General features: G+C 43.2%; 1 long non-coding RNA gene across 1 annotated transcript; it reads right to left on the bottom strand.

The window, feature by feature from the left end:
* Positions 1-24,913: 24,913 nt before the first annotated feature.
* On the bottom strand, positions 24,914-59,349 carry LOC134345534 (uncharacterized). The gene is made up of 3 exons (XR_010017716.1): positions 59,047-59,349; positions 48,923-49,006; positions 24,914-27,645 (listed from the first exon to the last, which is right to left on the bottom strand). It is a non-coding gene; the product is annotated as an uncharacterized LOC134345534 (long non-coding RNA).
* Between the last annotated feature and the right edge of the window lie 12,740 nt (positions 59,350-72,089).

The raw sequence follows: 72,089 nt of genomic DNA, 5'->3' as shown, positions 1-72,089 counted from the left end.
AACTCTCGCCTTGCCTGAAGTTCTCATCTCGCCTTGCATTGCCTGAAGCCTTGCCTTGTCTTGCTGGTAACTCTCGCCTCGTCTCGCCTGCAGTCTTGTCCTGGAGCCACCTAGTACCTAGTTCCCTTCCTGTCCCTTGTCTTCGTCGGGTGGAGTTCTGCGCCCTGCCCAGGAGGAGACTGCCAAGCCTCGCCTCAAGTCTCTAGCCTCTAGCCTCAAGGCTGAAGACTCCAGCCTCCTGCCTCTTGCCAAGCGTCACCTCTAGCCTGAAGCCTGAAGACTTCAGCCTCGTCCTGCCTGCCTGCCAAGCCTCGTCCTTGCCTAGTTCTGGGGTCCAAGCCAGAGGCAAGACCCAGGTACTGGGTCCTTGTCCAGTCTCTGGCTCGGAGTCCAAGCCCGGGCTCCTAGCTCTCTTGTCCAGTTCTGTTCCGGGTTACCGGTTTTCGTGTCCATGTCCTTGCTCTCACTCTGTATCCTAGTCCTGTCCCTAGTACTTCAGTGTCTGTGTCTTGCACTTGGGTCCGTTCCTAGCCACCGCCGTATGACAGAACGATCCAACCAACCGTGGACCCAGCGACACAGACACTGTCGTTTTCCTCTTGCCACCCGGGGTTCCTTTCTGTTAAATACCCTCCCACCCACCTGGGTCATCCATAGTCTGGATACCCTGTTTGGTCGCCAGGAGGCTCCCGTAGAGGGGGGGGGGGTACTGTCATGGTCTGGTCCGTGAAGTCCGTATTCCGGTTCATGGTCCAGTCCATCGACCCTTGCTCCAGGTTTTCCTGTCTACCCTGTTTCTGTTCTTGTTGAGCTCTAATTGAGGCAGCTGATGCTCGTTGGGGCTGGCTGCATAAATACCTCCAGAGACCAGGTCGTGGCTGCTGGATTGTTCTTGTCCTTACTCCTTGTATCCCGTCCTCTGCCTTCTGTTCCCTTGCCTGAAGCCCTGCCTTGTCTTGCCGGTAACTCTCGCCTCGCCTGAAGTTCTTGTCTTGCCTTGCATTGCCTGAAGCCTTGCCTTGTCTTGCTGGTAACTCTTGCCTCGTCTCACCTGCAGTCTTGTCCTGGAGCCACCCAGTACCTAGTTGCCTTCCTGTCTCTTGCCTCCGTTGGGTGGAGATCCGCGCCCTGCCCAGCAGGAGCCTGCCAAGCCTCGCCTCAGGTCTCTAGCCTCTAGTCTCAAGCCTGAAGACCCCAGCCTCCTGCCTCCTGCCAAGCCTCATCTCTAGCCTTTAGCCTCAAGCCTGAAGACTCCAGCCTCCTGCCTAGCCTCAAGCCCAAAGACTCCAGCCTCCTGCCCAGCCTCAAGTCCGAAGACTCCAGCCTCCTGCCCAGCCTCAAGCCCGAAGACTCCAGCCTCCTGCCCAGCCTCAAGCCCGAAGACTCCAGCCTCCTGCCCAGCCTCAAGCCCGAAGACTCCAGCCTCCTGCCAGCCTCAAGCCCGAAGACTCCAGCATCCTGCCTAGCCTCAAGCCCGAAGACTCCAGCCTCCTGCCCAGCCTCACCTCTAGCCTCAAGCCTGAAGACTCCAGCCTCCTCCTGCCTGCCTGCCAAGCCTCGTCCTTGCCTAGTTCTGGGGTCCGAGCCAGAGGCAAGACCCAGGTACTGGGTCCTTGTCGGATTCCAAGCCTGGACTCCTAGCTCTCTTGTCCAGTCCTGTTCCGGGTTCCCGGTTTTCATGTCCATGTCCTTGCCCTCACCCTGTATCCTAGTCCTGTCCCTCTTACTTCAGTGTCTGTGTCTTGCACTTGGGTCCGTTCCTAGCCACTGCCGTATGACACTCTGAGGGTGCAGAATAGAAAACAAAGACAACTGTAATAAATCAGTGCACTGTGGGGTGGAATTATGTAGGCTGGCATCAAGCAGATTCCAGCTTGCTTCTTTTTATTCCCTTAATGTACAACTGCTACCAACAGCAGTAAAGACATACAGTGGCATGCAAAAGTTTGGGCACCCCCGGTCAAAATTTCTGTTACTGTGAATAGTTAAGCGAGTAGAAGATGAACGGATCTCCAAAAGTCATGAAGTTAAAGATGAAACATTCTTTTCAACATTTTAAGCAAGATTATACTTGTACTTATACTTTATACTTTATTGTCGCCAAAGAATTCATACTAGAACGTACAATCATCACAGCGATATTTGATTCCGCACTTCCCTCTCCCTGGATTACAAATATTAAATATTAAAAATAGTAATAATTAGTAAATATTAAAAATTTAAATTATAAATCATTAGTAGAAAATAGAAAAATGGAAAGTAAGGTGCAAAAAAACCGAGAGGCAGGTCTGGATATTTGGAGCGTATGGCCCAGATCTGGGTCAGGATCCATTCAGCAGTCTTATCACAGTTGGAAAGAAGCTGTTCCCAAGTCTGGCCACACGAGTCTTCAAGCTCCTGAGCCTTCTCCCAGAGGGAAGAGGGACGAAAAGTCTGTTGGCTGGGTGGGTCATGTCCTTGATTATCCTGGCAGCACTGCTCCGACAGCATGCAGTGTAAAGTGAGTCCAAGGATGGAAGATTGGTTTGTGTGATGTGCTGCGCCGTGTTCAGGATCTTCTGCAGCTTCTTTTCAGTCTTGGACAGGACAACTTCCATACCAGGTTGTGATGCACCCTAGAAGAATGCTTTCTATGGTGCATCTATAAAAATTAGTTTTTAGGGGACAAGCCAAATTTCTTTAGTTTTCTCAGGAAGTAAAGGCGCTGGTGGGCCTTCTTGGCGGTTGGACCAAGTCAGATCATTTGTGATATTGACCGTGAGGAACTTAAAGCTTTCGACCTGTTCCACTTGCACACCACCGATGTAAATTGGGTCGTGCGGTCCGCTACTCCTTCTGAAGTCAACAACCAAATCCTGTATTATTGTATTATTGATCAGTGTATTATTTTTGTTTTGTACAATTTTAGAATGAAAAAAAAGGAAAGGAGCACCACGCAAAAGTTTGGGCACCCCAAGAGATTTGAGCTCTCAGATAACTTTTACCAAGGTCTCAGACCTCAATTAGCTTGTTAGGGTTATGGCTTATTCACAATCATCATTAGGAAAGGCCAGGTGATGCAAATTTCAAAGCTTTATAAATACTCTGACTCCTCAAACCTTGTCAGAACAGTCAGCAGCCATGGGCTCCTCTAAGCAGCTGCTTAGCACTCTGGAAAGGCTATAAGAAGATAGCAAAGCGTTTTCAGGTAGTCGTTTCCTCAGATTGTAATGTAATTAAGAAATGGCAGTTAACAGGAACGGTGGAGGTCAAGTTGAGGTCTGGAAGACCAGAAAACTTTCCGAGAGAACTGCTCTTAGGATTGCTAGAAAGGCAAATCAAAACCCCCGTTTGATTGCAAAAGACCTTCAGGAAGATTTAGCAGACTCTGGAGTGGACACCTGCACAAATATGACCTTCATGGAAGAGTCATCAGAAGAAAACCTATGCTGCATCCTCACCACAAAATTCAGCGTCAGAAGTTTGCAAAGAAACATCTAAACAAGCCTGATGCATTTTGGAAACAAGGGCTGTGGGCTGATGAAGTTAAAATAGAACGTTTTGGCCGCAATGAGCAAAAGTATGTGTGGAGAAAAAAGGGTGCAGAATTTCATGAAAAGAACCCCTCTCCAACTGTTAAGCATGGGGGTGGATCGATCATGCTTTGGGCTTGTGTTACAGCCAATGGCACAGGGAACATTTTACTGGTAGAGAGAAGAATGAATTCAATTAAATGCCAGCAATTCTGGAAGCAAATATCACACCGTCTGTAAAAAAGTTGAAGATGAAAAGAGGATGGCTTCTACAACAGAATAATGATCCGAAACACACCTCAAAATCCACAATGGACTACCTCAAGAGGTGCAAGCTGAAGGTTTTGCCCTGGCCCTCACAGGCCCCCAACCTAAACATCATCGAAAATCTGTGGCTAGACCTCAAAAGAGTAGTACATGCAAGACGGCCCAACAATCTTACAGAACTAGAAGCCTTTTTCAAGGAAAAAATGCGCAAAAATCCCCCAAACAAAAATTGAAGGACTTTTAGCTGGCTACAAAAAGCACTTACAAGCTGTGATACTTGCCAAATGGGGTGTTACTAAGTTCTGACCACGCAGGGTGCCCAAACTTTTGCTTCAGGCCCTTTTCCTTTTTTGTTATTTTGAAACTGTAAAAGATGGAAATAAAAAAGTAATCTCGCTTAAAATATTAAGGAAATGTGTCAGCTTTAACTTTATGCCTTTTGGAAATCAGGTCATCTTTTACTCGCTTAGCTATTCACAGTAAAAGAAATTTTGACCAGGGGTGCCCAAACTTTTGCGTTCCACTGTACATGATTAAAGGAAGAACCAGAATTGCCAGATAACTAACTGAGTTCTTGACGAGTAGGACTGTTCCTGCAGAAGGAACACTTGGCTCAGCAGCACTACAAGCCTGGGTGACAGTGAAAGAGAAGCCTTGTCCAGTCCGTGAATTACAGTCTGTGGAGGACTGTCTTACAGCCAAGAAAGCCTCTGCTGTGCATATGCTCCTGCTGTGTTAAGGACAATACTGGAGATAAATGGCTGGAAGGATGTGGTTCAATGATCAGACGTGGGTCTGGTTCCTGGCACTACAGCGGGTGATAAAATGGTTCTGTGTCGTGAATGCTCCAGTGTGAAGGAGGACAGTAGATGCCCAGGACAGATTCATTGTAGGGACGAACACAGTTGCTGTTCTGGTAACTGAACATCAGCAAGTTCTTTAAGTAATCTTTCTGAAATGTATTTATTAGGCACACAAAATGATGTGCATTGTGTCTGTGAGAAAGGTTCATACTTCCTCCCTGACCAACACAGAAAATGTAGGGGAATTCAGCAGGACAGGCTACATTTATGGATAGAAATGAACAGTTGACATTTTGGGCCGAGTCTCTTCCCCCAACCCCACCCCTTCCTCACCTGGACACACCTACTACCTACTAGATTCTGCTCCCCCACCTCCCTCTACCTTTTTTATTCTGGCTTCTGCACTCCTCCTTTCCTTTCCTTTGATGGAGGGTCTCGGCCCAAAATGTCAATTGTTCATTTTCCTCCATAGCTACTGCCTGACCTGCTGTTCCTCCAGCATTGTGTGTGTGTGCATCGCTTGCGATTTCCAGCACCAGCTGAATTCATTATGCCTATGTGTGCTCTTCCCTGAACCACTGCGAGTATTTCCCTCCGTTGACCACACCAATTCATTTCCTGTATTATCCAGCTAGCTGAGTAACAAAATGTTGCCTGCAACCATTCTTTCTGCCCTGCCTTCAAGTAGATGCAGTGTGCAGTGAGACAATGAGGAAGGGCAGGCATGTAATAGGACAGAACTGTATTCAGCAGGATCAATTGAATTGGCTCTATAAATAATCGGTTCCAGAGTCTGACAATTTGGAAAAGTGAGGATTAAGTAAAACGGAAGAAAAGTGCAGGAGAAATTACGAAAGTTTCCAGGATAAATAAAATATTTAGAAAAAGATAAGAACTTAACTTCCATTAACATGAGGGCAAATTGGAAAAAAATGATGAATACAGGACTGAAGGTGTTATATTTGAATGCATGCAGTATATGGAATAATGTAGATGATCTTGTAGCACATTTAGCATTTGGCATCACTAAGTTGTATCTGCAAAAAGATCAGAGTTGGAAGCTTAACATTTGAGGATACACATTGTATCAAAAGGTCAGACAGGTACTGCAGATAGAAGGCAAACCATAAAGAGATTCTGCAGACACTGGAAATCCAGAGTAACAGACAAACTCAGCAGGTCAGTTGGCATCTATGGAACGGAATAAAGAGTCGACGTTTTTGGCTGAGGTTCTTTATCAGGACTCGACCTGACCTGATGAGTTCCTCCAGATTTTTGTGTGTTTTACTCGGGTAGGCAGAGGGGGTTGGGTGGCTTTGTTGGTAAAAAATGAAATCAAATCCTCAGAAAGAGGCAGCATAGGATTGGAAGACGTAGAGTCCTTGTAGGTAGAGTTAAGAAACTGAAAGTAAAAAGACACTGTTAGGAGTTGTATACCAGGCTTCTGAATAGCAAACAGGGTACGGGCTAGAAATGACAATGTAAAGTAGAAAAGCCCTGCAAAAGGATCAATGGTCATGGGGGATTTCAATACACAGGTAGATTGGGAAAATCGGATTGGGGCTGGATTCCTAGAGAAGGAATTCATTAGGGAGAATAAAATAAAGAAACCTTCAGGAGACAGTGATGATAATACATTGCAATTTGAGAGGGAGATGTAAAACTCAGATGGGTCAGTATTATAGTGGAGTAAAGAGAGGAACTGGGCCAAGTTGATTGGAAGGAGACACTAACAAGGATGATGACAGAACAATGTCTGGAGTTTCTGGGGGTAATTCAGAAGGCCCAGGATAGATACACCCCAAGGATGAAAAAGTATTCTAGAGGAAGGATTAGGTAACCATGGTTGACAAGAGAAGTCAAAGACAGCATAAAAGCAAAAGTAAGGGCATGTGGCGACCCACTTTCTAGCACACACGAACCGGCGCGCGCCAGCAGAGAGGCCGGCCCCAAAAAGGGCGCCAGGCTATCTTCACCAGCAGGGGGATAATCCCGCGCGCGGAAAGGGTCTGGGAATATGCATTCCCCACAGCAGTCCCGCCCAGGGAGGACGGGAACAGTAAGGCTTTAAAGCAGGCCACGAAGTTTGAATAAATCTCTTTCAACACAACTCTAACTCACCGACTACGTGTGGTTATTTTGGCGCTGTGTGTAGCACACCGCTACAGGCATATAATATAGCAAAAATTAGTGGGAAATTAAAGGATTGGGAAGCTTTTAAAAGCCACTAGAAGGCAACTAAAAAAGCCATAAAGAAGGAAAGGTGAAATATGAAGGTATGCTAGCCAATAATACAAGGAAGGATACCAAAAGTTTTTTCAGATATATAAAGAGTAAAAGAGAGGCAAGAGTGGTTATCAGACCACTGGAAAACGATGTTAGGGCGGTATCAGCAACTACTTACTGATGGCCAATGAAACAAAGAAAACAACTACATACTTTGTTAAATCATACTTGTTAAGGTGAACGATCACCACAAACAATAACTTTTAACATTCCTTTGGGCTTGGAGGCAATTCAATGTGGCAGAAGTTTAAGAGACTACTAGACAGGTATATGGAGGAATTTAAGATGGGGGGTTATATGGGAGGCAGGGTTTGAGGGTCGGCACAACATTGTGGGCCGAAGGGCCTGTAATGTGCTGTACTATTCTATATGTTCTTTGTTCTATGTAAAACTGAGGGGAGGCGAAACAGCAGAGCAAGACCTGAGATCTGATTGATTGAAACGCCAGGCTGAATCGGGAAGGTCAGGTACAGGCCAAATTGAGGTGGTGGAGTCCAGGGCCCAGGCCCAAGGTCCAGGCCCCAGAGCACATCGAAGCGACAGAACTGATGTGGACAACAACTTAAAAGGTCAGGTGTCAAGCAAGGGACAGACCGGCTCTAACAAGTTTACTTGGCTCTGCACTGAACTGAGACTGTGGACAGACTCTCCCTCATGGACTTCAATTCTGAACGTCATTTGCTTGTTTTTATTGTTTGCACAGTTTTTTTTTCTCTGCATGGTGGGTGTTGGATGGTCTATTTTTAATGGGTTCTTTGTTTTGAGCTGCCCGTAAGAAGTCAGGTCTCAAGGTTGTATAATGATACACACCTTGATAATAAATGTACTTTGAACTTTGAAGATACCAGGAGCATGCCAAAATTCAAGAGTGTTGGGGGCAGCTGTGAGTGTAGTTGATATTATTAAGGAGATGGTGCTTGGGAAACTGAAAGGTCTGAAGGTAGATAAGTCACCTGGCCCAGATAGACTACACCCCAGGGTTCTGAGAGAGGTTGCTAAAGAGACTGTGGCAGCATTAGTAATAACTTTCTTAAGAATCACTAGATTCTGAACTGGTTCTGGATGATTGGAAAATTGCAAATGTTACTCCACTCTAAGAAGGGATGGAGGTAAAAGTCAGGAAATTATAGGCCAGTTAGTCTGACTTTAGTGGTTGGGAAGATGTTGGAGTCCATCATTAAGGATAATTTCATGTCTTTTGGCTCCCTCCCTCCCTAAAAAATGAAGTGACATTTGCAATTAAGAAAGAGGATAACTAAGGAAGGAATTTGTTCTTGGAGTCAGAGGACCTGACTGAGGTAACATATGAGTATTTTGCTTCAGTATTTACCAAGGGGAAGGGTTTGGAGGATAGTGAAAGCAGAGTGGGACATTGCTAATGTACTGGGACAGTTTGAGATTAATGAGGAGGTAGTGCTGGGTCTTCTGAAAAGCATTACGTTTGGCAAGTCCCCAGGGTCTGATGGTATATATCCCAGGTTATTGAAAGAAACAAGTGAGGAGATTGCTGGGGCTTTGTTAAAGATCTCTGTGTTCGCACTAGCAACAGGCGAGGCCCTGGAGGACTGGAGAGTAAAGAATGTGCTTTTGTTCAAGAAGGGAAATCTGATAGTCCAGGTAATCATAGACCGTGAGCCTCACATCAGGTAGGGAGGCTATTGGCGAGGATTTTGAGGGATAGGATTTATGGGTATTTGGAAAGGCATGGCATGCTTAAGGATTGCTGGCATGTCTTTGTACCAGTAGATCATGTTTTGTAAACCTGTCGAGTGTTTTGAGGAATTGACGAATGTGCTTGTCATTTGTCATTGTGAGGGTAAGGCAGTGGATTTGAGTAAGGAATTTTTATGTAACTCTCAGGTTCACCCAGCTTGTGTTCACCTAGGGGAAATAGACTTTGGCCCTGCCAAACTGGAAATCACGTTTGTGTGGATGCTGTGTAATGTACTCCCAGTTACAAACCCACAACGCAAAATCTCAGACAGTACACCATATGCAATTAAATGATTGAACTTTATGAATCTTAATCGGAATATAGGGTTAGTGATGAAAATTTTAAAAGGGCCCAATTCAAGTCAAAGTTCCCGTTGGAGCTCACTCAGTAGTCATTCTTCCACCATCGGTCTCCTCCGAGCATCGCCAACCTTCAGACCCTCCGATCCCAGTCCACTCTGGTGGTCTACCAGCTCTCTCCACACGCGTCTTCCCTCTTCATCTCTCCTCGACAAAAGACCGCGAAAACAACATCCTTCCAGATACACAAGACAAAGCAACAATCTCCGATTGGCTAACAGGCATACTATGGTCCTGTTATCTCCAGCCATAACCCAAACATTGCTGCTACAGAGAAACCGTTACCTCAGCAGTGAACATTACAGAGAAGCCATTACATTAGCTTTAGCAGTGAAACATTACAAAGAAGCCATTACATTAACCTTAGCAGTGAAACATATTGTAGGTTGATTCAGAAGATAAAGATATACGGGATCCAGGGTGATTTGCTATCTAGATTCTGAACTATCTTGCTCTTAGAAGACAGAGAGTAGGTGTGGAAGGCTATTATTTTGGCCGGAGGTTTATGACCGGAGTGTTCCATAAGGAACGATGCTGGGGCCTCTGTGATATCTAACAATGATTTGTAGTTGGGTGGATTAGTGTGTTTGCAGATGACATGAAGATTCATGGAGTTCTGGACAGTGTAAAGGACTATTTACAAATATATAGAACATCTAACAGGCCATTTGATCCATGACACTGTACTAACTTTGATACGAGCGTGCACTAAATGCCCTCCTCTCTGTGTATCACCAACATCTATTCATAGCCATGTGTCCATCTAAACACCTGTTAACCAGCACCTTTCGCACTCTTACCCCAGTAGCCCATTCCACTACCACTCAAAACTACCCCTGCTCCCAATCTTAAAAGCAGGTCTTCTGTTGTGTGATGTTTCTAATACGGGGAGAAAAGATTCTGACTGTCTACAATATCTAAGCCTCTGATAATTTAAGAAACCTCTATCAGGTCTCCCTCAGCCTCCAAAGCTCTAGTAAGAGCATGTTCTTATAACTTATTCCTTTTACTCCAAGCAACATTCTGGTAAACAGTCATACTGTCTCCACAGTCTCTACATCCTTCCGATAATGGCATGCCTAAAAATGCACGCAATACTCCGAGTGTGTTCTGACTGAAGTTTTATATACTGCATAACAGCAGCCTGACAGCCTTACACTGATACTCAACAGCCCTACCAATGAAGGCAAGCATGCAATATGGATATTTCAAGAGCAGGGAAAAAGATAGAAGGTCATAAATACAAGAAACTATAGACTTCTGAGACTATAGTTCTTTTGCACAGAACTTCTTTCTTATTCTTTTCCTCTTGTTCAGTCCCGACCCAACTCTGTAACATTTCTAATGGTTTCTACCACTTTGACAGCTTCCAATTTCTTGGCCTGAACTGACTCATTTTCAACATCATACCTGAAATTGCTCTACAACTCCACCAGTGGCCTCTTCCTGGAATGAATTCCTGCCTGTTTCTCTCCATCATTTTTACCTGGCTTTCCTATTAAAAATTTAACTCTGCACACTTCCTCCAAATGAAAGGTGTGGTCCTGAGGATCCATGCCAGTATCATTGTGATTATATAAAACATAAATTGCTTTAGACTTGCTCAGGGGTCCTCTCTTTCAGATGACTGAATCAATGCTGCTCGCTGCTGTGGTATTGATTAAACACCCCAATGTGATGCCATCAGTAGACATAATCTCCATTGCACCATTCTGGTGACCATTCTTTTTGGAATGTTCTGGACATTCTTCCCACTTAACCTACATCATTCCCCTTCCGACTCTGCCAGGTAGCTCCAGGAGATGCAGCATTTTGCTTTATCCCCATCCTTTGCCAAAGTGCCGGGCTTCGAGCACTCTTTCCCAGTGATGCAGCAACTTCGCTGTGCTTCTTCCCACTCAGCAGGTTGAATTTGTGCTTCCAGTGAAAGCTTCTCTCCCTTGCAGAACATCTGATTAGTCATGAACCTGTTCAGTCAACAGCCTGTCCCTGGCAGGAATCTGCACTCAGAACTTCTATTGTCATCTGCATTGCTTCCTTTCTGCAGCCTAGGATATATTTTAGCTGGGCAGATAGAGTTCAACCCGGAGAAGTGTGAGGTGGTACACTTTGGAAGGACAAACTCCAAGGCAGAGTACAAAGTAAATGGCAGGATACTTGGTAGTGTGGAGGAGCAGAGGGATCTGGGGGTACATGTCCACAGATCCCTAAAAGTTGCCTCACAGGTAGATAGGGTAGTTAAGAAAGCTTGTGGGGTGTTAGCCTTCATAAGTTGAGGGATAGAGTTTAAGAGTCATAGGGTAATGTTGCAGCTCCATAAAACTCTGGTTAGGTCACACTTGGAGTACTGTGTCCAGTTCTAGTTGCCTCACTACAGGAAGGATGTGGAAGCATTGGAAAGGGTACAGGGGAGATTTACCAGGATGCTGCCTAGTTTAGAAAGTATGCATTATGATCAGAGATTAAGGGAGCTAGGGCTTTACTCTTTGGAGAGAAAGAGGTTGAGAGGAGACATGATAGAGGTATACAGATATTAAGAGGAACAGATAGAGTGGACAGCCAGCGCCTCTTCCCCAGGGCACCTCTGCTCAATACAAGAGGACAGGGCTTTAAGGTAAGGTACGGTGCTGTACTATTCTATGTTCTATGTTCCATGGTCCAAATGATTGTATCCATTTTGAAATATGCCAAATCTCCTTGCACTACCTCTTTAACAACTTACAACCAGCGGCCACTTTTTGGGTACCTCCATTACCTAATAAATTGGCCACTGAGTGTATGTTTGTGCTCCCCTGCTGCTGTAGCTCGTTCACCTCAAGGTTCGATGTGTTGTGCGTTCAGAGATGCTCTTCAGCACAGCACTATTGTAATGTGGTTACTTGAGATCCGTCATCTTCCTGTCAGCTTCCAGTCTGGCCATTCTCCTCTGACCTTTCTCATTTCCCCCCACAGAACTGCTGCTCACTGTATTTTTTTTGTTTGTTTTTTGCACTATTCTCTGTAAGTTCTGTTCTGTGTAAAAAAAAACTCAGGCGATCAGCAGTTAGATATTCAAACCATCATGTTTGGCACCAACAATCGTTCCATGGTCAAAATCACTTACATCACTTTTCTTCCCCATTCTGATGTTTGGTCCAAACAACAACTGAACCTCTAGACCATGTCTGCATGCTTTTATGCATTGTTGTTGCCACATGATTGGCTGATGAGCAGGTGTACCTAATAGAGTGGCCACTGAATGTGTATTCCACTCACACGCATTTGCTCCAACAATAATATTGGTATTATCTCCCTCCTTTATGAAGATAATTTCATAACCTTTCTCAGCTTATCATTTAGCTCTTCATGTGCATCGAAAATACATTTGGGTTTTCTTTCATTTTACTTATCAAACAGTACAGCAAGCAGCATTGATTCGGTCATCTGAAAAAGAAACAGCTGGGAGAAGGCCTGGGCAAGACTAAAACAAGCCATGTTTCACATACCCACAATAGTCATAGTCATACTTTATTGATCCTGGGGAAAATTGGTTTTCGTTACAGTTGCACCATAAATAATTAAATATTAATAGAACCATAAATAGTTAAATAGTAATATGTAAATTATGCCAGTAAATTATGAAATAAGTCCAGGACCAGCCTATTGGCTCAGGGTGTCTGACCCTCCAAGGGAGGAGTTGTAAAGTTTGATGGCTACAGGCAGGAATGACTTCCTATGACGCTCTGTGTTGCATCTTGGTGGAATGAGTCTCTGGCTGAATGTACTCCTGTGCCCACCCAGTACATTATGTAGTGGATGGGAGACATTGTCCAAGATGGCATGCAACTTAGACAGCATCCTCTTTTCAGACACCACCGTCAGAGAGTCCAGTTCCATCCCCACAACATCACTGGCCTTACAAATGAGTTTGTTGACCCTGTTGGTGTCTGCTACCCTCAGCCTGCTGCCCCAACACACAACAGCAAACATAGCACTGGCCACCACAGACTCGTAGAACATCCTCAGCATCATCCGGCAGGTGTTAAAGTACCTCAGTCTCCTCCGGAAATAGAGACGGCTCTGACCCTTTTTGTAGACAGCCTCAGTGTTCTTTGACCAGTCCAGTTTATTGTCAATTCGTATCCCCAGGTATTTGTAATCCTCCACCTTGTCCACACTGACCCCCTGGATGGAAACAGGGGTCACCGGTACCTTAGCTCTCCTCAGGTCTACCACCAGCTCCTTAGTCTTTTTCACATTAAGCTGCAGATAATTCTGCTCACACCATGTGACAAAGTTTCCTACCGTAGCCCTGTACTCAGCCTCATCTCCCTTGCTGATGCATCCAACTATGGCAGAGTCATCAGAAAACTTCTGAAGATGACAAAATTTTGTGCAGTAGTTGAAGTCCGAGGTGTAAATGGTAAAGAGAAAGGGAGACGAGACAGTCCCCTGTGGAGCCCCAGTGCTGCTGATCACTCTGTCGGACACACAGTGTTGCAAGCACACGTACTGTGGTCTGCCAGCCAGGTAATCAAGAATCCATGACACCAGGAAAGCATCCACCTGCATCGCTGTCAGCTTCTCCCCCAGCAGAGCAGGGCGGATGGTGTTGAACGCACTGGAGAAGTCAAAAAACATGACCCTCACAGTGTTCGGTGGCTTGTCCAGGTGGGCATAGACACGGTTCAGCAGGTAGACGATGGCATCCTCAACTCCTAGTTGGGGCTGGTAGGCGAACTGGAGGGGATCTAAGTGTGGCCTGACCATAGGCCGGAGCAGCTCCAGAACAAGTCTCTCCAGGGACTTCATGATGTGGGAGTTCAATGCCACTGGTCTGTAGTCATTGAGGCCGCTGGGGCGCGGCGTCTTCGGCACAAGGACGAGGCAGGACGTCTTCCACAGCACAGGAGCCCTCCGAAGCCTCAGGCTGAGGTTGAAGACATGGCGAAGTACTCCACGTAGCTGAGGGGCACAGGCTTTGAGCACCCTGGTACTGACACCATCCGGTCCTGCAGCCTTGCTTGGGTTGAGATGTTTCAGCTGTCTTCTCACCTGTTCAGCTGTGAAGCCCACCGTGGTGGTTTTGTGTGGGGAAGGGGTATAGTCATGAGAGCAGGGTGGGGGACTGTGAGGAGGGGTAGGACGGGAGAATGGAATATGTGTTGGTTGGGGGCCGATAGCAGATGACTCATGTGGGGGATGGGCAGGGGCCACAATGTCAAATCTGTTAAAGAACAGGTTAAGTTCGTTGGCCCTGTCCACACTGCCTTCAGCTCCTCTGTTGCTAGTTTGCCGAAATCCAGTGATGGTCCTCATCCCCCTCCAGACCTCTCTCATGTTGTTCTGCTGGAGTTTCCACTCAAGCTTCCTCCTGTACCTGTCTTTAGCCTCCCTGATCCTAGCTTTCAGATCACTTTGTATTGCCCTCAGCTCCTCACTATTTCCATCTCTAAACGCCCTCTTTTTAGCGTTCAGGATGTCCTTAATGTCCTTTGTTACAATAATACAACTCCGCCCGGACTCTCCTTGGAATTGCCAGGAGGTTTTTAGTTTCTACATTATGATGGTAAGCAAGGATAGTCAAATTAATTTCTTTGCATTCTACTACAATTACCACTAATATCAAACACTGTCAGAGTAAACAGCAAATATATTTGTTATGTCTATCATTTTTAAGGAATTTAAATCTATTACTTCTTCACACTTTCCAGCTCTTCTGGAAGGTATATGGTTCAGTATGGTAATACTGTCAACTATCACAAGCGTATTCAGGTCAAAGCTGCCTATTGAAGCCATTGCACAGTATCTTCCTGTCCTTACTTGCAGTGGAAGGAAACGAACTAGAAGTCCAGTCACTTGAGCTGAGTATGATGTTCTCCCAAGGGGCTCCAGGACCTGAACTGGGATCCTCATATTCTGAGGAGCTTTGATCCTTTCAGTCTTGCCCCCTTTGCCACCTGCCGATCACCATGGAACTTAATCCAGGATGTTAGGCTGGATTTGCTTAATGGAGAATTCCCATACGTGACTTTGTTTAACGTGGGCAGGCTGATCCACGGTCAGCCACCACATGGTCGTTGACAGATTGGGGTCAGAGTGCTGTGACGACCGGGGACCCTTCACTGATGCCTCCTTCCTGCCATTGTGGTCGTCTCCTGTCAGCTTATCCGCTGAGGTTTTGGGTGGATCACTGTTTGTCTGCAAACTCTCCCTTGAGCTTACTGCCATGGGTGACCCTAACAAGAGCTAAACGCCAGATGGCCAGACTCCAGACTGCATCGCTCTTGGGACCTCAGGAACTCACAGGCCTCTCCAGCATGACAAAGTGATGATCCTCAGAGAAGGGCAGGAATTGACTATCAGTTGAGACCTGCACTATGTGAGGAGTCAGGTCTGTGGTATCATTACAGCCAGGGCAATTATCAAACATTCCATATTGACACCCCTCCAGTGCCAAACGTACATCAGAGGAAGATGTACTGTAGCTGAGGAAAGAAGCCTAAAGTACACAGAAGCCAAGTTTGACCTGTTGAAAGAGCTGTATCTAGAAGGAAAGGCTCCAGTAGGTTACCCGACACAAGGCCCAAAGTCTCTTTTCTTTGTGGATGATGGAGATCATGGAGAAGACGAGATGGGGAGGAGGCTACAAGGGGAGATGGCTGGGTGTAGGGTCAGATGATCCTGGGAACTGGGTAGACTGAGGTGGTTGTAGACAGCTGCAGCAGTATCAATGTTATGGGGTGATCAGTAACTACAGAAAAGTAAATAAAGCAGTTCTCTGGAGAAAGGTAAAATCTCTGACTTTCCAGCACCTGCAACATACTTCACCTTTCTCCAGCAGAGCAATAGCAATAACAGTAAGCTACATATAAATATCCAAATTTGCAGAACAGTCCTTCTATGGAGGAGGTGTTATTCTGGTGTGAATTACTTCTTACAAAATAGATCACATGGCACTTATGAGTTATTTTTTTTAATAAGATGTAGAAACAATTGTTTGATAGACACAGGGATGAATGGAAGACATATTTCTCTCCAGCTTTTTCTGCAACTGTTAGTGTATTTAGAATATAGTTTAGCAGGAGAGATTCCACCCTAGTTGGTCATTATTTGTACAAGCCTGTCAGTGACTGATAAAGCAGCTCCACCATGAGGCATTACAGATGGAGTCTGACATTGTCCCAGTGTCTTTGCACATCCTCTGTTGGTAAGGGATTCTCAGATTTCTGCAATCACAACTACTCCATTGCTATCAGAATTTGGAATTGTTCCTTCTTCCCTTTTCAAACTCAAATGCTTTGCAGCTCTTTTTAACTTCCATGAGCTGGGCATGGTGTTGTCAGCTGTAAAATGTTGGCTGGCCTGTAGTTAATCTCCAGAAATAAACCAGAGATCAAAGCCAAGCCCTTTTAAATGGATTTCAACCGTTTCCATGCAACAGGTGAATAGTGAACAGAGAGTCTAACAGAGTGAATAATTCCATTCTTTGTGTGTGAAAGGGCTGATAGAAACCGTTAGCCTCCAATCTCCACTGCCACCCCTTGCTTATAACTTCTCCCAAAGCCTATTTTCTTCCTACGTCTTCAGAGACAATACAAATTGAGCAACATGTGAAACAGGCTGTTGTTTTTTAAAACTGCAGATCTTGGAAATCTGAAAAAAACAGAAAACGTTGGAAACACTCTTTCATGGAAGTGTTCCCATTCATTTCTGTTTTAGAAACAGGTTGCTGAATTGATATTGCTGATTTGCTCTTGTATAATGTGAAAACCCACACCAATTTTTGTTCCATCCCTCTCTGTTCTAACATTTTAATGAAAGATGCAGTCCTAAAGCAGACAAATGGGATTAGATAGAAAGGCCAAAGAGGCTGGCATGGATGTGGTTGGCCAGATGGCCCATCTCGGTACTCTGCAACGCTATATCAGGTCTCTGGTCAAACATCCCAAATCTCTGGCTTTGTCATTTGAGCCAGCGTGGTTACTGACGCCGACTTTGAATGAAGCATGAAGTATAGAAACCCATGATGAGCAAGTTCTAAGGGAAACAACAGGAATTCTGCAGATGCTGGAAATTCAAGCAACACACATCAAAGTTGCTAGTGAACGCAGCAGGCCAGGCAGCATCTCTAGGAAGAGGTACAGTCGACGTTTCAGGCCGAGACCCTTCGTCAGGACTAACTGAAGGAAGAGTGAGTAAGGGATTTGAAAGTTGGAGGGGGAGGGGGAGATCGAAAATGATAGGAGAAGACAGGAGGGGGAGGGATAGAGCCGAGAGCTGGACAGGTGATAGGCAAAAGGGGATATGAGAGGATCATGGGACAGGAGGTCTGGGGAGAAAGACAAGGGGGGGGGAACCCAGAGGATGGGCAAGGGGTATATTCAGAGGGACAGAGGGAGAAAAAGGAGAGTGAGAGAAAGAATGTGTGTATAAAAATAAGTAACAGATGGGGTACGAGGGGGAGGTGGGACATTAGCGGAAGTTAGAGAAGTCGATGTTCATGCCATCTAAGGCAGACACTATTTCGCAATTGCTTTGTGGTGTTCTGTAAAAATGGTTGTATTTTTCATGATGCCTGTGAACTGGAGCATAAAGAAAAGAGTGATTAAGTAGATTGTGGATGTAATATTCAATGATCACACTCTGAAGTGGCCTGTACTCTCTAGCAGCACCATTAAACTATCTGTTCATTAATCTAGAGCTCATGTGGAGCAGTGTGTCCATCGGAAGAGGTACTGATAACAGAACAAAAACTTCTGCAAACGGATACGTCATTCTTCAGAGGCAGGCACAAGGATGTTTACCCAGTGATATTTGCCTTAAGAAAACCACCCCTTTTCAGCATTTTCAAGAGCAAAGTCTGGGTAAGGGAATGCATCTGCAAATGAGTTTCTCAGACAAACAGAATTAAAAGTAGGCCAAGTTAAGTTTGTTCAGCTCATTTACATAACAGCTTAGGTTGTACCTTTGATTAAAAATCTTGCAATGGTTTAGTTAAGAGCATTGTACTTTTGAGTTAAAATAATGACTTTGTTCCAGTTTAAAATGGAGCCCAAGCATGTGCAAATCTCTCTATACTTTGCAAGATGTTGACTTGCTGTACCGTTTTCTCCAGTTAACTGGAAATGTAACATGATGATTCTAAAAATATGTTATCCTACCTTTGGAGCTCACAAGTTCTGGGAAGCTATCAATGTATCCCAGAGGATCTTTAACTTGAAAAACTAAATGTCAAAATCTGAATCAGGTTTAATATCACATTCAACAGGAATTCTGCAGATGCTGGAAATTCAAGCAACATACATCAAAGTTGCTGGTGAACGCAGCAGGCCAAGCAGCATCTATAGGAAGAGGCGCAGTCGACGTTTCAGGCCGAGACCCTTCGTCAGGACTAACTGAAGGAAGAGTGAGTAAGGGATTTGAAAGCTGGAGGGGGAGGGGGAGATGCAAAATGATAGGAGAAGACAGGAGGGGGAGGGATAGAGCCGAGAGCTGGACAGGTGATAGGCAAAAGGGGATACGAGAGGATCATGGGACAGGAGGCCTAGGGAGAAAGACGGGGGGGGGGTGACCCAGAGGATGGGCAAGAGGTATATTCAGAGGGGCAGAGGGAGAAAAAGGAGAGTGAGAGAAAGAATGTGTGCATAAAAAGGAGTAACAGTTGGGGTACGAGGGGGAGGTGGGGCCTAGCGGAAGTTAGAGAAGTCAATGTTCATGCCATCAGGTTGGAGGCTACCCAGACGGAATATAAGGTGTTGTTCCTCCAACCTGAGTGTGGCTTCATCTTTACAGTAGAGGAGGCCGTGGATAGACATGTCAGAATGGGAATGGGATGTGGAATTAAAATGTGTGGCCACTGGGAGATCCTGCTTTCTCTGGCGGACAGAGCGTAGATGTTCAGCAAAGCGGTCTCCCAGTCTGCGTCGGGTCTCACCAATATATAAAAGGCCACATTGGGAGCACCGGACGCAGTATATCACCCCAGTCGACTCACAGGTGAAGTGATGCCTCACCTGGAAGGACTGTTTGGGGCCCTGAATGGTGGTAAGGGAGGAAGTGTAAGGGCATATGCAACCTGATGGCATGAACATATGCACACATTCTTTCTCTCACTCTCCTTTTTCTCCCTCTGCCCCTCTGAATATACCTCTTGCCCATCCTCTGGGTCACCCCCCCCCCCGTCTTTCTCCCTAGGCCTCCTGTCCCATGATCCTCTCGTATCCCCTTTTGCCTATCACCTGTCCAGCTCTCGGCTCTATCCCTCCCCCTCCTGTCTTCTCCTATCATTTTGCATCTCCCCCTCCCCCTCCAGCTTTCAAATCCCTTACTCACTCTTCCTTCAGTTAGTCCTGACGAAGGGTCTCGGCCTGAAACGTCGACTGCGCCTCTTCCTATAGATGCTGCTTGGCCTGCTGCGTTCACCAGCAACTTTGATGTATGTTGCTTAATATCACATTCGCTGTTTTGCGGCAGCAGTACATTCCAATACATAATAATGCCAAAAATATAAATTACAAGAAGAAATATTTACAAAAAATTTATACAAAAAAAAGTACTGCAAAAAGTAAACAAAGAAAGAAAAAAGAAAAAGAAAGAAATGTGAGGTAGTGTGCATGAGTCATTGAGTCTTAGAACACTACAGCACAGAAACAGGCCATTCGGCCCATCTACTTTGTGCCCAACTATTTAAACCGCCTACTCACATTGATCTGCACTGGCACCAGAGCCCTCCATACCCCTCCCATCCAAACCTCTCTTAAACGTTGAAATCGAGCTCATATGCACCACCTGCACTAGCAGCTTGTTCGTCGTTCTGACAACTCTCTGAGCTCAACTTCAATGTTTAGGGGAGGTTTGGATAGATACATGGATCCCTGTGCAACATCAATAACTACAGACTTCAGCTCAAATGTCCCTTCAACCACTAGCCTCTGTTTTCTTGGTGAAAGCCGGTTCTGAATCCAAACAGCCAACTTGCTGCGGATCACATGCATCTTAATCTTCTGGATTAGCCTCCCACGAGGGACTTTGTCAAACACCTTACTGCAACTCATGTCGACAACATTCACTGCCCTACCCTCATCAATGAAGTTAGTAAGACATAACCTGCCCTGAACAAAGCCATGCTGGCTCTCCCGATTTAGGTCATGGGTTTCCAAATGCTCATATATCCTATCCCTTATAATTTTTTCCTGCAATTTCCCTACAACTGACATGAGACTCACTGGTCTATAGTTCCCAGGATTTTCCCTTGTTTCCCACTTAAATAGAGGTATAACATTAGCCACTTGCCGGTCCTCCGGGACCTCATCTGTGGCTAGAGAGGACACAGAGATACTGGTCAAGGGCCCAGCAGTTTCACCCCTTGCCTCCTTCAATAACCTGGGGTAAATTCCATAAGGCCCTTAGTACTCTTAATACACATTAGGAGGCCCAACATTTCCTCTTCCTTGACCTATAAACACCCTAACATACTTATACACTCACTCATCTCCTGGTCCTCCATTTCCTTTTCATTGGTAAATACTGAAGCAAAGTACTCATTAAGTACATCACTCATATTCTCTGCATCCAAGCAAATATTCCCCTCTCTATCCTTGAGTGGTCCTACCCTCTCCCTAGTTATCCTCTTGCTCTTGATGAATGTGTAGAATGGCTTGGGGTTCACCTTGACCCTACCTGCCAAGGACATTTCTTGGCTTTCCTAATTCCCTTCTGGCTTCTTTGTACTCCTCATCTGTTTCATTTGATCCTAAATTCTGAAGCTTTACATACTTTTCCTTTTTCTTCTTGACTAAATTCATCACCTCTCTGGACGTCCAAGGTTCTCTTATCTTTCCGTCCCCATCCTTCCTTCCAACAGGAACGTACCTTTCCTGTACTCTGTGCAACTGATCTTCAAGCACCCTCCAGATACCCATATAGCCTCAGTTCCATTTTTCTTTCATCCATGTGCCTGTCTATGCATCTCTTAAATATTTCTGGTGTATCTACCTTTCCCACTACCTCTGACAGCATGTCCACTCCTTTTAAATAATTTTTACTGGGTATTGATTGAAACCATAAGGGGTTGAAAACAGAAAGCCCAAAACAGGACCTGGGTTTTCTTGAAGGCAATAATTTCAACTGCTTGAAGGCAAATGAATGTGCAAGAAAAAGATGGCTATCTTTGAAACAAAATTCTTATATCTATCTGTAGGTATGTTAAGAACTTTCTCCTTGAATGTATATATCTATATATACTATACTGCAAGTATCCTCAATTAAAAGGCATTATAACAGTACAAATTAAGGTATTGGCTGTCTGAGTGGGTATTACATCGCAAATACAATTTTGAAAAGCACCTGGAAGCATCATGTAAGACTATGGCCACAGTCAATTCATGACCTGCCAATTTGTGTGACACTAGACACTGGACACTAGAATACTACAGCACAGTACAGGCCCTTTGGCCCTCAATGTTGTGCCGACCCATATATTCCTAAAAAAAAGTACTAAACCCACACTACCCCATAACCCTCTATTTCTCTTTCATCCATGTGCCTGTCCAAGAGGCTCTTAAATACCCCCAATGTTTTAGCCTCCACCACCATCCCTGGCAAGTCATTCCAGGCACCCACAACCCTCTGTGTAAAAAACTTACCCCTGATGTCTCCCCTAAACTTCCCTCCCTTAACTTTGTACATATGCCCTCTGGTGTTTGCTATTCGTGCCCTGGGAAACAGGTACTGGCTATCCACCCTATCTATGCCTCTCATAATCTTGTAGATCTCTATCTAGTCCCCTCTCATCCTTCTACGCTCCAAAGAGAAATGTCCCAGCTCTGCTAACCTTGCCTCATAAGACTTCTTTTCCAATCCAGGCAACATCCTGGTAAATCTCCTCTGCACCCTCTCCATAGCTTCCACATCTTTCCTATAATGAGGTGACCAGAACTGAACACAATACTCTAAGTGTGGTCTCACCAGAGATTTGTGGAGTTGCAACACGAACCTCTCTACTCTTGAACTCAATCCCCCTATTAATGAAGCCTAGCATCCCATAGACCTTCTTAACTATCCTATCAACCTGTGCAGCAACCTTGAGGGATGTATGGATTTGAACCCCAAGGTGCCTCTGTTCATCTACACTCTTAAGTAACCAACCATTAACCCTGTACTCAGCCTTCTGGTTTGTCCTTCCAAAATGCATCACCTCACCTTATCCGGATTGAACTCCATCTGCCTCTTTTCTGCCCAACTCTGCATCCTATCTATATCCTCTTGTAACCTTCGACAACCTACAGCTCCATCCACAATTCCTCCAATCTTCATGTCATCCGCAAACTTACTCACTCATCTTTCCGCCTCTTCATCCAGGTCATTTATAGTGGTCCGTTAGTCTTGTGAGACCAAAGATTTGCGCCTTGGAAGGTTTCCAGGGTGCAGGCCTGGGTAAGGTTGTATTGAAGACCGGCAGTTGCCCATGCTGCAAGTCTCCCCTCTCCACGCCACCGATGTTGTCCAAGGGAAGGGCACTAGGGCCGATACAGCTTGGCATCGGTGTCATCGTAGAGCAATGTGTGGTTAAAGCCTTGCTCAAGGACACAACACGCTGCCTCAGCTGAGGCTCGAACTAGTGACCTTCAGATTACTAGACCAACGCCTTAACCACTTGGCCACGTGCCAACACAACACGCGCCAGATCATTATAAAAATCACAAAGAGAAGAGCAGGGGTCCCAGGACAGATCCTTGCAGCACTCTACTAGTCACCGACCTCCAGGCAGAATACTTTCCTTCCACTGCTACCCTCTGCTTTCTTCCTGTAAGCCAATTTTTATCCAAACAGCCAAGGTTCCACTGATCTCATGCCTCATGACTTTCTGGATGAGTCTCTCGTGGGGGACCTTGTCAAAGGCGTTGCTAAAATCCATGTAGACCACATCTACCACCCCACCCTCATCAATTTCTTTTGTTACCTCTTCAAAAAACTCAGTCAGGCTCGTGAGGCACGACCTTCCCTTCTCAAAGCCATGTTGACTATCCTTGAGTAACTGTACTTCTCCAAGTGCTCGTAGATCCTATCCTTAAGAATCCTTTCCAATAGTTTGCAGACCACCGACGTAAGACTCACCGGTCTATAGTTCCCAGGATTCTCCCTATTACCTTTTTTAAACAAGGGAACTACATTTGCCATTCTCCAATCCTCCGGCACCTCCCCTGCAGCCAAAGAGGATTCAAAGATCATAGCTATTGCTCCAGCGATCTCTTCTCTCACTTCCCACAGCAACCTGGGGTATATCACGTCCGGCCCTGGGGACTTACCAAATCTTGATGTTTTTAAGAAGATCCAACACTTCTTTTTCCCTAATCTCCACACTATCCAGCACACAGGCCTGTTCTATTTCGACCTCACCCTGATCAAGGTCCTTTTCACTTGTGAATACTGAAGCAAAGTATTCATTTAGGACCTCCCCAACCTCCTCCACCTCCAGGCACATGTTGCCTTCTTTATCCTTTAGTGGCCCCACCTCCATTCTTGTTATCCTTCTGTTCTTCACATACGCATAGAATGCTTTGGGTTTCGCCTTAATCCTACATGCCAAGGCCTTCTCATGCCCCCTTCGAGCTCTTCTAAGCCCTTTCTTAAGCTCCTTCCTGGCTACCCTATATTTCTCATGAGCCCCTCCTGCTTCCTGTTTCTTATATCTAACATATGCTTCCTTCTTCCTCTTGAGGAGTTGCCTCATGTGTTTCTTCAGCCATGGTTGACTTTTCCTACCATTTTTTCCTTGTCTCAGTGGGACAAACCTATCCTGAACCCAGCACAAATGGTCCCTGAACTTCCTCCACATTACACATTACTTCTGTGCTTTCACCCTTGAACGTCTGTTTCCAATTTACTCTCGCTAGTTCCTGCCTCATCCCTTCATAGTTAGACCTTCCCCAGTTAAGCACTTTCCCATTTTGTCTGTTTTTATCTTTTTCCGTAGCTATGCTGAAGCTAAGGGAGTTGTGGTCACTCTCACCAAAATGCTCCCCCACCAAGAGGTCTGCCACCTCACCAGGTTCATTACTCAGAACTAGATCCAGTATGGCCTCTCCTCTCAATGGCCGGTCCACATACTGTGTCAGGAATCCTTCTTGAACACACCTGGCAACGTGCGAAGAACAGCAATTGCAGTAGGCCTGTAACGTTATTCTCGGAAGGTTGTAGAGGCCAGATATTTGGAGTAGTTTAAAGATTAAGTAGATATATTTTTGAAACATGAGGGCCATGGAGAACTGGCACAGAAGAGGAGATGAAGCCGAGGGTACATCAGTCAGGATCGTATTGAATGATGGGACAGATTCGAGGACCATGGTGACCTACCTCTACTTTACTTTATGTTTAAACTGATCATTTACAATATTCTGGAGTTTGCTTTTACAAGCGATCATTTCCAATATTGCTTTAATTTGTGCATTCTCAGCTAATCTAAAGGGTTTTTGAAATCCTGGCTAACAGTTTATCGAGCTTCCCCAAAAATGGGATATTGGCTGTTTAGGAGAGTCCAAAAAGGAATAAGGTGCTTGCTCGTTTTGCTCTGACCCTAATGGGTAAGAGGTTAAAAGCGAGTTAAAACAAATTGTGCAAGTATAGATACTGTCCATTGTAGCATGATCCCATTCCCTAAGCAAGCAGGGAAAATGTACGACTGCACGAGGTACTCACAAGGAGCATTTCCCAAAGGGCAATATGTTGTTTCTGTGGGCAGGTGACATCTAGGTTTAATGATCATTACAACACATGGGTAACTATCACCTATTCGTTGACTTCAGGATCTACAATAATTGTGAATTCTGTGCTCTATAAGAAAAATGAAAGCAATATTGTTCCTAGCACACGAGGCTTCAGCACCAGAACCTGGGACTTTGCTAGCATTCTACATCAATAACTGGCAGGCAGAGGAGCCCAGAAATGTGGATTTTCCTTGAATATAGTAAGGAATTAATGATCTCTCTGAAAATCATTAAATTAAATGAAGCAGATGCACTTAATTTTATTTAATTGCTGTACAGACATAGCTTTTAATCAACTCCTTCAAATTTCCCAACAATAAATTAATTTGATATTGAAATTAGGACTAACTTCTTGGGTCAACATCTCTTTGTTGCCCTGCATGACCAGAGATAGTTTTGACAATGGATAATGTGTAGAATTGCTGATATTTTATATAGCCCTCTTTCGACAGAACCAACAAGCTGGAAATCAAGAGAGGTGTATGGCAGTTGAACTATATCATCAATTTCATGTTATCACACAAAAACAAACTTACTGACTACATTACTAATGACACTGCTTAACAAACAACAGATATAAATAATTGCATCCCGACCTGTGACACAGCAAAACCTGCACAAAAATACTTTAGGGTTTTATGGAGAAAAGTACATTGTAAAAACAGTCTCAACATTCTTTGAATGTATATTCATTGCGAACAGTGAGATCATTGCTCCACTATTCCTGCATTAGCAGTCTTCACACTTGCAATTCCCAAAACCAGGATTCATTTTTCCAGTAATATAATGAAGAATAGTTTTACTCTTGTGTGCAGGATCTTACTTAGTGAGTCAATAGTTCTGTCTCTAACTATGGGTTAGTTCTATCCCTGATCCGTGAACACTCCATACTGGCATTTTCCCCACTGGGAACAAAGGCTCTCATACTACCTACACCAACTGGCTGATAATGTTACACTTTTTTTGATTTGTGATTCTGAGAGGTTAAAGACTAATCAGGCTAATCAAAGGAATTTGTGCTCAACTCCCCACAAGAGGTGCAAATGCTTACTAATAAGGATACAGTTCTAAGGATCTTGGCTATTGCCTAGAACCTTGCTGAAATGCCTGTTTCTCATGCATGAAACAATAATTGTCAGCAATCATCTGATGATGACGAAGTCACAGCCAATCCCTTTGCATGTCTCACCCAAGTTGTGCTACCAGTACACAAGGCCCAATGGACAAGGCCCCTGGGTCGGAGGGCCTGGAAGTCAAATGCCTGACATTTGGATTCTTCGCATACAGACCAAGGACTGCAGGGTAATGGTTTGGAGTGGCCCGTCCTGGGATTGAAGACCTGTCTGTGTATGTGTGTGAGAGAGTGCGTAGGTGGGAGGGAGAAAAGGGGTTTGTTTTGCTGTTGTTGTGTTGTTGACGTTGCTTCTGCTGTGGTAATGTTATGCTGGCACCAGAATGTGTGCTAACACATTTGTGGGCTGCCCACAGCACATCTTTAGGTTGTGTTGGTTGTTAATGCAAATGACACATTTCACTGTATGTTTCAATGTACATGTGATAAATAATTGAATCTGAATCACCATAATTACTGTTAAAGCACTTCTGGGATATAATGTTTGTTAATATGATTTTGCAAACTAGATATTAGAAAATGCATCATTCACAAACTATCAGAAAACAATGTGTATACGATAGAAGCAATATCCTTCAGTTTGTGGCATGTGGACACTAATTGAAAATTCTTTAGTGAAAATCGTGAAGGAACTTGGTGGGTTGAGCAGCATCTGTGAGGGGGAAGGAATTGTATAGTTAGGAAACCCTGAGGAGAGGTTATTGAGGCCAGCATAGATCAAATTGAAAGGCTTAAGAGTCCAAGTGGTCTACTCCTACTCTTATTTTCTCATGTTCCTGTAGTCTTGACTTTGGATAACCCACAGACTTACTATATGGGGTCACTTGTTGGCCAAAGGCTGCAACTATATGCTTTTATTACAAACAAGAGAAAATCTACAGATGTTGGAAATCCAAGCAAAACACACAAAATGCTGGAGGAACTCAGTGGGCCAGGCAGCATCCATGGAAAAAAAGTACAGTGACGTTTCGGGCCGAAACCCTTTGGCAGGACTTCTATCGACTGTTTTTATTGAATGCTTTTATTGAATGGAATATTCAAAAGGAAAAGCTGAGATGGCAACTTTTAATTTATGATACTGTGATCTAAGTTGTTATAAAAACTCAAAACAGAAATGGCAAAAACTGCAGATGCTGGAAATCTGAAAGTCAGAAAAGGCTGGAAAAATACAAGGGTCTCCAACACATAATGTTAACAAATGATGCTGCCCAACTTGCTAAGTTTTTTCAGCATTTTCTGTTGGTGATAATTAATTACAAGGTTTGCAGACAGGAAATGACTGCCCAACCAAGGATACAAGTGACAATCGGTTTGTGTGTAAAACTTGCTCTGCAGAGTCACCAAATGATTAGGGCCAGCAACTACATCATGATAGTTGAATGGAAAATGAAATATAGTAAATGCCGTGGATTTCAATTTAATTTTAAAAATATGTCTGCATAGTGGCTTATTTGCAAAATTTGAAACTACTAATATTTTCTATCTTAAATACAATTGTGCAATCCTTTTCTGTAAGTATATACTGTATAAGTGTAGGTGCAGAGTTTCCTGTTGATAAGACCTGCATATCATTAATTCTTAATGGCTCAGTTGACTTCCACACAGCCATTAATCACAACAATGGCACAAAATCATCCCCACTTTTTCACATGGTTGGGCTCCAGCAGCCCTGAAGAAATACATTCCCAATGTCCAAATGCATATTGGAATCCTATTTTCTTGTCATCTCTCCGGGGGAGAAATGGAATCAGCTGGCTCTGCTGTCACACTGGACTTGTGAGCTTTTGACTTGCTTTTCTGGCAATTTTCTTCAGTTTCTTCATCTTCTAAGGAAACAAATAAGAAATACCAATTGTTTTCCAGCAGCCCAATGGAATCAAGAGAGGAGGTTACACAAAGGTTGAGGCGAGAGATCTTAAAAAGCGTTTATCGGCTTTCAGCTTTTACTAATAGCTCAATCAAATTAGGAGAGGAGGCTACACACAGGGCAGGCAAGATATTTTAAAAAGGAGTATTTACAGGCTTTTGGCTTTTTCCTGGTACCCAATTGAATTGCGATTCATTAGTAAGGGCAAATAAAAATAAGGAAGGGACAAGTAGAAAAGCCATTGTGTGAGTGGACGAGTGCTTCTAACTCTGGGCTTGGGTGAGATCAGGCTGGGTGAGGTAAGTTTCTTCTTTTTTCGTTATCTATTACTACTTGGTTAGTGCGGTGGTAATGGATCCAGGGCTGTGTTGTGTTCTTTGTATGAGATGTGGAATTCTAGGAGACCTCCAGCCTCTCGGATAAGCACATCTGCACCAGGTGCACCGTGCTGCAGCTCCTCAGAAAACATGTTAAAGAACTGAAGCTACAGCTTAATGACCTTCGGCTCGTACAGGAAACTAAGGAGATGATAGGAGGTACGGGGAGGTGGTCACCCCGGGCTGCAGGAGGCAGGTACCTGGGTGCTTGTCAGGAGAGGGAAAAGAAATGAGCAGTTAGTGCAGTGTACCCCTGTGCAGTTACCCTCAATATTTAGTATACTGCCTTGGATACTGTTGGGGGGGGGGGAATGACCATTCGGGGTTGAACAATTTACCGGGGAGATGCACCAACAGAGTCACCGGCACTGAATCTGGTACAATGGCTCATAAAGGAAGGAGTGGGCAGGGGAGAAGAGCAGTACATTAGTGATAGGGGACTTCTTAGTTAGAGGAGTAGAGATGAGATTCTGGGAATATGAATGAGGCACGTTGCCTCCCAGGTGCCACGGTCAGGGTCATCTCACATTGGGTCCATGGAATACTAAAGAGGGAGGGTGAGCAGCCAGAACTCTTGGTAAATATTGGCACCAATGACATAGATAGGGAAAAGGAGGAGGTCCGGAAGGGAGAATTTAGGGAATTGGGTAAAAAACTGTAAAATAGGACCTCCAGGGTAGTTTTCTCTGGATTTCTACCTGTGCCACACACCAGTGAGGGTAAGATAGGATGATTTGATCAATAAATGTACGACTGAGGAACTGGTGCAGAGGGCAGGGTTTCAGATTTCTGCATCCTTGGGGATCTCTTCTGGGGAAGGTGTGACCTATACAAATGGGACAGGTTACACCTGAGCCCAAGGGGAACCAATATCCTAGCAGGCAGGTTGGCTAGAGCTGTTGGGGAGGATTTAAACTAATTTGGCAGAGGGATGGAAACCAGAGTGATAGGGTTGAGGATGGGGCAATTGATATACAAGTAGATGCGGTGTTCAGTGAGACTGTTAGGAAGGGCAGGCAGATGATAAGGAAAAACTGCAGTCAGTGGGATGAGTTGCAATGTAACATGGGGACAAAATCAAAAAGGATGATGAATACAGGACTGAAGGTAATATATCTGAATGCATGCACACAGTATATGAAATAAGGTAGATGATCTTGCAATGCACTTACAGATTGGTAGGTATGACATTGAGGGCATCATAAAGTCATGGCTGAAAGAAGATCATAGTTGGGAGCTTAAAACCCAAGGCTACACATTGTATCAAAAGGATAGGCAGGTAGCAGAGAAGGTGGGGTGACTCTGTTGGTAAAATATGAAATCAAATCCTTAGAAAGAGGTTCAGAAGATGTAGAATCCTTATGGATAGAGTTAAGAAATTACACATGTATAAAGACCATGATGGAAGTTATATACAAGTCTCTGAAAAGTAGCCAGGATGCGGGCTACAAATTATAATGGGAGATAGAAAAGGCATGTCAAAAGGACAATGTTACAATAGTCATGGGGGATTTTTAATATGCAGGTAGAATGGGAAAATCAGATTGGTGCTGGGTCCCAAGCGAGAGAAATTGTAGAATGCCTATAAGACGGCTTTTTAGAGCAGCTTGTGGTTGAGCCCATTAGGGGATCTCTATTCTGGATAGGGTGTTGTGTAATGAACCTGATTTGATTAGAGAGCTTAAGGTAAAGATACCCTTAGGAGGCAGTAATCATAATATGATAGAATTCACCCTTCATTTTCAGATGGAGAAGCTAAAATCAGATGTATCAGTATTACAATGGAGTAAAGGGAATTACAGAGGCATGAGAGAGGAGCTGGCCAAAATTGATTGGAAGGGGATACTAGCAGGGACGACAGCAGAGCAGCAATGGCAGAAGTTTTTGGGAGCAATTTGGGGTGCAGGATGGATACATCCCAAAGAAGAAGAATTATTCTAAAGGCAGGATGACGCAACCATGGCTGACGATGAAGCCAAGCCAAAATAAAAGCAAAAGAGAGGACATATGATAAAAAAAACAACAGAAAGCAAGTAAAAAAGCCATAAGGGGGGAAAAGATTAACTATGAAGTCGGCCAATAATAATATCAAAGAGAATACCAAGGGATTTTCAGATATAAGGAGTAAAAGAAAGGTGAGTGTAGATATCGGACCACTGGAAAATGACACTGTGGAGGTAGTAATGGGGGGACAAGGAAATGGCAGACAAACTGAAGAAGTATTTTGCATCAGCCTTCACTGTGGAAGACACTAGCAGTATGCCAAAAGTTCGAGAGTGTTGGGGGGCAGAAATGAGTGCAGTTGCTAGTAAAAGTGAGAAGTTGCTTGGGAAAATGAAAGGTCACCTGGAACAGATAGTGTACACCCCCAGGTTCTGAAAGAGGTGGCTGAAGATATTGTGTGTACACCCCCAGGTTCTGAAAGAGGTGGCTGAAGATATTGTGTGTACACCCCCAGGTTCTGAAAGAGGTGGCTGAAGATATTGTGGCGGCATTAGTAATGATCTTTCAAGAGTCACTAGATTCTGACATGGGTCCAGAGGACTGAAATATTGCTCATGTCACTTCACTCTTCAAAAAGGGAGCAAGGCAGAAGAAAAGGCAATGATAGACCAGTTAGGATGTGGTTTCAGGGTACTTGGAGGCAGATGATAAAACAGGCTGAAGTCAACATGGTTTCTATCAGGGAAAATCTTGCCTGACAAATCTGTTGGAATTTCTTTGTGAAAATAACAAACAGGATAAACAAAGGACAATCAGTAGATGTTGTGTACTTAGATTTTCAGAAGGCCTTTGACAAGGTGCCATACATAAGGTTGCTTAACAAGATAAGAGCCCATAGTATTACAGGAAATATACTAGCATGGCTAGAGCAATGGCTGATTGGCAGGAGGCAAAGAGTGGGAATAAAGGGACCCATTTCTGGTTGGCTGCTGGTGACTAGTGGTGTTCCACAGGAATCAGAGTTGGAACCAATTTTTTTTACATTATCTGTCAATGATTTTGATGATGGAAATGATGGCTTTGCGGCCAAGTTTGTGGAGATATGAAGATAGGTGGAGGGGCAGGTAGTACCACAGAAGCATGGAGGCTGTAGAAGGACAGGAAGATTAGGAGAATGGGCAAAGAAGTGGCAGATGGAATACAGTGTTGGAAAGTGTATGGTCATGCACTGCAGCAGAAGTAATAAAAACATAGACTATTTTCTAAAGGGAGAGAAAATTTAAAAATTGGAGGTGCAATGGGATTTGGTACTCCTTGTGCAGGTAAATTTGCTGGTTGAGTTGAAAGTAAGGAAGGCAAATGCAATGTTAGCATTCATTTCAAGAGGCCAAGAATATAAAAACAAGGATGTAATACTGAGGCTTTATAAGTCACTGGTGAAACCTCACTTGGAGCAACATGAGCAGTTTTGGACCTCTAATTTAAGAAAGGATGTGCTGACATTGGACAGGGTTCAAAAGAGGTTCATGAGAATGATTCTGGGAATGGAAAGCTTCTCGTATGAGGATGAGATGGAGATGAGGCTTCTGCTAAATATAGACCATTTAACATCGTCAAAGAGAATGTTGAAGGGGTTGTAGCTAGGGTGAAGTGGGAGGTTCAGAAGGGTGTAATGTGGAATAAAATCAACTTAAACTCACATTCAATTTTTATATATTAAATGTATAAACATGAACATTAATTAAAATATAAAGAGGACATGAGGCAATTTTCTCAGTAAACTTATTTTGCATTCATGAAGAATGCAGTTGCTTGAATGTGACAGCATTACTTTAATCAGCATTGTTTTGCTTTTTTATGCGATTGAACATTACAGATCAGTTTTTAGGGCTTGTTACTGCTCAGCTCAGTATCTAAAATGTGGGTATGTTACTCATTTTTCAAGTACTCGCATGAAATAAAGGATCATCAGTTTTTAGAAAGTTGCAATTAAACAACTGAGAAAAATTAAACAAGTTTGATTATTTATTTGTTTGCCCATCTAATGAATTTCAGAAAGATCCGTCAAGATTTGGTATAATCACTCTTTAATGAAAAAGACTTGATTATTCATTTCCACTTAATGTAAAAGGCATATGAGAAAAAATTCCAAGATAATAATTCCTGTGTGGAACAATTGCAAACACTTGGTTCCCACGTTAAAATCAAGGTGGGACCTTGGAGCTAGAAGGAGTTAACCATCCTAGAGAAACAACAGTGAGCTTTATAAGCAGTTCAATGAAGTATTTTTGTTCATGTGTTTTGTTTGCAGAGATGAATGGGCCTGTTGCTTTTTCTAAGCACATTTATTTAATGATAGCTGAATTACATTACATTGCAGCAGTGACTAGACTTCAAAATGTAGGATATCAGCTGCAGACTACACGTGAAATCCTTTCTTTCTTAGAGATGACTTTAAACTCACACAACTTGATAAGAAGGACAGTTTATAAGTTCTGATTCAGAAAATACAACTTTAATAACAAAATAGATTACAAGAAAAATGCCCTTGTATTGAAATACACAATGTAAGACACCAGCTATTCAATGTCATTGAGTGCTATTGAACATGTTCCAAAGAAAAGCTTATAACTCAAAAGCAACACACACAAAATGCTGAAGGCACTCAGCAGGCCAGGCAGTATCTACGGAAAAGAGTACAGTCAACGTTTCGGGTCGAAACCCTTCGGCAGGACTGGAGAACAAAAGATGAAGAGTAGTGTTAAAAGGTGGAGGCAAGGGAGGAAGAAACACAGGTTGATAGGTGAAACCGGGAGTGGGAGGAGTGTAGTAAAGAGCTGGGAAGTTGATTGGTGAAAGAAATACAGGCTGAAGAAGGGGGAGTCTGATAGGAGAGGACAGAAGGCCATGAACGAAAGGGGGGAGGAGCACCAGAGAGGGACAGGCAATGGGATATGGTGAGAGGGGGAAAAGGGGGTGGGGAATGGTGAAGGGAAGGGGCATTACCAGAAGTTAGAGAAATCAACGTTCAAGCCATCAGGTTGGAGGCTACCCAGATGGAATATAAGGTGTTATTCGTCCAACTTAAGTGTGGTCTCTTCACAACAGCGTAGGAGGGCATGGATAATCATATCGGGATGGGAATGGGAAGTGAAAAAAAATGGGTGGTTACTGGGTCATCCTGCTCTTTCTGGAGGATGGAGTGTAGGTGCTCGGCAAAGTGGTCTCCCAATCTACGTCAGGTCTCACCAATATACAGGAGGCCACACCAGGAGCACTGAACACAGTAGATGACCCCGATAGACTCACAGGTGAAGTATCGCCTCACCTGGAAGGACAGTTTGGGGCCTTGAACGGTAGTGAAGGAGGAGGTGTAGGGACAGTTGTAGCACTTGTTCTGCTTGCAAGAATAAGTGCCAGGAGGGAGATCAGTGGGGAAGGATGAATGGACAAGGGAATCATGTAGAGAGCAATCCCTGCGGAAAGCAGAAAGTAGGGGGGAGGGAAAGATGTGCTTGGTGGTAGGATCTTGTTGGAGATGGCGGAAGTTCCAGAGAATTATCTGCTGGACGTGGAGGCTGGTAGGGTGTAGGTGAGGACAAGAGCAACCCTATCCCTAGTAGGGTTGTGGGAGGATGGGGTGAGAGCAGACATGCGTGAAATAGAAGAGATGCGGTTGAGGGCAGCACTGATGGTGGAGGAAGGGAAGCCCCTTTCTTTGAAGAAGGATGACTTCTCCTTGGTTCTGGAATGAAAATCCTTGTCCTGAGAGCAGATGTGTTGGAGATGGAGGAATTGAGAGAAAGGGATTCCATTTTTACAATTAGCAGGGTGGGAAGAGGTATAGTCTAGGTGGCTGTGAGAGTCTGTGGGTTTATGATAGACATCAGTAGATTAGCTGTCTCCAGAGATAGACAGAGAGATTGAGAATGGGAAGGGAGATGCTGGAAATGGAACAGGTACATTTGAGGGCAGAGTGGAAGTTGGAGGCAAAATAGATGAAGTCGACGAGTTTGGCATCGGTGCAGGAAGCACCATTGTACAGTTGTTAATGTAGTGTCGGAAAAGTGTGGGTTGGACACCAGTGTAGGCTTGGAACATAGACTGTTCCACATAGCTGACAAACAGGCAGGCACAGCTGGGACCCATGCAAATGCCCATGGCTACACCTTTTGTTTGAAGGAAGGACGGTCATAACTCAAAGGCTTATTTTTGCCTTGAATGAGTTTGTACATTTACAGTAAGCTTAGATTTTTAATTACATGAACACTAGTGGTAAAGTAAAAGACTTGATGCGGTCCTGAACCTGAGGGTGTGGCTATGGTGCTTTGCTGCAGTCATGGTACAGTGGTTGAGTAATAGAGATAATTAAACCAACAACCCAACGAATTGAGTTCAAAGATCCCCATGAAAACAGTGGAATTTAAATTCAGTTGAAACAATCAACAGTTCTGTGAAAAGTTAATCTTATTAATGGTTATCAGATCATTGCAAGAACAGATCTGCTTAATGAATGCTTCTCAGGAAAGGAAACGTTCTTCCTTACCTGGTATGACTTAACTTTGGCTCCAGACCCAACAAGGCAATTAACTCCTAATTGCCCTCTGAGATGCCCCAACAGATCACTCAGTTGTCTCAAAACCACCAAATTAAACTGGATAAACAACCCGGCATCAACCTTAGCATTGAAATTGATTTTATCCTGGTGAATTCTTCAAAGGTCTCCTTGTAAATATTGGAGGACTGCAGCCTAACTCATCAGACAATGTATCAGGTTCCTGTATTACATTTCTTAGCAATGTCATGTCCCAGCTCAGGGCAGACCAATCAGAAATGATAGCAAAGTCAGTGGGAGGTACTCCTGTAGTCTTCAGCTTTAGCTTCAGATCCCATGAAAATCTCATTGCATCAGATCACAGATAGGCAAGGAAACCTCCTTACCATCTTCTTTCAACTGATGAATCAGTGGTCCTTCATATTAAAGGTTATGGGGTAAAGCAAATTTTAAGTGAAGAAAGTTTCTTGTATTGTGATGCAAGTTCAATGACCTAAAAGGCCAGCTCCTTTTCTCTCTCCCTGGACCCTGCCTTACCTGTTAAGCATTTGCGTATATTGGGGGACTATTTTGTCAAACTCCTTAGCTCTATCTGCAAAAAGTGGAATTTCCTGGTGAGCAACCATTTGAATTCCTATCTCCATTCCCATTATGACATGTCGGTCCATGGCTGCCATGATAAGGCCACCCTCAGGTCGGAAGAGCAATACCTCATATTCCATTTAGGTAGCTTCCAACCAGATAGCACGAAAGTCAATTTCTCCAACTTTCAGTAACTATTTTCCACTCCCCCTTCCCTCTTCTTCATTTCCTCACTGTGGCCTCTTACATCTTCTCCTCACCCATCTATCACTCCTCCTTCCCTTTTTCACATGATCTACTCTTGCCTCCTATCAGTTTCCTTCCTCTCCAGCCCTTTGCCTTTTCTATCTATCACCTCCAAACTCTCACTTTATCCTCCCTCCACCGTCTACCTTGTCCTCTTTCCCCTCTCCCCTCCTTCTTATTCTGGTACCTTCCCCCTTCCTTTCCAGTTCTGAAGAAGGGCCTCAGCTCGAAACTTCAACTGTTTATTCATTTCCATAGATGCTGCCTGTCCCGCTGAATTTTGCCAGGCCAGCATTTTATGTGTGTTGCTAAGTATTTACAACATTCCTTTTTTAAATCCATATTTCCTGCATCTGCAGTCTATTCCTTTGGAGAAACATTTCTCCATATGCTCAAGAATAAAGCTGGAAACTTTCGGTCAAATGGTGCGAGCACAACAACTTGGGTCTCAACATGGACAAGACTAAAGAGATGATTATGGACTTCAGGAAGCTGCAGGCTGGCCCTCCTCATTGCACATAAACGGCTCCTCTATGGAGAGAGTTAGGAGCACCAAGTTTGTGGAAATGCAAAGAACTGACTATCTCATCTGATTCCTCAACACCACCTCTTTAGTCAAGAAAGCACAGCAGCATCTCCACTTCCTGAGGAGATTGATGTCAACAAGGCTCTCCCCCACCATTCTACCCATTTTTTACAGATCTCTGCCAACCATCCAACAATTTCCTTAACCCCCCCCCCCCCACCTCCAACATCAGGCTGGAGGTACTGTAGCATTACGAAAAGGAATATTAGGATGAGAAACAACTCCTTCCCCCAAGCCATAAAACTACTGAACTCCCTGCCACCACACAGATCTCCTCACAAAATAAGCACCAGTAGCTTTTTAACTAATGTCACAAATGAATCTTATGCTAAATGTCCAGCTTTTAGAATACAGTGGATTCCAGTTAATTCAGCATTGGTTAATCTGGGCAGCTACTATTTAGGACAACTCTTAAAGAACAAAAACTAGTCAAGAAAATAGTCAGGATTCCCTTTGTTTATTTGGGATATTAGGCTGCTTAATTGGGACAGGAGACCTGTTGAAGTTTCTAACTAGTGTCAGTTGTGTGCACTTGAATGGCCATCAGACACAATACCATCCTTCAAGCAAACAGTTTTTAAATAGCATCAGTTGCTTGTGTTTGTGTTCAAAAAGCAGTGATTTTTGTCACTGATAGTTTATGAGAAATAGCAGTAAGACAATTCAGAACTGTTTTGCTCACTGCAGTGTCAAACATTCAGGATTGGAGATGCCAGAAATGGCTAGGAGTGTAAATTAAGATTTGGGAGTTGCAGTCGTTGATGGCATGGTATGAAAGCAGTCCATTATTTGCACTGATTTTGTTCATTTATTGTCAAAAGAACATGACAAGGATGATTTCTTCCATCGATAAGTATTTTGAACTAATATACAGTTTTATAATACTGCAGTAGTATTAACAGTATTCTAATTTGTTCTGTATTTCATTTAAATACCTAATTTGTTACTCAGTTTGTCTTTTTTATACCATTTTAACTATTTCCATTATTTCTATTTTAACTACTCCATGTGAAGAGTTCAAATTTCAGGTTGTATACTGTATACATTCTCTGATATTAAATCGAAACATTTGAAACTTTGGCTAATTGGGGAAGCCACTTAAATGGGCCAAAAAGATGGATTGGAGAAAAAAATAGAGGGTAGAGTTAAAAGATGGGAGGAACAAAAGGTGATAGGTCAGACTGCGAGGGGGAGGGGTGAAGTAAAGAGCTGGGAAGTTGATTGGTGAAAGAGATGCAGAGCTGGAGAGGGAGAAGTCTGATAGGAGAGAACAGAGCACCATGGAAGAAAGAAAAGTGGGGAGGAGCACCAGAGGGAGGCAATGGGCAGGCAAAGCGATAAGGTGAGAGAGGGAAAAGGTGATGGGGATTGGTGAAGGAAAGGGGGGGCATTACCAGAAGTTCGAGAAATTAGTAACAGGCTTTGAGCAGCATTCCCCCTTTGTCTATCTCATCACACCTTCACCCATGCCCCACTCTGTTCCCCTCACCTCTGGATCATACGAAAATATTTATGTTTTATTTTTGGTTAAAGTTTGCAAAATAAAATAGATTCTCTTTTCAATTTTTTGTATGTATACTGTTGTGTCAATGCAGCATCTTGCCTAGTCTAGCTTAGAACAATGTCTAGTTTTGGCCTGTGGTAAAGCTGACAACACCAGGCAATAATAGAATTATATTACACACTAACGAGTTCTGCTTCGAGAGAGGAAATGGTTTTATCACTGGGCTGCTGATTATCCTTTCATTAACGACCCTAGAGAGCAAGATCATGATGAGATTGAGAGGGAATGTTTGCCAATGAACCAATATACACTTCTCTTCGCTGATGGTAATCCTTGATAGACCTGTCCCTTAATTACAGGATTACGGTTTTATTCTATTCCAGAAAGAGAAACACACAATCAAAACTGGCATTTCAATGCAGCATTGAGGAAGGGCAGCATTAACAGCAGGAATACCTTTCTGATCAGAAAAATAAAACAAAGCTCTATCTACCAATTTAGATGGATACAAAAGATTCCTTAGCAAGGGGGAGCAGAGTGTTGCAGTGGATGGATTTCCATGGGTTTCCTCCCATTGTATTCCAGTTTTCTCCCACATCTCAACAGCATTTTGGTTAGTAGCATTTTGCTTATTGTATTCTCTGGTGTGAAGTTGAAGGATATCTGACAGAGAAATATGGTTAATTGCCACTTTATTAGGTATACCTGCTCATTAATGTAGATATCTGATCAGTCAATCATGTGGTAACAATTTAATGCATAAAAGCATGCAGACATGGTTAAGAAATCCATTGTTCAGAGCAAACATCAGAATGGGGAAGAAATGTGATCTAAGTGACATTAACCATGGAATGATTATTGGCGCTAGATGGAATGGTTTGAGTAACTTAGAAACTGCTGGTGCATAACAGTCTCTGGAGTTTACAGAGAATGGTGCAAAAAGAAAAAAAAACATCCAGTGAGCAGCAGTTTTGTGGTGAAAATGCCTTGTTAATGAGAGAGGTCAGAAGAGACTATTTCAAGCTGACAGGAAAGCAACAGTAACTTAAATAACCATGCATTACAACAGGGGTGTGCAGAAGACAACTCTGAATGCACAACACGTCAGACCTTGAAGTGGATGGCTACAGCAGTAGAATACCACAGCGGGTCCCACTTCTGTACCTAATTCAGTGGCCACTGAGTAAATAATAAGTAGTGGCTCCGTCTGTCTAAGTAGACAATGGATGCATCCAGTTTAGGACTCAATTGGGTGTGGAACAGCGTCGGCTGTGGCTGAATAAGCCAATTCTTGAGCAGCAGTCCTTGGCACACGAAGGCCTCCTGTGTTGGTTTTGCTGCTTTGCAGCAGCACCGGAATGACCTCAGCAGCACCGGAATGACCTCAGCAGCACTGGAGTGACCTCTCCGGGGCACAGACCAGAGTGACCTCAGCAGCACTGGAGTGACCTCTCCGGGGCACAGACCGGAATGACCTCAGCAGCACCGGAGTGACCTCTCCGGGGCACAGACCGGAATGACCTCAGCAGCACCGGAGTGACCTCTCCGGGGCACAGACCAGAGTGACCTCAGCAGCACCGGAGTGACCTCTCCGGGGCACAGACCGGAATGACCTCAGCAGCACCGGAGTGACCTCAGCAGCACCGGAGTGACCTCTCCGGGGCACAGACCAGAATGACCTCAGCAGCACTGGAGTGACCTCTCCGGGGCACAGACCGGAATGACCTCAGCAGCACCGGAGTGAACTCTCCGGGGCACAGACCGGAATGACCTCAGCAGCACCGGAGTGACCTCTCCGGGGCACAGACCAGAGTGACCTCAGCAGCACTGGAGTGACCTCTCCGGGGCACAGACCGGAATGACCTCAGCAGCACCGGAGTGACCTCTCCGGGGCACAGACCGGAGTGACCTCAGCAGCACTGGAGTGACCTCTCCTCAGCACAGACCGGAATGACCTCAGCAGCACTGGAGTGACCTCTCCGGGGCACAGACCAGAATGACCTCTCCGGGGCGCAGACCAGAGTGACCTCTCCGGGGCGCAGACCAGAGTGACCTCAGCAGCACCGGAGTGACCTCTCCGGGGCACAGACCGGAATGACCTCAGCAGCACCGGAATGACCTCAGCAGCACTGGAGTGACCTCTCCGGGGCACAGACCGGAATGACCTCAGCAGCACCGGAGTGACCTCTCCGGGGCACAGACCGGAATGACCTCAGCAGCACCGGAGTGAACTCTCCGGGGCACAGACCGGAATGACCTCAGCAGCACCGGAGTGACCTCTCCGGGGCACAGACCAGAGTGACCTCAGCAGCACCGGAGTGACCTCTCCGGGGCACAGACCGGAATGACCTCAGCAGCACCGGAGTGACCTCTCCGGGGCGCAGACCAGAGTGACCTCAGCAGCACCGGAATGACCTCAGCAGCACCGGAGTGACCTCTCCGGGGCACAGACCTGCGCAATGAATATGGAGATCCTGGGCTGCCCAGACATCAAGATCCCCCTCTCGGCCTCGTGGATGTGGTCCAAAGAAATGCAAAGCAGTACATTTGGCATCAGCTTGGCTGCAGGAGCTGCCGGGAGGTGACTCTGTCTTGCCATTGGATCCAGATGGGAATTGGGAAGAGAGAGTGAGGCTAACGCTGCGCAACTCTCCCTTACTTAAATCCAAATCACGCGCTAGTCTCGACACCATCATAATGGTGTCGAGGTCCTCATCGACGTCAACGATGGACGAACAACAACAACGCCAACTCATTAGCCTTCTCTTCTCCCGAAGATTCCCACAAGGCAGTGGGATCCATAATCCTGGATAGGGGCCCATACCGGGTACTGTCAGCCGGAGCCAGCTGAGCCCGGGACTCGTGTAAGGTAGGGTCGTCACGCCCTGTAGTAGTGACATATGGAGCCACTGAGTGTATGTTGGAAAATGGGGCTGATGGCATTTCTGAGAAGCCACCAAAGACAAATGAGCCAAAACAGTCTCCTTTTATGTCATAAGAAAACATAGAATTCTCTCTAGCAATCCAGCCAATATTTATCCTGAAACCTGTATTGCCAAATCAATTATATTGTCATTGTCTCATATCTGTTTGTTGGGCCTTATTCTGTCCTTTCCCATTGTTAGGAAATGTACAGGAGGCTTGACCCAATTGCAAAGCATTGGAGAAGATTTAGTATGAGCAATAACTTTAATAGGAAATCACAAAATACAAGCCACGAGGGGCCACAATACAAGAGCAAATAGATACTTAACTCACTAAGGTAACAGTTAAAGCCAGCTGGTTCATACGATTGAACTAGGATTGCGGATGAGAGCTGGGTTTAAGTAGGCTGCAGGTGACTACTGTTAGTTGATTGAAGATTGGGAGGTCCCTGCCTGTGAAGTTCTGACATGAACCATCACCCCCCCGCAATCCCTCCCTCCCTCCCTTCCTATCACTGGCACTCAACAGCCCAGAGTAATCTGGATGGGTCCAATGAAACTCCTCAATGAGTGAAGGATCTAAGATGAAACTGGATGACACCTAAGTCCTCTCATCTGGGCTATACTCTTTCCAGTCAACCAGGTACTGCACACCATGTCCACGACAACAAGAATCCATCAGCCGGCAAATCATGTACAGTGAACCACCTTCCACCTTCTTTGGGTCCGGTGCTGTAGGCCGCAGGCCCAATGGCGGTTCGCCCGGCGGCAGTACATGCAGTTGGCAGCTAGGATGGCCCTCCGTGCCCTCTTCCAAACATTCCAGCATCAGCAAACCAGGACCCTGGTGGAGAGGACTTTCACCGTTAGCTCCTCAGTAGGGAACGATGGGGGGTGGTAGCTATGAGACAGTTTAAAGGGTGACATACCTGCACGGCGGAGATGCGTAGATTATGGGGCAGCCCAGCCCAGAGCAGATGCTACTCCCATGTGGAAAAATTAGAGGCAGTGAAGCATCACAGAAACTTCTCCATTCTACTGATTGCCTATTTCTGAGTGTCCACTGGTTTCCCTACATGTCTCCCTTGTCCATTCATCCCTCCCCACTGATCTCCCTCCTGACACTTATCCTTGCAAACAGAACAATTACAACACTGCCCCTACACCTCCTCCCTCACTACCATTCAGGGCCCCAAACAATCCTTACAGGTGAGGCGACACTTCACCTGTGAGTCTGTTGGGGTCATTATTGTGTTCAGTGCTCCCGGTGTGGCCTCCTGTATATTGGTGAGACCTGATTGGGAGACCACTTCACTGAGCACACCTAGGCACCGTCCTCCAGAAAATGCGGGATCTCCCAGTGGCCACCCATTTAAATTCCACTTCCCATTCCCACTCCAATATGTTTATCCATGGCCTCCTGCACTGTCATGAGGTGACCACACTTGGGTTGGATGAATAACACCTCATATTCCATCTGGGTAACCTCCAACCTGATGACATGAACATCAATTTCTCGAACTTCCGGTAATGTCTCCCCCCCTTCACCACTCCCTATTCCCTTTTCCCTTTCTCACCTTATCCCCTTGCCTGTCCCTCTCAGGTGCTCCTCCCCCATTTTTTTTTTGTTCATGGCCTTCTGTCCTCTCCTATCAGATTCCCCCTTCACCTGCCCTGTATCTCTTTCACCAATCAACTTCCCAGCTCTTTACCACGCTCCTCCCCCTCCCGGTTTCACCTATCAACTTGTGTTTCTCCCTCCCCTGGCCCCACCTCTCAACTCTACTCATTATTTCCTCTAATCCTGCCGAAGGGTCTTGACGCAAAACATTGACTGTACTCTCTTCCATAGATACTGCCTGGCCTGCTGAGTTCCTCTAGCATTTTGTGGGTGTTGTTCTAACTTGACCAATTCTTTGTTATGTGTCTACTGAAGCACTGGTGGAAGAAATACAAAATACTGAACGCAAGAATGATGATGATACTCATTGAAATAGGTAAGGCTGCCATGTGTAAAAGAAAAAATATACCGGCAATATATGCAGAAAAAATAGATATTATTTTAGCAAAATAGCAAATGCATATTTGAAACTATGTTTTACCTTTACAGTTGGCGAGTTGAGAGAGGATAAAATAGCATAGGGTTTCTCTCCCAATTAGTAGCCAGCAACTCCTATTGGAAGGGTTTGTGCTTGCAATTGTTAATTGAGGATAGGATTATGTGCATTCCAGTGCTACCTCCAAATTGATTTTTTGCTGACACCCACAAGGGGATTAGAAGACACCAAGGAGCCACACACATCATTCACTTACCGTTTCAGGATTACCAGTTTTGAATTATGCTGAGATCAGATCAATGAGATCTCCTTCTGATTATGATCTACAATTCTCTCTCACCAAGAGTGCATTAATAGCATCACTACTGACAACAAAAGTCTTAAAAGACAGGATATCCACCCTCAGTTTTACTGTTCCTCGCTTGTATTATGTATTCATTTTTGTAAATAATAGTCATTGTTTCTAATGTCTTGTCTTGTCCTGCAATGCTGTGGCAAATGACAATTTTCATGATATATCTCAGTGATAATAAACCTGATTTTGATTCTGATTGTAATGATCAGGTGCCAGCCTAGTGAAACTACTATTTAAGGCTAGATATATGGTTAACTGCAAAGCAGTGTATAAAAGAGAGTACTAAGCAATCACACAATCGGTGGATCAGATCAAACCTCTTCAGTCCTACCACATCTAATCATAAATGGCAGTAGATAATTAAGCAGTTAATGGGAGGAGAAGGCTCCAAGAATACACACTGATAACAGGGGTTGGCATATCCATGTTAAAGACCACACAAGAATACAGAGAGATGTCTGTGCTTTATGTCCATGTTAAAGACCACACAAGAATACACAGACACGAGGAAATCTGCAGATGTTGGAATTTCAAGCAACACACATAAAAGTTGCTGGTGAACGCAGCAGGCCAGGCAGCATCTCTAGGAAGAGGTACAGTCGACGTTTCGGGCCGAGACCCTTCATCAGGACTAACTGAAGGAAGAGCTAGTAAGAGATTTGAAAGTGGGAGGGGGAGGGGGAGATCCAAAATGATAGGAGAAGACGGGAGGGGGAGGGATAGAGCCAAGAGCCGGACAGTTGATTGGCAAAAGGGATATGAGAGGATCATGGGAAAAAGAAAAGGTGGGGGGGACAAAAGCCCAGAGGATGCCCATGTTAAGGACAAAAGACATAACCATATTCAGCCTGAAGTGCCAAACAGATTATCCATTCCAGCTTCCTCTTGAAACCTCCACCATTAAAGAAGTCATTCTATTCATGATATCAAGAAACTGCTGAGAAAACCAGATGTAGCAAAGGCTATCGAATCAGATAATATTCCACCTAGAGTACTGAACATCTAGAACTAGTTGTGCCTCTAGCCACACTGCTCCAATTAAGTTATAATATTAGCATCACCTAAAAATGTGGAAATTATCCATGTATGTCCTCTTCATAAAAGGGCAATTCCAGTCCAGTTAACTACCTTCCAGTCAGTCAACTCTCAATCATCAGCAGGGTGATGGAATCTGTCATTGACAATACTATCGAGTGGCAGTGAATTCATGGATAACCACCACTCTGCTGCCCCATTTTGGGTTTCATCAGGACCATTTGGCTCAAGACCTCAGGACAGCTTTTGTTAAAATATGGACCAAAGAGCTGTATTCCAAGGAGACCGGAAAATGATTGCTCTTGACGTCAAAGCAAAATTTGACTGAGTGTGGATTCAAAGTACTCTGGTAAAACTAAAATGAAAGGACAGTGAGGGAAAAACACTTCAGGAGTTGGAATCACACTTCCAAAGGCAGATGGTTGTGGTTATAGATCAATCACCCAGTCCCAGCATACTGTATTACTGCAAGAGTTCTTTGGGGCAGTGTCTTGGGCCATCAAAAGGTTAGAGGTGGGAAATACAATAACAACTTCATTCCATTTTCAGCTCCTTAGCCTGCATCCAGTAAGACAGAGGTATTTTGTTTGTGATATTTAGGCAGGAGAGATTCTACTCATACAGACAGTACTAGTATGTATGTATACATAAGCAGGATGATAACAAAACCCTTGAGGCCCAAGCCACAAAGAATCTGCAATGATTGATTCTGCAAATATATATCACAGACACATTGAATGTGTGCATCTTTCTGCTGGAGGGAAGCCAAACAGATCACAGACACACAGAATTGGAGAAAGTGAATATGCTGAAGTAGGTGCCTATAACAGAGCCATTGACAAAGAAGCTGAATTGAGGGACCCCATGCAGTACAATGCTGTAAGAATTATATGCAATTGTCAAGAGAGAAATAACAGATCTCCCACACAGTCTTGGTCAATGTTTCTACATTTGAGATGAGATCAGCACTTCTGAATGATTATTTTTCAGAGGTAATAGTGTGGTGGGATCTCAGAAGAAAGGAGAGAAATACTGAAGCATATATAATAATTCTATCCAGGAGAAAACTGTAATTTAAGGACAGATTGCAAATCACTCCACTGGCCAGGAGTGAGTGTGGAATTCACACAAACATGTGACACATGCAGATTTATTGGGGCAAGGCATTAGAAGAAGCCAAGCTTGAACATGCAATGCTAGATAGGCCTTTGGCAAAGGTAGCAGCTGATTTCTTAACTTGTGGTCAAAATATTATTTTTCCAACTTCTTGGAAATAAGCAGTTATTATCCACAAGCTGAAGATTTGGGTTTCCAGACAAAGTTTACCAAGCAAGATTGTAACAGAACACAAGTCACAAATTCACTTACACACCACCCTACTGTATACAATCCAGTAGAAGAGAGGAAAATAGATGATTGGTACAACATCATAAACATTGTTGCAGATGATGGAAATGTGGGGAAAAAGCAGAAAATTTTGGAAATATTAAGCAAGCCAGACAGCAGCTAATAGAGAAAAACAGGATTAATGCTTCAGGTTGGAGAATTTTTTTTCATCAGATCTGGGAGCAGTTACAAATCAAACATGATTTAAGCGTAGAGAAGGTGAAAGGTGAACAGTTGAAAAAAATACCAAAGTAATATGACTTCTAACATCCTTGTAAACCCCCTTTTTATCTTTGCAACCTCAATTTTGGTCATGACTCAAAGGTCAGGAACTGTTGTAGTAGAGTTTATTTTGTAGCATGCAATGAGGTGGGCAATGTGTGAGACAATTTGAGGTACACTCTTACTGTGTTGGTGGGTTTAGTTTTATTATGATGAGTTTATATTGGTAGTATTCCATTCAAAATATGTACATAGAATATTAGAATAGAAAGCAGAGTTTGGTAAACAATTCTTCCTGTGGTACTGTGCCTCAAATCTCTATGGATATTACTAAAGTCCTCTGTAATGAAGCATCACATCCCCTCCCAACACAAGGCTTTTGAGATAAAACACAAATACTTTTGGGAATAGCACAATGAGTTAGGGGTTATGTTAGTGTTTAGAGACAGAGATGAGGGGAGAGTTAGAGGTCAGGCCAGAGTCTAGATTGGAGCACATGCAGTTGGTGGCCAACAATCCCCATGTATGGATATTGGGTTGGCAAGCTCTGTAGATGAAGACCAGCAATCCCAGTAATTAATTACCAAGATCGATGGGCCCCATGGACAAGGGCTTGTGGTCCCCCAGGTTGGCAAGATCCCTCAGGTTAGCAGGTCCCGGGATTGGAGGCCTATGCAGGCAGGAGACACGAGAAGCAGAGGCACCCCAGGCTGGCAAGTACCAGAATTCGAGGATCACATGAGTCCTGGAATTTGGGGCCTGATGGCTGCAGCTCTGGGAGTGGGGGTGCATGTCCAGAAGTCAGAGGCATGATATCTACAAGTCTGTGAGTCCAGAAGTCCACTGGAGGCTGGTGGCCTGGGGGTCTGTCTGTGTGGGTGGGTGAGAAAAAAGGGGTTTGTTTTGCTGTTGTTGTCTATTGTTGACATTGTTGCTTGTGTTGTTCTGCTGAACATTGTGGTTGTGCTATGTTGGTGCTGGAGTGTGCGCTGCCATTTGTGGGCTGCTCCCAGCACATCCTGATGTTAAGCTGGTTGTTAATGCAAATAACATATCTCACTGAATATCTTGTTGTACATGTGATAAAACAAATGAAACTGAATCCGAATATCCATTAGACTTTTTGATTATATTTTACTTCCTTCTGATTAAGGTCAAAGACAACAGTAGCTATAACAAGAGATTAGATAGGCCTGGGTTATTTTCTGGCACATATATAGGATAGGTAGTCAGAATCTTTCTCCCAAGGAAGAGTAGTCTAAAATTAGAGGACACAGGTTTAAGGTGAGATGGGAGAAACTTAAGGAACATTGAGACGTAATTTTTTTTCACACAGAGGGTAGTAAATTACTGGAATGAGATGCCAGATGAGGTAGTGGAGATGGACTATATTACAATATTTAAAAAGCATTTGATTGAGTACTTTGATAGGAAGGGAATAGAGGAATGTGTGCCTAATCTTGTCTAATAGGATTGGCATAGAAAGGCATTATGGTCAGCATGGGTGAGATGGGCCAGAAGTCCCCATTTCTGTGCTGCATTCGTCTATGATTCTAAATTGCAAGCAGAGTCAGATCAAGCAGCGCACACCTGTAGTGTAAACTTCTCGCCTGCCATACAATGCAGAGATCACAGGAAAATCAGTTCTAAATGTTGCCAGGATATTTAAATAAACCAGAATCTGCTCTTATCTAGTATACACACAATTGCATTTTCAGTAATGTCATTGAGTGGTGATTAAGATTAGGAACCCCACATGGTTTTCCTCTCAGTTTTTAAAGTTGTGTAGGGGTTAATAGAAGAATTTTATTATGACGCTCAGTAAGAAATTTTTGGCTCTAAGAAAACACAGTTCATCGTTAGGTAAACTTTTGCAAAAGATAACATTAATTTTTGCTTGAACTATAGGGAGCTGAATTGTCCCTGAAATAGTTTCTCATGGGACAGCAACCAATACAATTATTCTGCTCCCAGTCTCTGCAAGGTTAACATATGACTGCTTAATGTACAACATTATATGACTGAACAGACATACCTGTCATTGCCACCTCTGGGTTACTGTAGATTGACATTAAAGTAAAGAGCGAGAAAATCACAAAGGCCAACAAGATGAAAGCCACTTCAAGGTTAGTAAAAGGCAGCTCCATGTGGTAATTTTCTTCAGGAGTCTAGATGGAGCTTAAAAATTGCACAATATCACTAAACAAAGACCAGCAAATTGCAGCAAAGTTGCATGAAAGAAATGTTATGAATATATTTACTGCAGTTCAAAGATAAAAGAAGTTGATTGTTTCAGTGAACAAACCTGTTTTCCTGCTTTTATTTCTTTGCTCTAAGGATTGAAACAAGAACCTTGTCGTGCAAAATACATTAAAAAGACTGTATTTCTTGGTTGTAATATCAGCCGGTAAACTTGAATGCCAAGCCAACGTAAGGGTTTAAGTGATAACGTGATAATTAAAGATTTGCTCCAAGAAATGCGTTTTCATAAAACATTTATAGAGTTGTGAATCAGGATTTTCTAGAAATAATTTTAGAAGAAAGCCCAGATGGTTACACTTTCTAGCAATGATTAAGAAAGAGAAAAGGCTATATTTGGCTGGGAGGTATTAGATTACATAGAAGTATCCAATGATTAGAGAACATCAGTGATCTGAAGTGGACATAAGTCTGAAGAATTTTACAGTTGCAATGAGCACTCAGTACAGAATATTAGCACTCGACACAGAATTACAGAATTGTAGAGGGACCATCCTCATCATAGATCTTGAGATCAGCTAACTCAGAACAATCCAGGAAAATTTAATTATGCTTATCCTTTCCTGGTGTCTCTTTTCTTCATGCAGTCGAACCTCACACACATGTTACGTATATGAAAATATTCAGTTTTGATCCAAGTGGTTCTTATTTTAATTGTTCAGGTTATTATGAGTTTATCTGAGCCAATCTCAGGCAGTGATCAGGAAAGCGGTATTGCATGGACTTCATAACAATTCTTACTGATAGCAATATCATGGATTTCAATGGGCCAGTTTCACTCTCTCTTATCACCCAATCCTACAAGCTGACTAACAGTTACGATAGACTTTGGTCTTGAGATCAAAGGTTGTTCTGTAGCCTGCAGGTTTCGATCTGCACACAGAATATTGATATTTCCTATTACATTAATACATAAATTCCAGTCAATGCAGGTACCAAGTAATCCAATATTTATACGTTTACCCTGCACAATCAACCTTCCTACCACCAACTTATTTTTATCTGCCCTTTTTTTTAATCTGCCTCTATCTATCATCCACCTGTTTCTGTTTTACTGTTAAATACTAATTATTGTAGCCATCATGATAGGAGAGCTGGAGTTAATAGCACTTATGAGATACAGTAGCTCATGGGAGGGACTTCAGTCTCTCCATTTCCGAACTAAGTAACTTGCACTCTATATGTGTTTTGTGAGTACACTTACCTATGAACCCATTGGAGATCGGAAAAGCAATGATTTTAAACGTTAACTATAAAATGCTGAAATACTCAACAAGTTAGGCAACCTCTGTGGAGAGAGAAAAAGAGTTAATGTTTTAGGTCAATCAGCAATTCTCAATCCAAATATTCAACCTCTATCATATTTTGTGTTTGCATTTGGTGTTTACTTCAATGTCATTTCTCTATTTCTTTGAAGAGATTCTTTTTTGTCTTCTGTTTATATTTACTCTTTGTCTCCATTCTTGCATAAAATAACACTCCTGAATAATCTAGTAACAAGGTGCAATCAGAAGACCTGTGATTTTGCAGCCCTCCTCAGTCCACCAATCACTTCAGAATCATTTCTCACCACTTGCCTTCTCTTTTTAATGATGCAAGGTTTCAACATGAAATATTGACAATTTCTTTCCTCAACAGATCTGCATGACCCACTGAGTTCCCCCAGTGTATTATTTGTTGTTCCAGATTCCAGCATCTGCAGTCCCTTGTGAATCCAATATTGACGATGTTATTCTAATTATATTAATAAAAACCTGCTTCTTCAGCAGGACACACACACACACACACACACACACACACACATATATCAAATGGCAGCAGCTGAACACATGATATATTGAAGTCAAATTGTATGTACTTCAGTTTTGAGCCCCTTGGAGGAGTAAGCTTTCCAATGGTCTAATATGGCATGAACATCTTAGTTATCGGTAAATGTCTATCATGGACAATATCAGAACAGTTCTGATATTGGAGTATTTTGAGCAGTTTTGGGCCCCTTATCTAAGAAAGGATGTGCTGATGTTGGAGAGGGTTCAAAAGAGCTTCATGAAAATTATTTTGGGATTGAAAGGCTTATCATATGAGGAGCATTTGATGGTGCTGGGCCTGTACTCATTGGAATTAGAAGAATGAGGGGTGATCTCATTGGAAACTATCGAATGGTGAAAGGCCTTGGAAGAATGGACGTGGAGAGGATGTTTCCTGTGAATCTAAGACCAGAGGACGCAGCCTCAGAATAAAGGAACACCATTTTAAATGGAGATGAGGAGGTACTTATTTAACCAGAGAGTGGTGATTCTGTGGAATTCATTGCCACAGGCAACTGCAGAGGCCAAGTCATTTGGTATATTTAAGGCAGAATTTGATAGATTCTCGGTTAGCCAAGGCATGAAGGGATACGGAGAAAAGCAGGAGATTGGAGCTGATGGGAAAGTGGATCAGTGTGATGAAATTGTGGAGCAGACTCGATGGGCCTAATTCTACTCCTGTATCTTATGGTCTTAAGTTGTACTTTCATTGAAATTTCCTAACCTAGGTGTCCGATCTGTAAAAAAACTGAGTACCAAGTTATTTCCAAGATAACGTTAGTCTCAGAGGTTTGGGCAGAAATAAAAGTCCTGAGATTCTTTTTCTTCGCAAACATTCACGAAAACAGAGGAGTGTCCCAAAGAATGAATGACAGTTAAATGTTAGAACCCCAAAGCCCCTCCAACTCCCCCTCCCACGCATAAGCAGCAGCAAAGCAACGACCCCCCTCTCCCCCACCAGCAAAAAAACATCGGCACCCCCCCACCAAGCACTCAAGCGTGCAGCAAAGCATCAATAAAGACACAGGCTTGCAGTACCCCGAGACTACTTGTACACCCGGTATTTAACATACTACAGGCCCTCTCTCTCCCTGATAAGGGAAAAAGAGGTGTCCCTGTTTTCTCCACAACTTATTGTTAACCTCCAGGATAATCTTAAACTTACCAATGAATGATCTTCCCACCAACAACTTCCAGGAACTACTAGAAGAAGCCTTTACCAACTTGGCAAAATATATACAGCCCGCAAAAATAAAAACCTTATGATCATTACAACCACAACCCTTACATAGCCATCTGTCAAATTTGTCAATGAACTGTGCTGTCACTGTATCAGGAAGAGGGGAGAAGAAGAGGGAAGAAAAGACAGTAGGGAGAAGGAATAGCAGCAATAACAACAGCCGATAACCCATTCCTTAGTTTTGAAATACAATATTAATCAACCTAATGAACAAGGTCATTTCCAAATATCTCCATCTAGTTGCTGGCTGATATACTAAGTGTCTTTAACAATTTTTTGTTTTCTTTTTCAATTTCCAACATGCACCACATGGTAAGAGCTCTTCCCAGAACTCCGCAGAATGACTATTGTGTAGCACAGGTTTCTTGGGAATTGGTACATCAAACAATGACACTGAAGTGGAAACCATTATCTTCCTAAGTTAAGTGACTCTCTCAGCACTCCGTAGGTAAAAGGATAAACAGCAATAGTTCATTCCCAGCTAATCAAGGAAGTGTTTGCCAATATTCTAAGCTCAAACATGCTGCTTTAGAGTGTGGTATGGTGGAAAACAATACATATAAATATTTATTTCCTCTCTTGTTTCTTAATCGCAAGGAGCCCTGGATGTCACATCTGGTTCCACCAAGGCAGCCAGACACTGTTTTGCATTTTCTTTCAAACAAATTAAAATTATTTATATATTCTGTGATATTCAGAACTTGTAAACTCCATTTTGCCGTCATCAATTGCAAAAAACATGCCAAAATGCTTTAAGAATGTAATAGACTTTTCTTTCAGGGTGGAACCATTTTAACCTGCATGATTAAATATATTTATTTCAAAGGAAACAAAGATTTATTTCTTTCACTCTCTGTGCCTGAAACCAAAACCTTTTATTTAATGGAACTGTGCACTGCTTTCTATGGGGTGGTGAATTACGACTATTAACAAGCCTAATCCCACCATGGGAGAGTAACTGCTCAGCACAACTCAATATTTTCTACTCATTGATGTATAATATGGCATTGAAATTCACCAGGATTTTGCCTGGGGTGTAAAGAGACTGTTAATGAGAAGAGACTGGGAAAGCAGAGTCACTTTTCTGCAGCAGAGGAAGTTAAGATTGAGGTATATAAAATTATGAAGGGTGTGAATAAAGTAGACTGCAGGAAACTTTTCCCCACATTAGAGGTGAATAAAACTAGAGGACAGAGACTTAGGATAAGAGATTTAGACTTTCCTTATTTTAAATCTGCAGTTTAATACAATGCAAAAAGATAAATCAATTACTATACCTAAATCTCAAGGGCTAGATCACTCTATAAACTACGTACAGGTTGTTCTGCCAGCTTCTTAAATCCTCCATTGTAACTTTCTTGCAGCTATCCTTCATGATTCTGTGTGAATTAAAGGTATCCAAAGTTGACTTTGTGTATCAATGGTTGATAATTCTTCTTTGTATGTTCAAAGTTATCGACATAACAGCAGCATAGATTAAAAAAAACAAGATGTATCCAAGGAAAGAGCTGGGAGGGATTATTGAAACGAAGAGTGAAGTACTGACAGGGAATTGGATACTTTCTGCTACGTTACTAAGTGACGTGGATGAAACTGGTTCAACAAAACAAACCAAAAATGAAACAATCAGTTAGTCATCATAGCTGTAGGTGGAATCATTCAGCCACCTTCAAACAATCGTGGCTGTTAGGTGAAAAATATGGTCAATTTTCTTTCTTGTTCTCATAGATGCTGACTGCTGCTGGGAATAATATCCCACAAACTAGATGTGATTCTTTAGAAACTAGTCATTATTCATGGAAACAAAATGCGTAAACTGGAAATTGAAACTAAAGACAGAAAATTCAAGAAGCATTCAGCGGAGCAAACATCCTCCATAAAGGCAATGATGAATGACAAATCAAGCTTACAACCTGGCTGCCCTTTGACCTTTCTATTTTTAATTTCATTTCCTCCTCTATATTGTATATCATCCTCTGATTTGGTAGTTGCTAAATTTAATCCCAAAACATAGGTTTAAGTTACCTTGTGCAGGACCCACTGCTCAATCTGCATTTAAAAAAAATTGAACTGTACATTTTCCAGAGTACCTTTTAAAAAAATCATAAAATGCTGGAAATACACAGCGAGTCAGGGCGCCTCTATTGAAAGAGAAACAGAATTAAGGATGGGATTAGTTAGACTGGCATCATGATCGATATCGAAAATGATCTCAGACCTAAAACCTAAACTCTTTTGCTCTTTCTGCAGATACTATCTGACCTGATGAGTGTTTCTCGCATTTTCAGATATTATTTAAGATTTTCAGCATCTGCAATTATTTTTTTATTCTCAGTATATCTTCTGTTCTAAGGCAGAGCCTTGAGATCAAGGATTACTTGTTTCCAGGTTCTAAGGTGCCTGATATGGCTAATATGGGACATGTAGACTTAATCACTGATAAGTGCAGAATTGGTGAGGTTGTGCATTTTTCCACCATTTACTCTGAGCTTTTGTATGTTCCTGGCACATGACTGAATGTTCATTCTCCAATCAAGCTTGTTGGGCCAGGGATTCCCAGGAGTCAGCAGAATGCTGTAATTATTTTCATGAACTCAAGTACATCCAAACCTTCAAAACCCCTGGCAAACTGCTGTAAATGTGTGGTGTTAAGTGTATTGACTGGGTACATTAGGGCCTGGTATGGGAACACCAATGCCTTTGAGCAGAAAATCCTACAAAAGGTAGTTGATTTGGCCCAGTACATCATGGGTAAAGCCCTCTTAACCATTGAGCACATCTACATGAAATGTTGCTGTAGAAAAGCAGCATCCATCATCTAAGTTCCTCGCCGCCCACCCAGGCCGTGCTCTCCTTCTGCTGCTACCATCAGGTAGAAGATACAAGAGCCTCAGGACTTGCACCACTGGACTCAAGAACTGTTACAACCCCTCAACTATCAGGCTCTTGAACAAAAGGGGATAACTACACTCATTCCATTTCTGGCATTCCCACAACCGATGGTTTCACTTTAAGGACTCCTTATCTTTTTACTTTATACTCATTATTTACTTGCATTTGGACAGTTTGTTGTTTATTGATCCTGTTTAACAGTTACTGTTCTATGGATTTGCTAAATATGCCCATTGGAGAAAGAATATCGGGGTTGCATGTGGTGACATGTATGTACTCCGATAATAAATTTTACTTTGAATTTTGAATATACTTGAATATTTTCTTCCCACTGCCTAGTAATACCTTCCCATGATAAAGAATAAACATACAGCTCCACTGAACCCCACTATGACTCTACTGCTTAGTTTTCCATGTACTGTAACTGTTTCAAGCTCATAGCTGACCTCTCAGCTGTTAGTGTTTATTGACATACAGCATGAAATAGGCCCTCCTGGTCCTTCAAGACGTACCACCCAGCAATTCCCCAGTTAAATCCTGGTCTAATCATGAGGACCCGGCTCGTGGCGTAGTGGCATCAGCATCAGACTTTGGGACGAAAGGTCCCGAGTTTGAATCCAGCCGGCTCCCCTGCACGCTTTCCATCTGTGCTGGGTTACGAGCTGGTGATCTCTTTGGAAACTCACCTGGCAGAAGGCAATGGCAAACCACTGCTGTAACTTGCCTCGTATGTAGTTCCCCACTATGTCAGAGAGGTGTGGAGGGAAATTGTCCGCTAACCGGAGAAACTCCGGATGCGACATAGCTTTCCTTTCCTTTCCTAATCATGGGACAACTCACAATCACCTATTAATCTACCCAACCGGTACATCTTTGGACAGAATGGGGGAGGAAACCAGAGCACCCAAAGAAAACTCTCACAGTCACGGGGAGAACATACAAACTCCTTACAGACAGCAACAGGAATAAAACCTGGGTTGCTGGTACTGTAAAGTGTTGTGTTACTGTGCTGCTCCTTCCTTTCTGAATTTCTGACAGGCTTTCTTTCCACCAGTTTCTCAGTCTTCCTTTGCAGGTATCAGACACATTGCCTCTTTTGTGATGCTTTTCCACTCTTCTGAAGGTCCAAAATTATTGATATTTTGTTCCCAATTTCAGTACTGTAATCTATAGTTCCCTCAGTTCTAGTTTCTGACCTGCTGTTGTGTAAATGAAATAATTTACTCAATTATCAATATTTTGTAAATTCGATGATCTCATATTTGCCTGCTCACTCTGCTAATTCTATACAGTATATGGTATACAGTATTTGTTCTGCTGGTTATCCACCTGTTCATATTGTTGTTGATTGCATTGGGGTTCTGGATCCGCTGGAGTATATTACTGATCAGCTAGATCCATACTCGCTTCTACTAAACTCTGGATCAAGCTATGGTGTGTGTCCACTGATAACTTTTCCTTAAAACAGATTTAGGACTCAATCATTTTCTGCCTCTCTCTCTCCAGATTAGGATATTAGTTTGTTGCTTCCAAACTTCAAGATCAGCCCTATCCTGCCAAATTACCTCCAAAATGAAAACTGGGCTTTCTTATATTTTTCTCTATTCTGAACAATCTTAGTGTGTTTGGTCATGCCCCTGTAACTTGAATTTTCTACATAACCATATGTCCATTCATGTTAGCTGCTCTCCAGACCATTACTTGAGCATCTTGAGCTAAACTTCCAAACTCATGTTTGGGAGCATCTGGCATTAATACTGTCATGTACATTTCTGTCATCTCTCTGGAATCAACAATTCCAATGCTCACAGAGTTATGGAGTCATTCAGCAGAGAAGCAGGCAATTGGGCAAACTACATCCATGCAAATTATCAAGTACTTCTTGATACTAATCCCATTCCAGCACTTGATCCTATGCCTTAATGATTTAAATGCTCATCTAGATAAGCAAATGTTGTGAAAGTCCCTGCCTCCATCACCCACATTCCAACCACCTACTGAGTTGAAAAAAATACTTCCCCAGATCCCCTCAAAATCACGACCCCTTATTTTAAACCTATTCCCTCTGGCTTTTACATTTCATATTTGATTAAAAGCTTCTTACTGCCTACATTATCTATGCCCTCATAGCTTTGTATGCCTCTCTCAGATTACCCCTTCTGCTCCAGGCAGAACAAACCCAGTCTGCTCTGTCTCTCCTCATGAGTGAAATGAACCATCTCAGGCAACAACCTGGTGAATTTCCTCTGCACTCTCTCCAATGTAAAAGCTTCCTTTTTGTTGCATGGCAATCAGTATTGTACCTGGGGTCCAACCAATTGATGTACCATAACATCCCTGCCTTTATATTCTATAGCATGGCTAATGAAGGGAACGTACTCTGTATACCATCTTAACTACCTCAACTAACTGAGCTGCCACGATTAGTGATCCTTGTCATAACCTCACCGAAAGATATCACTTACAACACTAAAATTCCACCCTCCAGTGGATATTATTCCTATTAATATTGCAAAACACTTTTAATTGACATTTTTTGAATGTTACCAAGTGGTGTAATAAATTTTCCAATGTTTAAAGGAGCACCAGGGCCTCAGTGAGCACAGGAAGCTGTCTCCAGTGAGTTTGAAGTGAATGTTGGAACCAGAACTCTGAGGGGTTCAAAAGGAGTATGAGAAACATCATCCTATGAATCAGCTATTGAATCGTTGGGACTTCTTAACAATTGCACAGCATATTATCAGAATTTCATGGCAGTCTGCCTTCTGTATTCACATGCAAATCATCAAAGTATTTAACAAAGAGTAAGGGCTCCAGCATTGCTCCCTATGTTACAACACCAGTTATAGGCTTGCAATTACAAAAACCCTCCAGGAGGACCACAACCTTGCCGAGGTTTGGAAGCTTGCTTACTTCAATGACCTGGAGAACTATGTTGGCTGGAATCAGGGCTTTGTGCTTTGGCTCTTGGTAGGGTCACCCAGGTCAAACAGGTCAAAGGGTAGAGGCCAGACTAAGAGCGGTTCATCAGTCCTCCAGGTTTGGGGTGAGAGGGGTCAGCTGACTGGTAACACAAAATTGTTACAGAAACAGCAATGAAGAGTCCTTCTACATCTGAGTGGCCAAGGACAGACAAAGATGGAGGACCTCCATTGTTGCCCTAAATGCCAGCAGCGCAACAGGCAGTAAGTAAGTAAGTAATTACAAAAACATCTGCCCATCCTCATTCTCAGATTCCTATTGTTGAGCCAATTTAGATCCAAATGAATTTTCATCACAGGCTCTTCTGATTTGCCTGCAATGAGACTCCATTCAATTTTCTCTCTAATATCACATAGGAGATTCTGTCACTTGGATAGTCAAGCAGTTTGCAAAAGGTTCTAAGGTGCAATTAGAGACAACAACAGAACGTATATTATTTTTGTGAGGGAAATTGAACACAAATGTAGGATGCGTGTTTTAGTTATATAAGTTATAGACAGACTTAGGAGTCATTAAGAATTAGGGTCAGTCATTTAAGACAGAGAGAGAGATATTTTTGTCAGAGAGCATGTGTCTTTGGAATTCTCTTCCTCAAACAGTGGTGGAAGCAGAGGTTCAAAGTTCAATGTCAACTTATTATCGAAGAACATATATGTCACTATATCCAGTACATAAACTGAGATTAATTTTTTGTGGGCATTTACAGAAAATACTAAGAAACACGACAGAATCAATGAAAAGCTGCATCTGATTCTTGATAAGCAAGGGAGGTGAAAGGTTACTGTTTGAAGTTGAGATAACAATAAGCTTAATTATGAAGAAGGCGCAAAGGTCAAGGACCTACTCATTCTGCTAATTTGTATCTTGAAGCTGAATCAAGCATTTTGATCCTGCCCATCCTTCCACTTTAGCATTCAATTTCTTTTGCAAATGAGTCTGTATATTTAGAACTGATTTGTACATTCAGGTTGGGGTTACTGCATTCAAATAAAGATGCTTGTCTTGGTTCCCACTAAATGCTCTACACAATGGATTCCAGTTAATTGGGCCATATTGAGACCAGTACATTTTGGTCCAATTAAATGGCTGCCTCAATTAGCTGAAGTTTCATGCAAATACTGTAGTTCAAAAGGTATAAAAAAGACAAACTGAGTAACAAATAATGTAATTAAATGAAATACAGAACAAATTAGCACATTTCCAACACTACAGTACTATAAAACTAATATCTATTAATAGAGGAATTCATCCATGTTGTACTCTTTTGACTGTGAATGAACAAAATCAGTGCTGACACCTAGTGCAGATAATGGACTGCATTCATACAATGCTGTTGATAAATGTATCCTCGAGATCTTCATTTTCATTGTAACATTAAAGATGAATGTCGACACTTTAAATTCTTTGTAGTTCCTAACTCATTGAAGGAGTGAAATTGTTTTTTTGCTGTCCCAAATAAAAGAAGGGAATCCCAGCTATTTTCTTGATTAGTTTCTGTTCTCTAAATAAGTGGCTGCCCCGATTAACTAACTGCCCAGTTAACTGGAATCCACTATACTAATTGGAAAGGATGCTTACATGGAAAGAAGTATTACAAAAATAGAGTGTTCTCCTGTGGAGAACTGAAATTACACCCATCTCTGATTCTAGCAGCCTCCATGCAGCATTATTTACATTGAGAATTGAACATGTTTTATTCAATTCACTCGATGGTGTACAAGTTACGATCTGTACTTCTTAGAAATCGCAGTTACTACATTGTCAATTTACCATTACATAAACAGATGACACAAACTCTGGAGATAACAAAGAACATCTCTGGATTTTATTAGAAGATGTCAAATTTTGGACACAAGTACTTATTTGTATTATTACCAATACAAAGTCACAATAAAGTTTTCCAATTTTCCTAATGGACTGGGAGCTGAGAAATGCATTGTTGGGTTTTCATTTGACATTGAAGACAGTCACAGGGATAACATTTTGTTGAGCCTTTAACACAACTCCAGCAGTTATTGTTTTTAAATCACAATATGTAAAAAATATGTAAGTAAAGAAACAACAGGTATATTTGGAAAAGGCAATGAATAATCAGAGAGGAAATCATTGGCCTGTAGTAATTTCCAAATATGTTTTGACAGAAATCATTTACAACCAAATGCTGATCAATTATCTTCATAAGCAAGAAACAAAGGAGAGAAAGTTAACCCACTGCATGCATCTACCTAAAATATTGCCTCATTTAAATCATGATAAGGAGTTAAATTCCACCAGTCTTAACTTTTCAAACGTTATAACTTTGTTTCATTATTAACAAAAGTTTTCATAGTTTCTTTAATTACTGTGACTTATCTTTCAAATTTAGGGGTAACACATCTGCCAACATTTTTATCAGAATATACTTACAGAGAGAATGTAGCTTCTCTTTACTTCCTTTATTCTTTTTATATATAGTAAAGCAATCGGTGACTCATCATTCCCATTCGCACTCGGAAACTGCAGGAGTTGGAAGAAGCAAACTCTCCGATAGCTGTTGAGGAAATCAAGTGCTTCGATAGCCTCTAGTTCCGTTGGTACCATTAGTTTAAATAAACAAATTAGCAAGGTTTTAAACATACAATTTGGTAAGACTCACTTTGCAACGCACAAGGTCCAATAGCAGGAAGTCAGATGCATTTGGACTTATGAGTTGGCAACCAAATCTTGAAAGCCCAACCCTGAGTGATTAATTCTTCAATAATTTACCAAACTCTGGGATTTGATAAGAAAACAAACATGAAAATTAATGCAGATTATGTTTTATTTACAGGTGTTCCTTTATAAAACTAATATCAGACAAGGTAATTATATTAGTAGACTGTCATTTAGGACATTTATTCATCCCAGAAAAGCTCCTTTGCTGCAACATTTACATCCTGTCCACATATATAAAAACCCTTGGCAAAGAGCCAATTTAAATAAATCATTACTAACTTAACAGCGTGTTCCTGTTGAACTTGTTTTTAAACCAACACTTCAGAAATGAGTTCCTTGGAAAACAATTACATTTCTCGGTCTCCATCAACTGGCAGATGATGGAGGAACATGGGCTGTGTGCAGGTGGATGGAAATAATTTAAATTTGCATTATGGTTGGCACAGATATTGTGGGCCAAAGTGTCTGTTCCAAGCTGTACTGTTCTATGTTCTGCAAATGCAAAACATACACAAGGCCTTCAGAAGCTTTGTGGAAAAATTCTAACCTTAAGAAATGCAGCTGTGACTCAAAAAGCAAATTTGAAATATAATAATGCAAATTTATGACAATAAGAGAAATTAGGATCAGGCCAAGAAGGCAGGTGAATAGCAGTAAGGGAAATTTGCAAGATTGCACTGTATAAGGATGAAGAAATTCATGCCTTCAGTCAGAAAGGGTTGCAGAAAGGACAGGAGCAACTATGGATGGTCCTTGCTTTTCTATATGAGTTTAGGATAGTGAGAATTACTAGCTGAGGGTGTTAGTGTTGTGTAGTTGTGCATAGTTTGATTTTGCAAGGCCTGGTAATAAACAGATGGGAAATTTTAAAAGAATGACTCCGGGGTTATGGCAAAAGAAAATCAAATAGTCAGTGTTGTAGTTAGAACAAACTATTCAGGTCACACTTCGGAAGGCTAACAACAGTAGAGATGTTATGATGGGTAGAAGTCAGAGCATAGGGAATTGGATGTCTGAGTTAGAAAAGATGACTTTCCTGTGGGAAGATGGTGAGATGAGTAGTCAGGGCTATGGATGTTTAAAGTTCAAAGTAAAATTTATTATCAGAGTACATACACATCACCACATACAATCCTGAGATTCTTTTTCTTGTGGGCATACTCAGTAAATCTATAGAATAGTAACTGTAAACAGGATCAATGAAAGAGCAAGAGCATAAAGACAATAAACTGTTGAAATGCAACTATAAATAAATAGCAATAAATAACAAGAGCATGAAATAACAAGATAAAGAGTCCTTAAAGTGAGATCATCAGTTGTGGGAACACCTCAATAGATGACTGTAATTATCCTCTTTTGTTCAAAAGCCTGATGGTTGAAGGGTAGTAACTGTTCTTGAACCTGGTGATCTGAGTACTGAGGCACCTGTACCTTTTACTTGATGGCAGCAGCGAGAAAAGAGCATGGCCTGGGTGGTGAGAATCTTTCATGACAGATGTTGCTTTCCTGTGGATGTGCTCAATGGTTGGAAGGGTTTTACCCATGATGTACTGGGCCGAATCCGATTTTCCGTTCAAAGGCATTGGTGTTCCCATACCAGACTGTATGCAGCCAGTCAATACACTTTCCACTACACATCTATAGAAGTTCGTCAAGGTTTTTGATGTCATATCGAATCTCTGCAGACTCTAAGAAAGTAGAAGTGCCGTTGTGCTCTGTTTGCAATTACATGTACATGATGGGTCCAGGACAGGTCCTCTGAAATAGTGACACTCAGGAACTTAAAGTTACTGACCCTCTCCACCTCTGATCCCCCAATGAGGACAAAATCATGAGCCTCTGGTTTCTCTCTCCTGAAGTCTACTATCAGTTCCTTGGTCTTGCTGATATTGAGTGAGAGGTTGTTGTTATGCCACCACTCAGCCAGATTTTCAATCTCCCTCCTGAATGCTGATTCATCGCCACCTTTGATATGGCCCACAACAATGGTGTCATCAGCAGACTTGAATATGATGTTGGAGCTGTATTTAGCTACTCAGTCATAGGTGTAAAGATGTTTGAAATATGGTTATATGATGAAATAGTCTGATATAGTTCACTGGTATTAAGGGGCAAAGTTGGAGGAAGGAGTTTTGGAATGAGTCTAAAAATGCCTGAGGAAAGAAGATAAGGACAAAGATGAGAATTGCCACACCACCTGAACAAGAAGGTTTGTTTGAGGGAGAAGAGACTGAGGTTTGCAAACAAAGATTCTGCCAACGCCAAGATTTCCACTGATTATATCCAATGTCATGGTCACCTGGAACAATATATTGCAGAGATGAATAGTCTGGAGAACAGGAATGTTCCAACTGTGTAAGACATTTAACAGCTGAGAGCCAAGTTAGATGAGATGGCTGCTACGAGGTTCAGGCTAGAGTGTCTACTTCAGTACTCTGCAATTAAAACTGCATGGCTTTCCCAATGGAGTCAACTGCATGTAATTTGACATCATTGCTGTGTATATTCACATATTCTGACAACTCAATTGGATGGTTTTGTGGAGACAGTGTTGCATTTGCTCTTTAGTCTATTGAGGTGTCTGCTTTTGAGAGACTAATCTCATTCATGAGGATTGTAATAGGTCTGAGGTCTTGATCTTCAAACATCTTTGCAGCAGACAGCCATGGCTACACCCATATCTATACCCCACATAATTTTGTACTTTTCTTATTTAGAGATACAATGTATCTCTGGCCCTTCAAGCCACACCACCCAGCAACCCCAACACTCCTATTTAACCTTAACTTAGTGACAGGACAATTTACAATGACTAATTAACCTACCTGTTATGTCTTTGGACTGCGGGAGAAAACCGGTCAACCTGGAGAAAATGTACTCATTCACGGGGAGGATGCCCAGAGGATGGCAGGATTGAACTCCAAACTCCAAGAACTTGGCTATAATAGCATCACACTAACTGCTATGCTACATAGCACCCTCAGAAACGTCTATAAGATTTCCCCTCATTCTCCTACACTCTGGGGAATGAAGTCCTAACCTATTAAACCTTACTCAATAATTCAGGTCCTCATGTCCCAGCAACATTCTTGTAGACTTCCTTTGCACTCTTTCAAGCTTATTGACATCCTTCCTGCAGGTAGGTAACTTGAACCCAATGCAACAGTCCAAATTTGGCCTCACCAATATCTTATACAACTTCAACATAACATCCCAACTCCTGTACTCAATACTTTGATCTATGAAGGTCAATGTGCCAAAAGCTTTCTTTACAACCCTATCAATTTGTGATGTTGCTTTCAAAGAATTATGGATCTATATTCTCAGATTCTTTTGTTCTACTACACAGCTCAGTGCCCTATTGCTCACAGTCTAAGTCCTACCCTGGTTTGTCTGGCCAAAGTGTAATACTCACACTTGTCTGCATTAAATTTCATCTGCCATTTTCCCAGCTGGTCTATTGGAAAACATTTTAACTCTGTTTTCTAAGTGTTTATTTTAAGTGTTTTTATTGCATATTAGGTGTTTATTCAGATGTTGACCACGCCTTTACTATGCATTAAGTGTCTGTTACTGAGTGCGTGGGATTACTGTGGTATTTGGGATGTAACCATTGAATGAAACCTGTGTACTTTTAACCCCTCGAGAAAAAACGAATGTAGCCAAGTAAGGGAGATAAGAGTGATTGATTTATTAGTTAGAGTAAAAAACTTACAGAGGTATGCTAACCCAGAAGGGCTATAAAGAATGCTGTGTGAAAACGACAAATGGGCAGTCAGTGACAGACTTACACAGCCTGGTCCACTGTCTGTCTCAGCTTTACTTTGCAAATTAAAGTTTAAACATTTCTTGAAGAATCTTCAGCACTTCCTTGTCATTTGTGAAACCACGACAAAACTGGCGTAGTCAGGCAGGATCGGGAAGAGACCCGTGGAAGAAGGAAACGGTAAATTGAGGGCACTTCACGGTCCCTGGGGAACCTCCACAGAGCTAACAGAATTCAGGGTGCACCCAAACAAAGGTAAGCGCTTTTTAGCGACAATTTGGACTAAGAATTCTGTTGGTTTTTGGGGAGATCTCAGGGACTCAGGAATGTGAAACAACTGCCGAAGGGTCTCTCCAATTCAAAGAATCTGGCAGAATTGAGGGTTAAAAGGAGGCTCGGAGGATTAATCAAGAACACTGCAGTGAGGGGGGTGAGTATGAATAAAGTAATAAGAAGTTAAGTGAGAAAAATTCCACGTGGTGTTGTTAAGTCCCTGTGGATACCGCTTCGTACGAGACGAAGGGCTGAATGGACAGGGAAAGAAAGAAAAGAGAAAATCCTCATGAATACTGCCTTAAGAAAAGTTAAGGGTCTGACTAGGGGAGGTGTAAAAAGAAGGTTCTGCGGATACCGCCCGAGAAAGGGGTCTGCACGGGCAGAACAGAATAGAAGATAAGGATAGTTTAAGTAGATAATTTAGACGCGGGTGAGAAGAAACCATAAGGCTAGATAGAAAATAGGTTACAGAAAATAGTATTACTTTGGTGTGAGACGCCAAGAATCCCTTAAAAAGGGGAAGAACAATATGACAGGGTAAGGAACAGCAGTAGAAATATTGAGTAGAATATTCCCGGTGTGTCAAGGTAAGATCGCGGAAATTTCAGAAAAATGGGAAAAAAAGAACCAAAAATCTGGTCACGAAGTGGCCGAAAGAAGGAACATTTGATATAATTTTATGTGAGGAAAGGCAGGTGCTAATTAAAAATTATAAACCAAGAAATAAATCTAAAAAAAAGGGAGGAAAAAAAAGAAAACAGGAGATAGAAGTGTTAAAACTCTTTCGGATGGAGGGAGAAAGATTGAGAAAGAAAGGACGAATATCAGTAGCAAGTAAAGAAGACACTGAGAAACAAGAAAAGCAGTTTGGTAAATCACAGGAGAAACCGAATAAAGAGCTGACTCTATACCCAGACCTGAGAAATGTCGAAACCCCTTCCCCTTATTACGAGAAGGAGACTCTTAAACAGTGCCCTGTATTAACAGGAGAACTAGAACTGGGGGGAAAGTTTAAAGTCTGGGAGAACGAGGAGGAAAGAAGGAAATATGAGGAGGAGAGAGAGAGGCACTGTGGAAGGAGATGCAGGAAGATAAGAAAAAAGTAGAACGAGAAAGTAAGATAATAGGAGAACGTATCAAAGAGTTGCAGGAATTGAGGCTGAAGAAAAATCAGGAGGAATTCCTGTTACAGGAACACGACACTGAACAGGCTGAAAAAGAAGATGATTTACCAGAAGAACAAGAGTCAAGTAATGAGTATGAGGGTATAAGAGAGTGTAGACAGGGGATAGAAGAGGAGTTCCTTGAAGGGGAAAAAGAGAGAGTGGAAAGGGAGATAAGAGAAGCGGAGAAAGAGTATAGGAGATTACAGTGGAAATTGGGTTTCCCACTGGGTTTCCAACAACAGTTTGAGGAATTCGCCAGGACTCGAGCAAATGCTAGCCCGAATCAGAAAGAGAGGACTCTAAGGAAAAGTCAAGAGAAAATAGGAAAACAAGGGAGGGAGCAAACCCCGAAGAGATTTGTGTGGCAGCCAGTAAGAACGAGGTCAGAAGGGGACGAGGAGTCGGATGAGGAGGAAAATCAGAATACGGGGAGAGAAGGAGAAAAGTGATGCCATTGTTAGTAAAAGGGTCAGGACAAGTACAGTATGTTCCTTGGGGCTCCCAGGACCTGGAAGGGCTGAAAAACACCCTGCCTAGCTTACATGAAGGAGCAGGGAAGTGGATCAGAGCTTTTGAAGAAGAAACTACAGGACGGTTATTGGCTATGGGAGATTTGAAGGCACTGCTGATAAGGTTGATGGGAACCTTCAAATTAAAAAAGTTGATGGAAACGGCTGGACTACTAAATGCGTTCAGCCCAATGACTGACGGGACCAGCTTTGACCAAGTGAGGCAGAGGGTATGGCAGGCCCTCAGGAAGTTTTACCCACCCAAAGTGGACCCCAAAGCTTTGAAAGGGCATCCGCTGGGGGACACTGAGAATCCAGCAGCCTATGTAGAAAATCAGTTGAAAAGGTGGAGGCTGGAGACTGAGCAAGAAGTGGAAGACAACTCGTTTATGACCATACTGTTCCGAACTGCCGTTTTGGACGCAATGCCTCCGGAAGTTAAATCTAAATTGGAGGAAGTGGTCGGACTGATGTCAATGAACTCACAAGAATTTAGAGACCACGTAATTCATGCGGTTGAGAAATATCGGAAAGACAAACGGAAGCTGATTGAGCAGCAGGAAGAGGTGCAAAGAAAGCTCACGCAAATGCAGCTTGAAGAACTTAAAAAGAAGGAAAAAGAGAAGGGAAAAAAGATGCTGCCAGTAGCAACCGATTTGAGTGCAACCGTTGAAATGAATGAAACACCACTGTATGGAGGAACCGGTTGCGCTGTCAGACAGGGGCCAGAAAACCTCATGCCAATAATAAATGGAGGAGCATTCCCACGAATGCCCTATCAGGAACAGAGTAAATTTAAACAGCAGCCCAGACAGGACTGGAAACCCCAAGGAGGGGGACAGAGAGGTTACGGACAAAGAGGGCCAGTGAGGAGACAAGGGGAGAGAGAGATAGAGAGACTGTGTTGGGGGTGTAACCAGCCAGGACATATGAGAAGAGACTGTCCACTCAGGTTATGGCCCCGTCACGTACCAACACGGGCCGATGAGAAGGGAACCGCAGGTTAGCCAAGGACCAGCCCCCACGGGCTCAAGCGGACCCGTGAACCCCTATGCAAGATGCTTGGGGTGCCCAGAGAACCCAGGTGGGAACGGACATGACCCAGTGATAACAAGGGAGGCGGAAGAGGAACCCATTGTTCAGGATATGTTAGAAAGGCAATTGACACCCACGATGATAGACACTGGAGCCACGTATACCTGTGTACAGCCACAGTATGCCCTTCACCTTCCCATGTCAGGAAAATTTATTAAGACTGCAGGGTTCTCGGGGAAAACACAGTTAACATAATGTACAGCTCCAGTACGGTTGGGGATGGGCAGTAAAAGAATAGTTCTGCCAGTATTAGTGTCCAAAGGAACCCCGATTAATTTGCTAGGCAGAGATGCACTATTAAAACCAGAATTAAAATTAGAATGCACTAGAAATGGGTTGGGTGTGGAAAGAGCGAATACTCAGTTACTAGTGCGGGAAATCAAGAAAGCTAATGTTTTCTGGATAGGAGACATAGAAGATCAGATCTGGGAAACCTGGGAAAAATGGAAAAAGGTCGTGCAGGTCATATTGCCCAAGGCGGAAGCACCTATGTCTGAGTTACACTGCACAGTAATTTTTGACGAGACTCAGAGTAAGGAGTTAGAGGAGAGATGACACAAGGGGCCATGTACCCGGCAGCACTTAAGAGGAGAGGCTATAATAATTGGAAAGCAAGGGGCAGCCCTACAAGTCAGGTGGAATACCTTCTTGGAGAAATGGTATAGAATACCAGAGGCTGTACCCCACATAACGTTGCTGGTGAATGAAGGGTACCAGTCTAGAGACCAAGGACCCTTAGTAAAACGCGCTGGAACCGTAATGGTTTGGAGGAAAATTATGCAGGAGGTATGGGCATCGGGAGACAACAACTACATCAAAATAATGGTAGATATAGATATGACAGGAACTATAAAGGAAGTCGAAGTAATTCCTCAGCTGCACATGTCACTATTGGAAAAGGAGAAAGGTCAGGGAAAAGATAACAGGCTGGATAGGTTACCATCTATTCAGTGGTCGCAACATGACACGGACGTAGGGAGAATAAAAACAGCAAGTCCGTTAGAAGTAAAACTGAAAAAGGGAGCAGTTCCACCTTGGAGACCACAATACCCTCTAAGACCAGAAGCAGAGGAGGGAATAGCGCCCACGATACAGGGGTTACTCGAAGCAGGCGTACTTAAGAGGATAGATAGTCTGTGTAATACTCCGCTGTTGCCCGTCTTAAAAGCGGACAAATCCAAATGGAGACTCGTACATGATTTACGAGAGGTAAATGAGGTAGTGGAGGACTGGCCAGCCGTAGTCCCCAACCCGCACACGCTTTTGACTAATGTTCCGCCGGAATCAAGCTATTTTTCAGTGATTGATTTGTGTTCAGCTTTCTTCAGCATTCCCCTGGCCGACCAGTGTCAGTATTTATTTGCATTTACATACAGAGGTAACAAGTATACCTATACAAGAATGCCGCAAGGATATAAGCACTCACCGCACATTTTTAATCAAGTATTAAAGGCAGACTTAGAGGGTATACAATTGGAAAGTACAATAATACGGTATGTGGATGATTTGTTAATTTGCTCCGAAAGCGAGGAGCAGTGTGAACAGGATACCATAACCCTTTTAGAAAGACTGGTGTATGGAGGACATAAGGTATCCAAAAAGAAGTTGCAATTCTGTAAGCAACAGGTAGAATACCTAGGTAGGGTAATCTCCAAGGGAATGAAGGCGATAGCGCCGAGTCAAATTGAGGCAATAGCTAAAGCTCCTAACCCCCAGACAGTAAAGCAGATGATGACGTTTTTAGGATTAACAGGATACAGTTCAGATTGGATTGGGGAATATGCTGAAATCGTAATGCCATTAAGGAAAATAATGAAGGAGGCAGGACATACAAGTTTGAAGAGTGGCTTACAGTGGAATGAGGAGGCAGAAATAGCGTTTAATACTATTAAACAGGAATGGCAGTCAGCCCCAGAGTTAGCTTTGCCTGACTATGAAAAGGACTTTCATTCGTATGTATCCAATACAACAGGCGCAGGAGAAGCAAAACAACCAATAGCATACTATAGTGTGAAATTGGATGAAGTGGCTCAGGGGTACCCACCCTGTTATCAGGGATTAGCAGCATTATACTATGCCTATGAAAAGGCATCATTCGTGACCATGGGCTACCCTGTGATCCTGTACACACACAAGCTAACAGAATTACTGGAAAGACGTAAATTCGTGTTGACACCAGCCAGAATAACAGCATAACAGATGTTATTGACATTTCCAGATATAACCATACAGAGATGTACTACTAGTAATATAGCTGATTACATCCCCTTGGGTCATGAAGGAGAACCCCATGACTGTGTAAGGGAGACAATGGCATTTGCCAAATTAAGAGCAGGTTTACAATCCGAACCACTAGAAGAGGAAGATAAAAAGGTTTTGTTTGTGGATGGCTCCTGTTATAGGGATTATGATGGAAATCATGCAGGTTTCTCAGTAGTGCAGCAGGATCGGACAAGCTTTAAGACTATTAGAATGGAAACTTGCCCCCAACCGTGTTCCGCTCAATTAGCAGAAATCAAAGCCCTGGCAGCAGCGTGTGAAATGATGGAAGGTGAGAAAGTAGACATTTATACTCATTCCGCATGTGCGCATGGAGTGTGTCATTTGTTTGGGGCCGTGTGGAAACAGAGAGGATTTAAGAAGAGTAATGGAGATCCCATACAGCACTGTCAGCAAATTTTAGATTTAATAACAGCGATGATGAAACCCAAAGCGCTGGCTATAGTGAAGTGTCAGGCACATAAAAAAGGAAACGATGTAATAACTAAGGGAAATCAAGCTGCAGACGAAGCAGCCCGGAAAGCATCTGGATGTACGTTGGCCATCATTGCGCCCCAGGTAAGTTTGGAGCCGCAACCTAAGGTAGAGGACCTGATTGAAATACAAAGTAAGGCAACTTTGGCAGAGCAGACAATGTGGAGACGAAGGGGGGCCAAGCAGAGCCCAGACGGCCTGTGGAGCACGGAGGATGGTCTGTTGGTAGCACCCACCCCATTGTTGACGATCCTGATTTCAGAAGCACATGGGATGGATCATTGTGCAAGGGGGGAAGTAATAAGGAAAATAAAAAAGGACGGTTTTTGGTCGCCTTATTTACAGGCTTCAGTAGACCATGTGCTGTCGCAGTGCAAGGTATGTGCACAGAATAATGTTCGGAAAGGAATTACAACCCCAATAGGTCATATACCCGTGCCCAAAGGGCCATTTAAACATTTAGTGATTGACTACGTAGATATGATAAGGACAGTAAGAGGGAAAAGATACATGTTAGTAGTAATTGACAGATTCAGTAGATGGGTAGAAGCGGTACCCTCGAAAGATCAAGGGGCAGGAACAGTGGTAAAATTCCTGACAAACGAAGTGATCCCAAGATTCGGGATACCTACAGAAGTCAGCTCAGACAATGGTTTAGCGTTTATCCAAAAAGTGGTCAAATTAGTATTGTAAGCACTAAGAATAAAGCAGAGGTTTGGATGCGTGTATCACCCTCAATCACAGGGCACGGTGGAAAGAATTAACGGGACTCTAAAAACCAAACTGAATAAAATTTGTACGGGTACTAAACTCAACTGGATTGACGCGCTGCCGTTAGCGTTAATGAGTTACCGCATGCAAACTAATGGAGTGACGTGTCTAACACCGCATGAAGTGCTAACCGGAAGGCCCACGCCTGTGCCCCAGTGGAGAGGACCATATAAAGGGCCTAGCTTGGAACAATTGGAAATAGAACTAAAACAATACATGCAGCAACTAACTATGATACATAAGTCTATCTGTGCACAGGAAAAACAGAAAGAGCCGGAGATCGTGCAAAGGGAAGGACCAATCAAGCCAGGAGATCAGGTCTATATGCGAGCTTTTCGAAGAAAGTGGAACGAACCAAGAAGGGAAGGGCCTTTTACAGTAACCAAGGCGTCACCCACTGCCGTTCAAGTAGAGGGACGTTCCACCTGGTACCATCTCAATCACTGCACCAGAGCAGTCCTGCAGGGACAGTCAGGTGTGGAGCCTGAGGTAAGTGGTGAAGAGGAACGGATAGCAGGGGACAGACAAGAAGAACAAGAAGTTGTCACTGTACCACAGGAGTTTGATCAGACCATAAGGGAAATTTTTGGTCCTGAGGACAGGCCCGAAGACCCTAAGGATGGGGTTATGGGTGGTAATACTTTTTCAGATAATGGGGACGACTTGGGGGCGACCAGTCTCGCCCCTCGGGATGATACACTCAGATACTCTTGTGCAGACTTGGAGACCATTAACTTGGCAGATGTGGCACGGGACTGTTAGGATCCCACAAAACCTGAGAGAAAGGAGTAAGAGGAGCACAACAGTTACCTCCGTACCATGGTACCAAAACACGTGGTACCAATGGGGAAACTATACAGCAGGGATGATAAAGAGGCAGAATTGTTATCTGTGCTCAAGGTCAAGCCCAGCACAGTATGTAGTCCCCATGCCATACAACTCCTCCACTTGTGCGCAATGGCGAGGGGAGCATAGGGAACGGTGTGAACGGCAGTGCCCGAGTGCGGCCAAGGCTTGTTCCATGAGGGTTTGCGTTAAGGTTATCAGAAGTGTGTGGCCAACACACCAATGTGCCCTTATTGGTGTATGTTATACCAGGCTTCCTTGCAGTTTGATCAAAACAAGCTTGCATCTAACTGTAATTACAGCAGACCGTGGGCTATAAATAAAAGAAGTCAGACACCCACAATGGGAAAGCTTAAAATGCAGGAACATTTGAGTTATGAATGCTTCACGCGGACGGGTGATCTCTCGGTTGGGCATTTCAGTGGCAACTGTGTTAAGACTTGGGATGTAACCCCAGGCCGAAGATACAAGACAGGTACCCCTCAGCCCGATGGTGCACTGGATGCCCAGGCCATCCCATTAGCAGATACCTGGTGGCTGTGTGGACAGGAGGGAGGTCTGAGATCCACGCTCCCCCTCGGTTGGACAGGTACATGTACACGGGTTATGCTGATTCAAGAAGTTGTAGTATCCCCGAAGTACAATTTGACGCTCTGAAGCAGCAGACACTGCGGTGGAAGAGGCGAAAATATTAACCTGATCCAACGATCCGAATCGACAGTATAGGACAGCCGAGAGGTATACCTAACAAGTTTAAGGCAAGAAATGAGATTGCTGCGGGCTGGGAAGCACTTATACCCGTGATAGGGGTTAGCAAAAATGTTGAGTGGATAAATTACATATATTATAATCAACAGAGATTCATTAATTACACCAGTGATGCGCAGGAGGCACTAGGACAACAGCTAGATGCAACTAGTAGAGTGGCGTGGCAGAATAGACAGGTGTTAGACTGGCTGTTGGCAGAAAAAGGAGGAGTTTGTGTAATGTTTGGAGAACAGTGCTGTACTTTTATACCAAATAACACTAGTCCGGAGGGATCATTTACCAGAGCAATGAACAAATTGAAAAGTCTGAGAAGAGAAGTTAGACAGAATGCAGGGTTTGGACATCAGTTATTTGACTGGTTAGATAGTAAACTAGGGGGATGGGGAGCATGGCTAACCAAGATAGCGATAACTGTAGGTATTGTATTGGTAAGCTGTGCGATTGTTTTGTGCTGTTTTCTTCCGTGTCTCAAGTCTCTTATAATGCGGGCCGCAACAAAACGCTTTCTGATGCTCCTGGAAATTGCTGAATCAAGCCCAGTGGAAAGAGAAACACCGATAATGTACTGTTACAGCTTACACGACATGCAAGATGTACAGGAGGGAAATGCTAATGTGGCAGTAGACTGTAAAGGCTCCTGAGTCTTTTTTCCTGTCTCAGACACGAAGGGACAGGTTTTTGGCTCAGTGGCCTAGGAAGGTAGGGAGAGAACGTTTCGAGTTCTAAGCACAAGAAATTATAGTTTGACCCAGATTTGGGAGTAAATTCTGGAGTTTATTTGAGCTTTTGTGTGGGTACTCGGAG

Source organism: Mobula hypostoma, chromosome 4 (assembly GCF_963921235.1).
Source record: "Mobula hypostoma chromosome 4, sMobHyp1.1, whole genome shotgun sequence".
In the NCBI taxonomy this organism is placed as follows: Eukaryota; Metazoa; Chordata; class Chondrichthyes; order Myliobatiformes; family Myliobatidae; genus Mobula; species Mobula hypostoma.
Note: the sequence above shows the minus strand (reverse complement) of the source record. Positions and strands in the feature narration are given on the sequence as shown.